We start from the raw sequence: 59,591 nt of genomic DNA on the forward strand, positions 1-59,591 counted from the left end.
ATGGGAGTCTTCCTTTTGATATCTGAGTGTCCTGCTCATTATAACTCTTCCCACAAGCTGCTCATAGGACAGTTAAGTGACCTTTCAATCTGTATCCCTACATGGTATTGACACAACATCATCATGTACAGAGTTGTAGTCCTGTGAATTTTTTCTGTTTCCTTTGCTTTCTTTGGTTGTATTCAATAAAGCAGATTTTTAATACAAGGTTTCTGTGTCAGATTGTATTGCTGATCACGTATTGGTTCTGAAACTTTCTCATCCCAGGCAATAATCCTCATCTTTGGAAAATCCATCTTTCAGCCCCACTGACAACTTACCCTGCGTCATACCCAACTCTGTCGGTCGGCATTACAGGAGACTCAGTTATCCTGTGGGTGGATGCCTACCAACACCTCTTCAGCCCTTTGCCATTCAAGGCTCTTTCTCAAAAGGAAATCTTTTAAAGAAAAGGAAGCCAGGGTCCTGGAACCTAAATTAGCATAATCTCATTACTGAGGGGTTTATTTCTCCAGCTCCATCATTTGGTGGCTTGATCCCCAGCCTGATCTCTGAGCCTCCTCGGATATACCCCTCACTCCCCCACCCGCAACCAGGGAAACACAGCACTGATCCAGTGGAACAGAGGCCATTGGGAGGAAGGCAAAATGCTTGAGTCCTTTCTATGATAACACAGACTTTTCCGTCAGAGTTGTTGCTCTGACATAACATCTGAGGTGTATGAATCCAGTTGGTACAGAAAAGAAACATTCCTGGATCATGATGGATGGATTTAAAAAGCCACATAGTGCCAAATGAGTTGGGATGGATTTCCTTTGCACCCACAGATAGTTGGATTCCACTGAAGAACTTCTCTTGACAATTGCTAGTTAAAATTTATAGAACCATATACCTAAAACAATGAATTTGACTGTCCATTAATTATATCTCCAAAACTGTGAAATAAAATAAAGCTGTCAAAAAGTTGTGTAAAATAAACTAATAAAGCTTTCAAAAAGTGTTGGTTAGAAGCTTTGTTCTGAAGTGCTGTTGGCAAAAAGATGAGATTGGAAGATGGCCATTTGAATAGATGACACATTAGCATGGAGGTGGCACTGGCTGGGGAAAATCTCCTTTTGCGATCAGATTCTCAAAAACCACTTTCAGTGTACAGATATATGCAAATTTTGACCAGCAAAAATAGATGTTGAAGGTCCATTCTAATATTCCCAGGTATCAGTGTCAGGGTTATATTTTGACTTTTAGGCAGAAATGGACTCTATCTTTCAGGCCATGTTTACACAAGCTTATTCTAGAATTTGGCTAATCATGTATTTTATAACTGGTCTTACCTGTATGCAAAAAGATAAAAAGCAAGAAAAAATTCCTTAAGAACAATAATAACCAACTCAGTTATAATAATATTTTGATAGTTTGAAGCCGTGGCAGAGGCCCTGTGCCCGAGGTCATGAGTATAGTTGTGGTCTAGCCTTATTCCATGATCGTCCACAGGTTGTCAAAAGCCTTGCTGCTCAGCTGGTCACTAGGCAGAAATTCGGGGCTGGGTGAGACTTTTGAGGATTAGTGACCTCCCTACCCTTCTATTACACAGCTTCAGGGTTTGAGATCAAAGGCATGGTAGAAGCAGAGCTTAGAAACTGCCATGCTATATCAAATCACAGAAGCTAATAGGGAAAATTCCCAATGAGCCCAGCTCAGACCCTGGTTATCCCTCTCCACACGAGAAGCTGCATGACAGCGGTTGCCTACAGGCCTCCCTCACCACCCTTGAGTGAAGGCCAGCTGAGTACCCAGTTCTATAGAGGCTAACTACCTGCCAGCTGGCTTGATGCTCAGAGCAGACATTACTATTTCAGTCACCTGTGAAGAGGCCCACCCAGACAAAATAGGGAATGCCTACTTAAATTTGAATTTCACATGAACAATTAAAATAAATTTGTATAAATATGTCCCAAATATTCCATGGAACATACTTATAATAAGAAATTATTTGTTATCTGAAATTCAAGTTGAACTGTACATCTTGTATTTTTATTTGCTAAATCTGGCAACTCTGCCAATGAAGTAGATCTGTCCTCTTATTGAACTACAGGGCACTGGTGGCTGGGCTGCTGCTCTCAGTCGCTGTTGTAAAAGGGCAGGACATAGGCAAGGACCAAACTTTAGACCCTTTCCTCTCACCAGCCCCTCTCTTCTACCCCACGCCTCAGCTCCGGGCTACAGCTATCTACCTGCCCCCACACAAATCAGCTCAGGTAGTCTTAAGCTCCTCTGGGATTTCTCACAGTTTTCTCCATGGTCATTGACAATTCCTGTTATCTGTGTCTTCCATGGGTTTCTGTAATCTCTCAGGATTGATCCTGGGGGAGGGAGACAGCAGGACCAGCTGGTTAGCCTTCTTAGCTGGAACTTGAGCCATGGATTTTTTTAAAGGACATTGTGTTTATTTATTATATATGTGATTTACTTAAAAAGTTGTTAACATGGAAACAAGGGTGAGAGCAAATAAGTCAAGATATTAATAGTGATTGATTCTGAGGAGTGGGAATTTGGGTAATTATTGTTTTCTCTTTTGTACTTTTCTTGACATAAAGGTAAACATCCTCATTTCCCCCATTGAAATATGACTTTTGTTACAGGCTGAATTCATACATTTTCTCTTCTGTGCTGTTGAGCTGTTTGCACTGTAATTACTAAAGCTTTCTATTCCATCTTGGTTTCTGATACAACAATTCCCACTCATTGTTTGTTTGTTTGTTTCAATGTTTTCTGGTTATTCTCATTCATTTTGTTTTGTTGTTATTGTTACTATTAGGTGTCCTTAGGTATCTTAAGAGTTTTTGCATTGTGAATTATAACTCTTTCTTTCCTATCATATTTTCTAATTACTGGAAAGTAATGCATGAGAATTACTGATTTCTGTATCCACCCACCTTGCTGAACTTTATCCCAGTTGTAATGATAAGTGACTAGTAAGAGTCTGAGCCAGGATCCAAGGACCCACCTGCCTCCTTTCAGAATCTGTCCTCTTCCCCAGTGGTAGAGAGGTGTGGTCTCGCCCAGATTCTGGCTCCATCAGTTCCGCCTCTGGCCACAAGGACAGGGCCAGGTGTGAACAAGGAGGGATTGACCTGGCTGTCCCCTACTATTCTAACCCTTTTCTTGTTTTGCTTGCCCTCTGGTGGAGGTGCCACTCCCCTGGGATGCAAAGAGCAGACAGGAGTGAGATCCTTACTTAAATGGGGCATCTGCTGGATGATGACATCAACTGGTGCCATATTCACACACTGAGGGCAAACACCAAGCTGTGTTGTCCTTGAGTTTGAGAATCCCAGCCCACACTGGGCAGAAAAGGAATGATGCTTTTGCCCAAGCTGGCACAGCTTACTGTTCTCTCCTCCCCCAGCTCTGGACTTGATCCCAAGCTTTATTTTGTTTTTCCTCTTCCTGGGAGCCCTGACTAGTCTCTGAAGTCTTATTTCCCAACTCTGACTTCTCGTTTACTCCTCAGTGATGAGGGAGTGATGAGTGGAATGTGACTGTCTTTAGCCTGTGTTACTCTTGTCTCAAAAAGTGTCTTCCAGACTTCACTGTTTGCTCATCTATGTCACTCAGCAACCCAGCAAAGTTGTTCGGCAATACAGTGTGAGATTACCTGTGGCATGGTGGGGTTATGGACACAGCAGAGAATGTAAAGGAAGGTAGGTATTGTACATACTGAGTATATTTTGGGCTCAACTGAATCATGTGCCTACCCTTGGAAAAAATCCCTCTCACCTAGCAGAGCTAGAACTACACCAATAAACAGCCCCTCCACACACACACACCGTATAAACCAAAAGGCAAGGGCAATGTGTGCCAAGTACATACTTTGTGATCAATGGCGGGTTTAACTTCAGAGAAGCTAAGGAGGTGTCAGTTCTTTCAAGGGGGAATTTTTAAAGAAGTAGGAAAATCATATTTTAGACTAAATCCATAAAATACATGATGCTTAAACAACCTTATTGAAATAGAGATTATAGGTAGGTGCTTATCTCATAGAGACATTAAATGCTCCAGGAAAATAAGACAAATAAATACAAATTCCACTTATTGCAGAATCATGCCCTCTAAATCATTCCAGAAAAAGAAATCTACAAAAATCTCACAACTTCTCTGGAGAGAGAATGTCCCTGCTTACAGTCAGACCACAGAAGCCCTTTGATGAGGAATTGAAGTTTCCTTAAGGTTTGAGTATTCCCTGGTCACTATAACAATGACAAAGAAACAGATTGGTCTCCTACCATAATGCCTTTCCCTTTTACTCACGGCTCCTATTTCCCAATTCATTTGTCATTTTCATTAGTCTCTAGGCTCACTCAGGGTTGGCCAACTCTTGCTTAATAAACTAGTGCTCGGGGCAAATGACAAGTGCTTTGAAGCATTCCTATAAAAGGAATTCGTGTCTCTCATTGGCCTGATGGGAGCATATCCAAAATATCCACCAGGAGGGATCACGCAGAGGATCCAGGGGCATCCCTGCCTGTGAGGTCATCCACCAGTTTAGTCCCTTTCCAGAAAGGGGTGGAGGTGGGGGAGAGCAGTGTCCTGGCCACTTAGATGTTAACCTGCATCACAGACACAGTGCTGGTCCTTTCAGTGGAAACTATTTCATCCCATCATATTCCAGAAATACATCTAATTTTGCACCCTAGAAGCCTGCTGCAAAGCTGCACATCAATTGCATTTTGATGTATGTTCAAAATTGAATTTTGAAACACAGAATTCAAAATTGAAAGAGTCCTTTCCTGAGTCCTTCTTCAAAAAGAGAAATTCTTTGTAATAATGAGGCCCAGACTATAATTTTTTCATACATCTGTGTCTGGGCTTTAGAATGTTTATCCCTCTTAATTCAGACAACAACCAAAAGGTACCCATTCTTCAGTTACCTGGAGTCAGTCACTCCCAGCTTAATGACTATTGGTTTCCCGTCATCATTCTCCATCCTCATCATTAGTGTGTGCTCACTCAGTAGGTCAGCTGGGCATCAGGCTGCCCAGAATGAGGCAGGAACTCCTAGGCTCAGGATGGCTGGTCCTCTGGGGGATAGTGGAAAACACAACCTCACATCCCTAAGCTTCTGCCTGTGGAAACTGGTAAATGATGCATCACCGAGATGTCTCAGATAGAAAGACAGCTTTACAGACAAGGTAAGTGTGTGCTAAGTAGATAAACACAATCCCATCTTAAGCATTCTTGGATGGCTTCACTCTGTGATTTATCCATGAGCAATGTTAAACCAAGCCAGCTCCCAGCCTCTCCTCCCATGCTCAAGGTTCTACGATCTCTTGTGTGTGCCGCCAAGTATGAGCCTTGGAGCCAATAGGAACATCAAGGCTCATCTGAAGTCCTCAGCTTCCTTCTTATGATCAGTTATGCCACTCACTGCCAGGAAGAGCTGCAGAGGCACTCCACTTTCCTCTCCCAGCAGTGTCCCTCTATGGCAGCTCCTGTGCAACAACTGGAGAGACTAGGTGAAATGATCCAATCCAGGGAACAATGAGGCCACTTAAGTGGTCGGAGGTGAATGGCCAACAGGCATCTGGAATCTTCCCTTGTCTAAATCCCTTCTGTCACTCTCTGTGGGGGAGCAATGTGAGGCCCCTGAGATGCTGGCATTGCACCCACTCTCTCCCTGCAGGAGGGGCCCCAACTGCACTTCCCAGGCAGTGGGGAGATTTTCTCCCTGAGCTCTATGATGTGAGGGAGGTTTGGGGCAAATGTGGGCATCAGAAGGAATCAGGAGCTCTGTCATACAGCCACCAAATGGCTGTATGTTCTTGCCCTTGGTATCCCCATCTCTAAGGGCTCCTTCAGATCCTGAAAGACTGACTCTGGCCCTTTGCTTTATTTATTTTATTTTATTTATCTTATTTTATTTTTTATTGTTGTTCAAATACAGTTGTCTCCATTTTCCCGCCACCACTTCCCCTCACCCCACCCACCCCCACCTCCCACCCTCCTTTGCTTTAGTTCTCTGTTCCATGCCTCTAGCTGGCAACACGTTCACGTGTGGACTATTGTTTTGTGAATGTTCCTAAGACACGTGCATCCATGCTTTGCATGTGCACACCTGTTGGATGTGTCTGAAGGTCTTGAATATGGAAGGAATAAACACAAATTTGAACAGAAAGAGCATCCCATTTTGCTCCTAAAATTGTCTGAAGGGGACTTGAGGGTTGCCTGCCCACCTGCATGAGGTTCTGCACTTGCCCATCAAATTTGGGCCCATGTGAAATGCCTAGTTATGTCTGTAGTAAAGAGAGCAGACCAGGTGAGATCTGGCTGTGTGGAAGTACATGTCCCGAGTCCTGAACCTGGGTGGTGTCTTGAGATCTGTTGGCACAGTTAGTCCCTTTGGGGAGTAATATTGCCACTGAATGCAAGAACAAAGGGGTCCATGAGGTGGAGGGTCTGGCCCTCATAGAGGCAGGCTGGGTGGCACCTTAGAGATACCAAATATTGAGGAAGCCTGCTGCCCTGACACGAATAGTCAAGGTTGAAAAGTGCTTCTGGTTGAGAGGCTCAGGTATCACCATGGAACTATCTTCTCTACACTCAGCTGCTGGGACTTGTGAACAGGGAGAGCCAGGCTATGACTGCTCCTCTAAATGGCCTCCTCTGCCCTTCTCTTTTCAGTGTGAGCTCCAGAAGGGAAGGGGCTTTGTCTGCCCTGTTCACTGCTCTATTGCTTGTTCCTAGAACAGTGAACACTGGCACATAGTAGCTCCTAATAAACATTTTATTAACTATAGGCAGGACTCTCTGAGATAGTAGGCCCTCTGGGAGGAATTGGGGGTGGGTGGCTGTGATCTGGGTCCTTAGACCCTGTACCTAGGAACCTTGGCTCTGTGAAGCAGGCAGCCTGCTCTAGGGGTTTACCTAATGCTCTCTATCCCCACCCAGCCTGCCCTCCTCAGGCCCTGACCTGGTTGGAAGCCGAAGCTTTTCTATGTACCCTCTCTCTCCTCTCCTCCACTGACCTCCATGGCCCCACTTGCCACCTGGCCCAGTCGCCTTGAAATCCATCACAGCCAAAGGCCTCAGGGTCCCTTAGAATGGGAGAGACCACCCTGAGCAGGATGGGAGGGGAACAAGGAAATCGAAGAGTTTGTCACTCTCAGCCTTGGGCACCAGAGCATATACCATCACTCTTGAATCCACCACTCCCCAAAACTCCTCCCAGAAAGGCTCAACAATACAAAGTTGGAGAGACTCAGGAGATTTGGAGAACAGGAAGGAATACTTTTCTTTTTTTATACTTGACAACCTGTGTCAAATGAACCTCTGTCACAATTCCACCTGTGAAACACCCCTAACCCTTCAAGGCAAACTAACACTCAGACCACCAGAAAACCAGTGCAGGTGGATAATGTGCAAGCCCTGAACAGGTATTCTCAAGGAACAGGTGGAAAGGGGTTAGTGCCTGGGCAGTTTATCTGAGAAAGCTCCTTGGGGGTAAACTCTAAGGAGAATTATAGTGGAGTTTAAAAATCAAAACAAAACCCTTCCTTGGCACAAATAAAATAAAGCGTTCATAGTCTCTAAGTTTCCAGGTTTTAAAGGGGGTAGTAACACAGGCTGTCAGGTCTAGGTGTTCATGTAGACATCATCCACCAAGGTAAAGGTCACAATGAAGGTCAAAGTTCGCAGAGGAGGGATTGAGGGAGTAAGAGAAGTAAAAGACTTACTGTTTTAATCTATTTCATAGAAGTCAGTGAGTAAGACAGTCTAGCTTTGGAAACACCAGTCCAGGTGGAAAAACTAGAGGAAGGAGGTATAGGAGGAAGGAACGGGGCCACTCCAGACAAGAGGTGATGGCCGAGAGAAACAAGAAAGGGAAAGTATGAGATGGAAATGCCGAGGAAAAGGACTCCTGGGAGAGTATATGGGAAAGAAAGGAATGACCCAGGAGGGAAGACAGACGAAGCCAGCTTCCACACAGGAAGCTTGATGGGAGAAAGCTGTGGCAGTTCCCATTCCCACAGGTATGCCAGCTAAGGCACTCTGCGGGCCCTGACCCTGTGTTTCACGGGAAGTTCTGAAGGGTTTAGTCAGCATGGCTCAGGAAACAAGTGTTCTTTTTTTCTGGGAGAAAGATTATCATGCAAGGAGTACAGAAAACAAAGATGATTATTCTTTCCACCCCAAACTCATGCACCACCCCAGTGAGGACCTGGGAGCATTGGCCACCAGGTGAGAGAACGCCTGTGCTCCTCCTGGCCTGTATCAACAAAAGCGATGATTCATAGATTCCTGTGGAAACTGAGACTCTCAAACAATCTCTCGATGGAGGAGAGGGCCACCCCCTGGCCTTGGCTCCAAGGAGGAAATAATAGCTCAGACAACAGAGAACCGCCATTCCAAGTGCCAAGCTGCCAGTCCAGGCAGGGGAGTGTCTGCCAGCCCTTCAAGTTACCGTGTGCCTCTGGAAGGGCACCTGTGTGGCAAGACCATGGAATCTGGCCCTGCTTCTCACTAGCTAGGCAATGTCCACCTGCTTAATTTACCATTTGGGGACTCCATGTCCTTATCCACAAAAGGGAAACAATGCATTTCAGTTCCTCTCTCACTCTGCCATCCTTCAAAATCACTGCAAGAAGCAAGAAGTCAGCAAGATAAAAGATCTAGCAATGCCTCTGTCTGACTCCCCCAGGGTAGAGACGGAGAGTTGAGAGGCAGATAAAGGGGGAACAAGGAGCATTGTGAACTTTTCAGTTTTAGACAGAGACTAATGGGGGAGGGAGGAAACAGTCAACAGGGTTAGCAGGGAAAAGAAGAAAAAATCCTCTACTTGGTGCAACCACTGTAGCTCTGATGAAGGATTAAAGGGTGGGGAACCCCTGGCACTCAATAGGAGGGGTGGCCTGTCTGGGAGACTTCTGGAATAAGGCAGCCTCAAACAGAGCTGAGAAGTAGTGCTTTCATGTCTACCACCTTTTCATAAGTTACCTAATGGGCGTTGATGTTGTCTTTCCAACAGAAACACAAGTCCATTATAAAAGAAAAAGAATGTGTGTTGTGTTCCTTTTGAACTTGCCACAGGATGGACATACCGCTGGCACTTCATTCATACTTGCTTGATAGTATCAGAAGGAAAGAAGACTTGACAAACATTTACTCAGCACTTACATGGTTGAGACATTGCCAAAATTGTTTTCGCACATGAATGCATCACAATCCCATCTTTATAGACACCCTAACTGAGGCTCAGAGAAGTTCACAGAGGAGGGATTGAGGGACTGAGGGATTTGACTGGCTCAAGGTCTCATAACGAGTACATGGCAGGCCTGAGATTCAACCCTATCTCTACTCTCATAGCTTCTCTCCATGGCAGACAGAGGGCCTGGTCTTTAGAGTCACGTTATATTAGAGTAGACAGGGCATGTGTGCACACATATGTTCAAGCTCCAGAATATCCTGTGACCTGCACAACAGAGATGGAAGCTTAAGAGCAAAATAAAGGGGCAGTCAAAACTGGGTGGATTCCTGAGAAAGATGAGTGTAGGGAGGATTTTCAACATCTGGAGGGGCAGCTTGGTGGGAGGAGGGGGACTGGGCTATAATAGCTGAGGAAATGCTCAGGCATGGGAAGCACAGCTAAGGAATAAGAAAGAACAGGACACAGGAAATCACAGTCACTTACACTGACACAAGATGTTTGGACAGGAGGGAGTCGGTCCCAGGCCTAAGAAAACGGTTTAGAAATGAGGCAGTGTTTTCTGAGTCCAATATAAGATGCATGATTAGAACATGACTGAAAGCAATTAAAGTGTTTCTCATTCATTTGCTGATCAAGTTGCAACTGGAAAGGAGTTTCCACATGGGGGAGGTGAGGCTGCTGGGAACCAACCAGTGGCTTATGCACCGATTCCAGAGGGGAGCTGAGTGTGAGCTCAGGGTTGGCAAATGCCTAGGAGATGCCATCAGAGGCCTCCATTAGCACTGCCCCGCCCCTCCCAGAGGCCCATAAAAACCCAGGGGCCTGGGGCTCCCCAGATACCCTGCCTTCTCTATCTCCTTTCACACACACCCATTTCTGAAGCTGTTCTTGCCCCACTTTCTCAGCCACCATGTCCAGGCAGTCTACCATCACTTTTCAGACTGGTAGCCGCAGGGGCTTCAGCACTGCTTCAGCCTCCAATCGCCCCCGCTTTAGCTCAGCCTCCGTGGCCCGTTCCACTTGGGGCAGTGGAGGCCTGAGAAGAATTAGTGATCCTGGGGCCAGCTTTGGAAGCCGCAGCCTCTACAACCTAGGGGGGACCAAGCGGGTCTCTATCAGTGGGAGTGGTGGCAACTTCCGAAGTGGCTTTGGTGGCAGGGCGAGCAGTGGGTTTGGGGTCAGCAGTGGATTTGGCTATGGGGGTGGAGTGGGAGGGAGCTTTGGTGGCCCTGGCTTCCCCGTCTGTCCCCCTGGAGGTATCCAAGAGGTCACAGTCAACCAGAGTCTCCTGACTCCCCTCAACCTGCAAATCGACCCCACCATCCAGCGAGTGAGGAAAGAGGAGCGGGAGCAGATCAAGACCCTCAACAACAAGTTTGCCTCCTTCATCGACAAGGTGAGCTGGGAGCTGCATCTGCTCCATTGGGTTAGGCTGGTAGGACCTCTTGGAGAGGCCCGGCCCAGAGGGGAAGCAGCAGTGTAACAGCCTCCCTAGAAAAGCACATCTGGTTAACAGGTACCTCCCAGAGGGTGAGGTATTTGCAAATGGGAACCTTGTGGAAATTTCTCCTTGTCCTTGGGAGTCATGTGGGCTGGTTCAGTCAATACCAGGGAAAGTTAAGCTGTTCTCTACAGGAGGAGTTTCCACTAAGCAAACTGACCTAACCCAGAGCAGGCATTATTGAGACTGTCCACCCAAGAATTGAGGCTCCCGGTAGAGGCCTCCAAGCCCCACGACATTAGTTCTATGGGAGCCCTTGAGAACTTTGGAGTTGCTTCGAGGGTTTTCTCATCTTGACTTGGAGCTGTCAATTAAGAGTTGAAATATGGGTGTCAGGTAAAAAGTGTATTTTTCTTCTTTCCCATATTAATTGGAATGTCTGGCTCCAATTAATTTCTCAGGTTTCCTCTATTTACTCCAGGTGCGGTTCCTGGAGCAGCAGAACAAAGTCCTAGAGACCAAGTGGAGCCTCCTGCAGGAGCAGGGCTCCAAGACTGTGAGGCAGAGCCTGGAGCCCTTCTTTGATGCCTACCTCAACGACCTCCGCCGGCAGCTGGACAGCATCACCACTGAGAGGGGCAGGCTGGACGCTGAGCTGAGGAATATGCAGGATGTTGTAGAAGATTTCAAAGTCAGGTAAGTGGAAGATGGGCTGCTGGTCACACACAGTCATTTCAGGGCTCCTTTTCATGAGTACCCTAGAGGCACAAAGTTGCAAATGCCAGTATCAGCTGGGAGATTTGCAACTTGCAGTCATTATCCCATCGGGATGAAGACAGCATGGTGGGGGGCAACAGAGGGAGGGACCCTCAGCTCATGCATCACTATTAACAAGAAGCCTATTCTTACCTGTCTACATGACCAAAAAGGGATATCTATATCACCTAACAGAATATTGTTACTCTGGAAAGCATAATATTACTTCAAGGTTAGCATATGATTTAACTCCACTGGGCAGGGGCTCTGTTCCTGAGATGGCCTGCAATTCCAGGATGCACGCTAGAGTATAAGTGAGGCAATCTGGTCCTCCTTGAGGAGGCAAAATTTGACTGGCGATCATCCGGGCTACAGGAATCAGTGCAGGTATTCAGTGCAGGTGAGGTAGTCAGTAGAAGACAGTGGTCCCCCCTCAACTATTAGCTGCCTTACCCTTGATTTCTGAGGTAGAACCACACCTGCTTACTAAAAGCACACTGCTCAAATGGCTGCCCTGAAGTTCTGTGAAATATAGCTAAATCTTCCAGGAACGATGCCCTGAACAAAGTTTATAGCAGGTACTTGAGACAGCAAAATTTTTTAAAGATTGTAATCATACATCTCTAATAAGATGGAGTTGGCTAAACACCTATTTCTAGTTCCATAAGTTCCATGCTCCTTTTCTAGTCTTACTAAAGAAAGAATAAGAAAAAAAATACTTCTGGCAGAAGAAATTATTCTCCTTTCATAGAGGGAGAAATAGAGGTTAAGTGAATCACCCAAAGTCACACACAGGTCAGCAGAAGAGCTGGAGGGGATTCAAGGACTCTTCATTCTTGCTGCCCCAGCACACTCCCCCACAGCTTGGGAAGAGTTCCACCAAAGCCTTGCTCAACAGTACACCCCCTCTCCTCCTCTCACAGGTACGAGGATGAAATTAACAAGCGCACGGCTTCTGAGAATGAGTTTGTGGGCCTGAAGAAGGTGGGTGGAAATGTCTCTCAAAGGAGAAGGTTCAAAAAGAATCTTCTGAATCCTGGAGTGTGGGATGACCCTTGGCCCACCCAAGAAATGTCACACAACCTGGAGAATAACTGGGGAGCTCAAACCTTCCAGAGTGCTCCCTCTATCTTTATGGCCGCACTGCCCCTGCTTGGGGTGCCGTTAGCCCAGGGAACTCAAATCTCCAGTTCTCAGCAATCGCCCACCCCACCTACCAACCCCAGGTGCAGAGTTGCTAAAGTCCAACCTAAAAGGGCCAGGGAGGAGTCTGCTCAGCTTCCCTAGGACTTGCCGCTTGTGGCGGGGGTCTCAAAGGGGCATTCTGTGCTGTTGTTCCAGGACGTGGACGTCGCCTACATGAACAAGGTAGAGCTGGAGGCCAAGGTCAGCTGTCTGACTGATGAGATCAACTTCTTACGGATGCTCTATGAGGAAGTAAGAGCCTGAAGATGTTTTTATTCCTCTTAGTTCTGGTTCCTGGAAAGAAAAAATGCTGTAGAGAATATCATCCCCATAGTGCCCCCGCGGGGCATCATGCCCCAGATGCTCCAAACTAGAGTTTGGAAGGTCGAGGGATCCAGGAGAACTGCTTGAAATCTTGCCACACTAAGCCCTACCGCAGCTGTGAGACCTATTCCCCCCAACCCATAGCATATCAAGGAAAGAGTGCTGATTCTTGAATCCCAGGTCCGAAGGGAGCAACACCCACCTCTCCATTCCCCCTCCCAGCAAAATTCTGAAGGTAAGCTGTGCCTCAGCTCACTGGCCAGCTTCTTGTCCTCTGAAGATGCTTCATTCTGGGCACTGCCACTCTGAAAGCAGAGACGTGGGCCCGTGGGGAAGGAGAGAGAAGCAAGGAGGGATAAAGACATGCTGTGCAGAGGGCAGAGGGTCCTAAAAATCATCTGATCCTAAAGAAATCCTATATGCCAGCATATGAATCAACATACGTCATAGTCAACTGCATGTAACTTGGATCAGAGAACATTTATCCACCCTTTTTTACCCAGGGAAATCACCCAAGTGAGAGCCTGGAGAAGCAACACTAAGGACACAATCCCATTGCACTGGCCTATGACCCAGGCACCTCTTGGGAGTACCCAGGGAGGAGCCGAAAGACTCCCTGTCATGCCTGAGAAGTGCTTTCTGACCTAGATGGGTGCTCAACCGCATGATTTCAAGATCCCTTCTTCTTACGCTTTGGTGACACTGAGTTTCCTGTCTCTGCAGGAGCTGTCCCAAATGCAGACCCAGGTCAGTGACACATCCGTGGTGCTGTCCATGGACAACAACCGCAGCCTGGACCTGGACAGCATCATTGCCGAGGTCAAGGCCCAGTATGAAGACATTGCCAACCGCAGCCGGGCTGAGGCTGAGTCCTGGTACCAGACCAAGGTGAGTGCTCCATGATAGGGTCCAGGGCTAGCATTCTCTGAAACCCCAAATTATCATCTAACTATTAGCTGTAAGCTTTCAGCTAAACATGTGAGCATGTCCATCTCTTTCAACTTGGCAGAAGCATTTTTGATCCTATGAAAACTTAGCTCAAAATGTGTATGAAGACCCAATCATACACACTATTATGTGGTCAGCTGATGTTAGGCACTCAGGACAGCCACCATCCCCACATGGCTTATGATCGGGTGGGGGCTGGGTAAGACTCTGAAACATCCAAGAAACAGTCATGAAGCTGTTTCCAAAGGGCTAATTTAGTCAGTGCATGCTCACAGAGTTCCTACTGTATGCCAAGCAAGTTACCGAGTTGTAAATAAATAAACTGCAAACAGAACCCCAGGTCTGGGAAGCCATAAAGTGAATGGATGCTCTTGGAAGGGAAAAAGACAACATTAACCAAAAGCTTCCAAGAAGCAGTGGGTTTTCAGTGCACTTGGAAAGCAGTGAGGAACAAAAGAGTGCCAAGGAGGGGGAGGAGTTCAAGGCTGAGCAAGCAGTTCTGTGGGGCTGGAAGGTGGAAATTAGCACTTTGCTGAGCAAGAGAGTTTGTATCTGGAAGAAGAAGGTAGGGACAACCAGAGAGAGCTACTGCCAAAAGTGCAGACGGCCAGAAGAAGGTCTGGCTTTGGAGGGGTGTGGTAGGCAGGATAGTCCAATCCATGAGAGGAGCCTCCTGCCAAATCCAGATGCTGTTCAGGGGCAGCTGCTCACCTGCAAGCTGGCTCCTGTCCCCTTGCCCTGCTCTGTGCACTCAAGCCTTAGTCCCTACCACTGCAAGGTGGTGGGAAGGCAGAGGGTGTCAGCTAACAGGGGTGCACAGTGCAGAGGCAGCCCCTCGATGGTGAGTGGAGGTGGGATACACTTAACCCTCAAGTGGAGTGGTTGAAGTTTATAACAGATAATTTTGTTGGCAATGCTGTTGTTCCTTTTAACCATATGTATCTAGAAACAGAGGAGCTGAGCTAGTCAACACTTTCAAAACTCCCCCAATATTTGCTCAGGCAGGGGCCTTTTTTTCATTGGGAAAGGTGTGGCTTTCATATCAGTCTTACAGAGGGGACAGGGTGCACTCAGTCTCCAAAATGAGTGTGTCCTGGATGTGCAACTAGATGAGGTGGGGAGAGCTGTTCTGTTACAAAGTCTTTAAAACTGGATCCTCTACAGCCTCGGCTCCATCCAGCACCATCTCCTTACATCTTATTCCTGTTTCCCCAGCACTGGTATCTGCAGGGTGACCAAAACTCATGATCACAATCGGTCTGGGTGTAGGTCCTGTGACCAGGAACTCCCCAAGGAAAGTGACCAAGTGCCCTGTCATTCCTAGAGCTCCCCATGCTTCTTCCTGCCCCAGGGTCCTCACGCTGTCTGTTTCTCCCATCTGGGGTGGTCTTTGCCCAGCCAGTCACTTAGCTCACTCCCATCCTTCAGAGCATAGCCCCTGGATCTCTGTCTCTGGAAGGACTTCCCTGATCACCTCCCCCACTTCCATATCTAGGTCAGAGTCCTTTATTACACTCCTGTAGGACTTGGTTAATTTCTAAGAGGCACTTATCTCAGTTTGGAACTATATATTCAATAGTATGCTGATTTGATTAATGTCCATCTCCCCCAGTAAATTATAAGCAGGGCAGTCTATGTTCTTTGTGATATTCCCAGGGCCTAGTACATGCCTGTCAAGTAGACATGCTCAAGAAATATCACCTGAATAAAGGAGCAAGGGGATATGTGAGTGATCAGTGAACGGAGGGGCCTGCGGTGGCCCTGAGGGCCAGGCTGGGCACACAGACAGTGTCCAGCCCAGGCATTTGACAAGATGACTGGCTCTTCTCTGACTCCTTCAGTATGAGGAGCTGCAGGTCACAGCGGGCAGACATGGCGATGATCTCCGAAATACCAAACAAGAGATTGCCGAGGTGAACCGGATGATCCAGAGGCTGAGAAGCGAGATTGACAACGTGAAGAAGCAGGTAAAGTTTTGGCAGGGCCAACAGCTCCCTGAACACTCAGTTCTCCTGGGTCATTCCCCCATGTGTACAGGACTCCAGCCAAGAAGCACCACACATCCAGGGGCTCCCAGTGAGGCTCATGGCTTATCCTTTCCTCACAGTGTTCCAGCTTGCAAACAGCCATCGCTGACGCAGAACAGCGCGGAGAGCTGGCCCTCAAGGATGCACGAGCCAAGCTGGTGGACCTGGAGGAGGCCCTGCAGAAGGCCAAGCAGGACATGGCCCGGCTGCTGCGGGAGTATCAGGAGCTGATGAATGTCAAGCTGGCCCTGGACGTGGAGATCGCCACCTACAGGAAGCTGCTGGAGGGCGAGGAGAGCAGGTAAGGGCAGAGACGGTAATTCCATCCCAGCTGCCTGGCAATTCCTAGGAACTCTGGTTGCTGCAGCCCCCTCCTTACCTGGAAAAGAGAACAAAATGCAGGTGGAATTGGGTTATGACAAAGAATACAGGTGCAATTTTTTCCAGGTTAATAAATCATTATCAGACTCCCGCATTTGAGGAACAATTACTTTTAGCACCCCATATAAATCTAGGGCCTGATCAGGCAGGTCCAAGTAATCAAGTTCCGTCCAAGGAGAAATTTGGTTACATGGCAAGGCTGGATATGTGTGTGGCATGAAAGGCTCTGGACTGAGAATGAATTGTCCTAGGATTTAGGCTTATCACTAAATCCTGCCACTAACGGGCTGTGTTACCTTAGGAAAGTCAGTATCCCTTCTCTGGTCCTCAGTTTCTCCAGTGATAGAATAGAGGCCAGGTCACATGATCTGGCTCAGTGGGAGCTTTGCGCTCTGCCAGTTACCAGCTGTGAGACCCAGAGCAAATTCCTTAACCTCTTCATTACTCGGTGTTCTCACCTGTATACAAGGATAGCCATAGTTTCTAGCTCATATGTGTTTAAGAGGGTCAATATAGGGACTACACATGAAGCTCTTAACACAATGTATGGTATACAAAAAGTGCTCATTAAATGACAGTTATCATTCAATTTAGTGGCCAAAGACATGGGCTCTGGTGCCAAATGAATCTAGCTTCAAATCCAGCTTTGTGACCATGGACGACTTAATTACCTCTCTGAGCTTCAATTTCTCCATCTATAAAACTGAGATTAATAATGCCTACTTGATGGGGTTATTGAGAGAATAAGTGGCATTATGAAGGTAGCAGGTACCCAGTAATTGTTAGCTCCCTTAATGTTCTAAGTATGTATTTATAAATGAATGGCGGTTCTGTCCTCAAGATTCAAAAATAGAATTGCTCTAGTTGCTACCATGATGATAGACTGTTTATTGCCAGGGTATGTTTATGTCTCCGACTCCTCTCCACACCTATGACAACCACAGCACTGCCCAGGGCATGACAATGGTCCGTTGTTGAGAGAGAACGCTCCTCGTTCTATGACAAGCGCTGCCTTTTCAACTGACATCAGTGTGTGATTAGCTTTAATCTTCATAAGGTGTCTACCTAGTTTAAACCAAAAATATGTCTCTGGGATTACAGGTTTTACTCCTATAAACCTCAAACTCCACATTATTTCATTCATTAAATTATTATTTTTAATAATACTAATATTTAAATAATTTCAACCCCCATTTTTCTGCAATAAAAGTAATAAAGGTTTTTTTTAATGCATTTAAAACAATTACAAAAATGTCATTTCAAATGCCCACAAGCTTCTGGACACAATAGTAACCTCCTTCTCCCCACTCCTTTCAATCAGGCTGAGTGGAGAGGGTGTTTCTCCGGTTAACATCTGTGAGTATGACATCATTTGTGCCATTTGGAGGGTGTGTGGTTGGGAGGTGGGGGACATGCATGAGGCATTGGAGGGGATTCCACCAAAAGGGCTCATTTTGAGAAGGTTGGAGGTTTTGAATCTGTTAAAAAGAATCATGTTAGGAGAGAGTCTTCCATATCACAATACTTACCTCTTTGTAAGTGAAAGATGCCACAGAGAGGGCAATGGGAGGTTTGCTGCACTTCTTCCACTTGGGTTGGGAAGACCCACAGGCCACACACACACCTCTCAGGACTTCACATCTTTCTTCCTGGGGCTGCAAGTCTAGCTCAGAGATGAGTGCTCAATGGAGATAGAATTTATGAAAACTCCTAGTCTGCCCTCCGTCTTTGAAGGGAGCCTTCATGTGGAGCACAAGGGCATTGCCATTCAGACAGTTTGGGAAGAAGCCCCACTGCTTAGCCTAACTGTGCAGATTGTAAGTGCAGAGTTACCAAGGATTTTCAAGGCAATGAGAGCCTATACGACATGGTAGGTGGGTGCAGCTACTAAGAAACAGAAGAGGTTAGCAAGTTGGCCCAGCAGTGTGCCAATAAGAGGAGAAGGAATCACTCACAGAGCTCAGTGCTGGTGTCTTGAGACCAACAGAAATGACTTCTGCAACTTACACTCCACAAGTGAGTTTGGTCTGCTTGATGTGGGATTCACAAATGCAATTGATTATATTGGTCAACGATTCTAGAAGGCAGAGCCCTCTGAACCACTCAGGTGTCCTTGGGAATGGATGGCCCCGGGAATGGACAGCACGACCTCTGAAGTTTCCTTTCTCTTGAAAGCACCTAAAAGTCTGTATTGGTTTCCTAGGGCTGCCACCACAAAGCACGCAAACTCTGTGGCTTAAAACAACAGAAATTTATTGTTCTCACAGTTCAGCAGGCTGGAAACCCCAAACTGAGGTGCCAGCAGGACCACGCTCCCTGTGAAACCTGGAGGGGACAATTCCTCCTTGCCTCTTGTAGCTTCTGGTGGCTGCTGTCAGTCCTTGGCTCATCACTCCACTCTCTGACTCTTCGATCATATGGCCCTTTCTCTGTGATCTGACTTCACATAAGGACACTGTCCCTCTTCTTATAAGGACACTAGTCATCCTGGATTAGAGCCCACCCTAATGATTTCTCTTTTAACTTGATTATATCTGCAAGATCCTATTCCAAATAAGGTCACATTCACAGGTACTGGGATTCAACATGTTTTTGGAGGATATAATTCATCCCATAACACAGAGTCTATCTTTTAGTTCAATTTTCCTTCGCTAGAGCCCAAGTAGGATACTAGGTGTTTAAGGCAATGATGGTTATAACAGTTAGGGAAAGAGCAGATTGGGGAGAGAATAGGGGCCAAGTTGGCTGGCCAGTGGGTCATCTGTCACTTGATCTACCAAGAATATTCCAGCCCCCCTCTGGGATTCAGAGCACAGAGGCTGGGGAACACCAAGGAAAGCGTATAAGTGTCCCCCTGTGAGCTTCCAAAATGAAGGGAGACACCAGAGTCAGGCCCACAAAGGGAGACAGGGACAGAGAAGCAGGAGAGAATGTGGTGGGATCAAAGGGGAAGGCAGGTGAACTGGAATAGTCTCCTAGAAGAGAGAAGTCTCCATTAAGTCCTGGAAGGAAAAGAGAGACACTAAGTAGCAGGGGAGAGGCACCATTTCAGACTGGGAGAACACCCAGAGCTACAGCACAGAGAGAACCAGGCTGAGACATAGGGCAGTGACTTCACCACACCAGGGGTTGGAGGTGATGCCGGGGGGCGGCAATTAAAAGAAGGCTAACGGCGCCTGACAAGACCATATCATCCCCTCCCCCAGGAACTTCAGGGCACAGGCCCTGACACCCCAGGTCCCCAGGTGATTTCTTTCCTGGCCTTGATTCTGACCATGTCTCCTCTCTTCCGGCAGCTGTGGTCACCTCCACAATTTCCAGTGGCTATGGTGGTGGCAGTGGCATCGGAGGTGGAAGCCTGGGTCTTGGTGGGGGCAGTGGCTACTCCTTCACCACCGGTGGTGGACACAGCTTGGGTGCGGTCCTGGGGGGTTCCAGCCTCAGTGCTGGTAGCAGTCGAGGCCCTGGGGGCAATGGCTCCAGTGTCAAGTTTGTCTCCACCACATCCTCCAGCCGAAAAAGCTATAAGCACTAAGTATATATAAGTGCTCCCCCGCTCCTGTCCTGAAATCAGATCTGCCCACTGACCTGGGTCATTCTCCTGCTCCCCTTCACAAGGCCCACCTGTGCTGCTAGGAAGCCTGGCATCATGGCTAAACCCCATCTTTCAACCTGAGCCAGCCTCTGCCCTCCTGACAGTCCCCAGACTGCTCCCACTGCCCTCTCTGTGCCAAAGCACAGAAACTCTCAAGACTCACATTCAGCTTGTCTTGCAGAGACTCCCCCTTCAGCCCTGCCTTCCTCCCTCCCTCCGGATGCAGAAATGGGGAGTCAGTGTCTCCCAGGCCATCTTAATGCCAGGTTGTCAACCCCGTTGTCTCACGGTGCTTATAAGCTGTCTGCTGGGAGTGAGGGCTCCCTCTCTCCCCTCCCCGGAATGTGTCAATTAAAGGTATGTGTAATGTGTTTGGTGTCTAGCCCTCTGTTTGGAATGGTGACTGAGTACAGAGCAATTCTCCTCCGCCTCCTCCTGCTCCTCCTTCTCGGGTCTCCTCCCAGCACAAGGACCCACATGAGGAGTGCTCAGAGCACATGAAGCCTCCCTTCCCCACTCCCGCCCAGAGCGAAGAAGGCTGGACTGGGGAGAGATGGAAGGCACAAGAGGGCAGACTCTGTACCCAAGCTTCTGCCCATTTCCTCCTACCTCTCGTTGGGATGCCTTCTTTGAGAAGCCCAAGCCTCTGGATGGGCAGAGGCTCTATCCAACCTCCTCACTAGTGTGTCACGTAGAGCAAAGCCATCCCCTCCCAAAGCCAGACTGTTCCTCCAGGACACTGACGTAGGGTGGGCTGCCCAGCCCTCCGCCAGCAAAGGGGCCATTGTTCCTGACAGCTTCAAACTTGCAGACCTGAGCAGAAAAATAACAGGGCAGGAGTGGAATTAAAAGTCTGCCCTGGGGCAGTGCTTTCGCCCAGCAGAGGAGACATTCAGACCCATAATTGCAGCAATAAGACATCCGGGAAGCTCCCACATTCCTGAGTTTACAGCCTCCTGGACCCTCTCATCACGGATGGCAAGCAGGAGAGAAAAGACACTGAGAACAACTGTTAAATATCCCTGGTGGAGTGGAGGAGGAGCAAGTTAAGACCTAGGACAAGAGGAGTGGAGGGGACAGGGATTTCGAGTGAAATTCTGAGTCTGCTTCTCTTTGACAAACCACCTCTGTCCATAGCTATGAGGTGCAGTCAGACCACCGGGCCCCCATCAGCGCAGCAGTCACTAGCTATGCGAAGTCTGCCAAGTTTCTTAACTACTCTGTGCCTCAATTGCTTCATGTGCAAACAAGAACAGTAATAACCACCACAGGGTGCTGTGTATAGGTTAAATGAGTAGACAGGTATAAAATCGCTACCCACAGTAGCTGCTCAGTAAATGTTAACAACTCTTATTGCTATCACTCTTACAAAGTTATCATGTGAATCAAATGACATGATGCTTGCTACTGACCTGCCACATGATCTCACACAGGTTGAATCTTCAGTAAATGAGGTTTCTTTATAAGTGTCTATGGCCATAGGAAAGACATAATCAAGCGTTTGGGTTCAGAGTCCAAGATCTGGAAAGCAAGACGAGAGGAGCAGATGAGCTAGAGTGGGAGTGTCTCCAGCATGTGGCAGAGAACTTGGGCAGGTGGGGGGCTCAGGACCCAGGCCTGCCCTGGGCTCGGATGTCCAGGCCCAGTCCTGCCCTAGGTAGGGTGTTCCCATGATGATTAGTGGGGCAGGAAGATGGGCCGTGGCCAGACATGCCATTGAGATGAACTCAACACAGTGGTCTTTGATCTTCTTCGGCCAAGCCCAGTTCTTGAAAGGGATAAAAGTCAAGGAGATTTGGGGAGAGTTAGACTCTGAAGCCTCCTCATCCTTTTGACATTTTCACTCCTCTGACCCTCTGGCTTCAGCTCCCATCATGAACCAACGATCCTCTATCACCATCAAGTCAGGGGGCACTCGGAACTTCAGTGCTTCCTCAGCGAACCTCCTCCCAGGCAGCCGGACCAACTTCAGCTCTGTCTCTGTGACCCAGGGTGGGAAGGGCTTCGGGGGTGGCTTCGGGGGCGGCTTCGGGACCAGGAGCCTCCACGGCCTTGGAGGCAGCAAGAGAATCTCCGTCAGCGGGGGCTACCGCTCCGGCCGGGGCTACTGTGGCGCTGGTTATGGGATGGGTCTTGGTGGCATAGGGTACAGGGTAGGGGGATTTGGAGGTGGAATGATGCCTGGAGCTGGAGGCATCCAGGAGGTCACAGTCAACCAGAGCCTCCTGACCCCCCTCCACCTGGAGATTGACCCCTCACTCCAGCGAGTGAGGAAGGAGGAGAAGGAGCAGATCAAGACTCTCAACAACAAGTTTGCCTCCTTCATCGACAAGGTGAGAGACAAATGGGGTGCCCACCAGAAACACTGGGGGATCTCTGTTCTCTGTGCCTTTCTGAGGTCAACTGAGACTTTCCCAAGACCTGTGATCCGGGGGAGTGCGAAAACTACTGGGGAGGAGGGGGTGGTTTCCCACTTGGTTGAGGTGGGAGTGGAAAAATACCCACCTCTAGGCTCCAGAGCTTTCTGACCCACTGCAAGGACATTGTCTCTTGATGGCTAGTGATCATGTCATGTGCTTAAAAGTAGACACTGAAAGGGGATTGGCTTGGAGGGAAGGGGATAAAGGTAAGAAAGGTTATGAGTTCAGTTCTCAGAAGTGGGTTGAGATCACTTTTTCCTGCCCAGTTTAATAGAAGCAAGTCTTCCTGTGGCGACCTCTCTAGTGATCTGGGCATGTCTGGGAAGCTGGTGGTTGGCCAGGGGCTGCTCGAAGTGTTTCACTCTCTTCTTCTGGAAAGAGGAGAGCTGTGACTTCATCCCTGGGTCCCCTTTGCTGTGTGGCCTGGAATCCTAGGGATTTCCCCAGTTTGGGGAAAGAAATAATTCTGTTTTAGATCACCCCACTGGTTCACATCCTAGCTGGTTGTTTTTACCTGGGAAGAACCAGCTCAAATATCTGGGTCATTCAGACTCCACACCTGGGATCTGGAAGAAAGCATGAGGGGCTACTAAGTACAATTCAAGAGGCAACCTAAAAGGCAACCAGCCCAGGTCCATTTTTGGCTCTACTGCTAAGAGAATCCCTAATTTCTCAGGCCTCGGTTGGGTTGGACAGATGGACTCTAAGGCACCTTCACAGGTCTAACAGTCTATGAAATGCCTCACCAGATGGACCCAGATCTTTAAATGTGTGAAAGCTGACCACTGAGGCAGTAGTTCTTCACCTTTATCACCCACGTCACCCCACTTGGCCTGGTGTCCGCATCAACAGCTGTGAGATTTCCAGAAGCCCAGTTCTGAGGGAGAGAAGGTGGGCCCTGCTTTGCCTAGGTTCATCTGAAGGGATCTAGATGGGGAATAAAGGGTTGTAACTAAGGAGGGACTTGGAGCCAGGACTGCCCTCCTTCCTCTGGTAATAGAAGAGACAGCTGGTGGGGTAGGTGCATTTGTCAAAGACCCTCTGCAGGCACATTGCCATCTCTAAAGTCTTGGAGGCTATTTCTTCATTCTCTGAGGTCATGTGTCATTCTTTCTGCTCCCAAGGGCAGGACTTTGTTTAGGGGAAAAGTGTTGCATATTTTTCCAGGCTGAGGGCCTGATAACTACAATTCAAGAAAGCCAAATTTGTAGCACAAGACCACAGAGGACCTGAGAGAACAGAGAGAGGAAGGGGCTTTTCAATGCCACACAGCTATAGGGACATGGCTGGGACTGTGCCCAGATGCCCTCCACACCACTCCAGAGTGATCCATCCCAGCATGCCTGGAATGTGTGGGCAACTGAGCCTGGCTTCCAGATCCCAAGAAATTGTATTGTAAAGAAAATACACAGGTTGAGTTTTCTGCCAAGAATCTCCTACCCACTTAATGGGAATCAAAATTTTACCCAGTAATGTGATGGTGGAGTTTTCTTTTCTTACCACACATCAGCATGGTTCGGTGTGGTCAGAGAGTTTCCAGCCCCTCTGGTCCTCCTTGATTCTCCCACCTCCAAACCAAGCCACCGCCTGTGTCCCAGGCCCATTGCACCTACATTTGCTTGGCTCTCTACATTCCAGACTCCTTCCAGGCTGAGGATGACAAGAAGGAGCCTGCCATCTGGACTCTGAGGCTTTGCAGGGCACTCCCCTGCACTGTTGGGAGGGTCCTGGGAGGCTGCTGCAAGGAAGCCCTCACAGTCTCTTACCTCTGGCTGGGGCAGGTGCGGTTCCTGGAGCAGCAGAACAAGGTCCTGGAGACCAAATGGAGCCTCCTGCAGGAGCATAAAACCACCAGAGCCAATATTGAGCCCATGTTTGAAGCCTACATCAACAACCTGAGGCGGCAGCTGGACAGCCTGGGTGGGGAGCGGGTGAGACTGGAGACAGAGCTGAAGAACATGCAGGACGTGGTGGAGGACTTCAAGAACAAGTGAGTGGACACTCAGCCAACTCCTCCAGATGTGCCCAGTTCAGTGGGGAAGTGGGACACACTCTTAGAGCACCGAGGTAGTCTTAGAAAATGAACTGGGACCCTGCGGTCAAGAATGTTGGTGCTTTGGGGAGGGGCTGAGGTTACATAGGACGAAACTACCATGGGCACAGAGAGCATGATACACACAACAACCTGACAAATTCTGCAGACGAGGAAAGTAAGGCTCTGAGAGAGACAGTAACTGACTTATTCAAGTTTATGCAAGTGGCAACTCATGAGTTAAGAATTAAACCCATAGAATCTCACCCTCACATTTGTTCAACTCAGTCCCATTGCTAACTTACACTTGACAATGCATTTACCCCAACCCTGGTCAAGGGGTGGAGAACAGAGGAAAGAAACCCATATATGCTGCCCTCTCCCTGGAAACACACACCCATGCGCACACCACTAAAGATGTGCCTACAGACATGAGTAATTTCTTATTTTCATTGTTCTAATTTACTTCTAATTATCTTGGTCCAAACAAAATAAGTCACTCGATAAGGAGTTTTAGTTACTGCTTGTGTAATATGGTAAGAGTTAAGGCTTTAGAATTGTGCTAACATGGTAGCCACTAGCCACATGTGCCTATTTACATTTAAATTAACTAAAATTGAATAAAATTTAAACTTCGGCTCCTCAGTCCCACTAGCCACAGTTCTGGTGCTCAGTCCACATGTGGCTAATGGGTGCCACAGTAGATGCAGATATAGTGCATTTGAGCATTTCCATGACCACAGAAAATTCCACTGGACAGCAGTATGGAATTTAGTCAGTGGCTTTAGAATCTTGGCTCAGTGACTGACTAGCTGAAAGACCTAAAGAAAACTCACTTCTTTTTTTAAATATATTTTATTGATTATGCTATTAAAGTTGTCCCAATTTTTCCCCCTTTGCTCCCCTCCCCTTGGTAGTCCCCTTCCCTCCAGCAATCTCCCCGCTTAGTTCGTGTCCAAGGATCATGCATATATGTTCTTTGGCTTCTTCATTTCCTATGCTATTCTTAACATCCCCCTGTCTATTTTGTACCTACCATTTACGCTTCTTATTCCCTGTATCTTTTCCCCCATTTTCCTCCTTCTCCCTCCCCACTGATAACCTTCCAGATGATCTCCATATTTGTGATTCTGTTCCTGTTCTAGTTATTTGCTTAGTCTTTTTTTTTTTAGATTTAATTGGTGATAGTTGTGAATGTGTTGCTATTTTAATGTTCATAGTTTTGATCTTCTTTTTCTTAAACAAGTCCCTTTACATTTCGTGTAATAATGGCTTGGTGATGATGAACTCCTTTAGATTTACCTTATCTGGGAAGCACTTTATCTGCCCTTCCATTCTAAATGATTGCTTTGCTGGATAGAGTAATATAGGTTGTAGGTCCTTGCTTTTAATCACTTTGAATACTTCTTGCCAGTCCCTTCTTGCATACATAGTTTCTTTTTAGAAATCAGCTGATAGTCTTATGAGAACCCCTTGTAGGTAACTCTCTTCTTTTTTCTTGCTGCTTCTAAGATTCTCTCCTTATCTTTGGCATTTTAATTATGATGTGTCTTGGTGTGGTTGTCTTTGGGTCCAACTTCTTTGGGACTCTTTGTGCTTCCTGGACTTGTATTCCTATTTCCTTTGCCAAATTAGGGAAGTTTTCTTTCATTGTTTCTTCAAATAAGTTTTTAACTTCTTGCTCTTTCTCTCCTCCTTCTACCACCCCTCTCAGATGTTGGTACTTTTGGAGATTCCCAGAGGCTTCTTATACTCTCTTTGGTTTTTTGTTTGTTCGTTTGTTTGTTTTAATTCTTGTTTCTTCTTTCTGTTCCAGTTGAATGCTTATTTCTTCCTTATGTTCCAAATCATTGATTTGAACCCTGGCTTCCTTCCCTTCACTATTGATTTCCTGTAGATTTTTCTTTATTTCACTTAGTGTAGCCTTCATTTATTCTTTTATGTTGTTGCTATACTCAGTGAGTTCTTTGAGCAACTTGATAACCAGTGTTTTGAACTCTGCATCTGATAGGTTGGTTATCTCCATTTTGTTTAGTTCTTTTTCTGGGGTTTTGTTCTGTTCTTCCATTTGGGCCATATTTCTTTGTCCTCAATTTGGTAGCCTCCCTGTTTTTGTTTCTGTGTATTAGATAGAGCTGCTTTGACTCCCTGTCTTAGTAGCATGGCTTATTGTAGCAAAGGCACCTGTAAATTGTGTGAGGTGGAGTCTTAGGTAATCACCAGTGCAGGGCAATCTGCTTCACCACTTTATGGCTCTTCGTGGGGGGAGGGCTCAGAGAGGGGACAGTGACACTGCCTGGCTTCTGGAGGCTTGTCTGGCACTCGCCCCATTTCCAGTCACTTCACCCACTCCCCTTATGCAACTGACGTCCTTCCAGCTGTTGCCCTGGTGGTGAATTCCAAAGTGGGTGAATTTGCATACATTTTAAGACTGTGCGGGCCCTTTTAAGTGGGGTCTCCTAAAAATCGGGCAGTTTCTTCTGCTGCCCCAACTCCCACTGGTTTTTCAGCCAGAGGTTATGAGAATTTATCTTCCCAGTGCTGGAACCCTGGGCTGTGCAGTCTGGCCTGGGGCTGGGATTGCTTGCTCCCAAGGTATCCCTCCTGATTTTTATCCACCACACGTGAATGTGGGACCGCCTGTTCCCACTGCTGCCTCACTGTGTCTTCTCTCCTCTCTACCTGTCTTCACGTCTCCACCCCTCCTACCCATCTGGATGAATGTGGCTTCTTTAAATCCTTGGTTGTCGGACTTCCATACAGTTCGATTTTCCGTGAGTTCCGGGTGTTATTTGTTTTGAGGTTTAGTTGTAATTCTCTCTGTGGTTGCGTGAGGAAGCAAAGCATGTCTACCTACGCCTCCATCTTGACTGGCAGTCTGATGCCTATTTTGTTAAATGCACATTTTGGTATGGTCACCTCAGAGACCCAGGCTGGCAAATGGAACCCTGCCAAGTCGTGAGTGAGGCAGGGTGGTGAAACAATGGTGAGTGGGAGGCTTAAAATAAAAAACTCACTTCTGTAAGTCCCAATTCCTTTGTCTGTTAAAGGGGATATTAATACTATCTACCTTATAGGGGAGTTGAGAATATTAAATCAAAACTTGCATATAAACTACTTGGTAGGGTGCCCAGTGCCTGGCACATATTAAGTTGTTAATACAGGTTAGGAATTTTATTGTATTGCTGTTTAGGTGTGTGTGTGTGTGGTGAGAAGAAAATCAAGTGCAGATGGATGCAAACATGGAGTAACAGTGTTTCAATCCAAGAAGGCTTCCTCAAGGAAGAGATAAAAGCTTAATGTTGAGAAGGAACGAGGTACAGAGGAAGGATATGGGGCAAGGGGAGGTGTTGAAGAGTATGCCCCTAGTTAATAGACAGCAATGTTCCTGTGGCAGGTGTCTAACAGGCTTGTGCAGGACCACTTGGTGCTCACCCTCTGGCAGAGAGCCTGTGAGCTGGGAATCACAGAAGACACGGACAGCTGCATGAAATTAGTTGAAGAACAGATGTTCATATTTAGTGAAAAGGCAATGCAAGGAAACAATAAGGAAAACCAAATTAATTGGTAGTAAAGAACTTGTCTCAGATCCTGCTGGACCACAGAAGCGATATAAGTGCAGGGGAGTTCTGTACATGATGTATGTCCTACGTACATCATGTGGGGCAGGGCTTTGCGGTTTCAAAAGAATAACAACATCCCATTTCATCGAGGGGAAGGGCACCTATGAGAGGTTAAGTGACCTGCCTGGGGTTACTCAGCTGGATGGTGGAGGAAACAGAGCTCCAACCACAGCTGTCGAGAGCCACTGAGAGGGCGGGATTCCCCGATACTTAGAAAGGTTGGGTAGGAAATGTGTCACTGGAACAGAAGTGCAATTTCCTTCCAGAGATCAGTGAGCAAAGTAGGGGGGTGGGGATGAGGGTTGTTGTCTAGGGGAAGATTGAAGAATGAGGAAGCTGAAGACAGCAGGGGTTGTTCCTATTGGCCTGAAGACTCTGCTTCCTAGGCCAGGATCAATATGGCCAAGAAGAGAACAGAGAGGCATGAAGGCGCCTTTGGCATGAGAAGCTGCTGAAGCCTAGGACTGCCCACCTCCTGCTGTTCTCTGTTCCTCCCCTCATTGCCTCTCTTTGTATTGGAGCAAGACCATAGGGTATAAGAAGAAACATGCATGCCCTTTTATGGAACCTGATCCAAGGGGCAAAGATGTATGAAAAGCAAGCTCAGAAAGAATGAGGGCTGATTCTGTTTTGTTGTTGTTTGGGGTTTGGGCTTTGTTTGGATAGGGGTAGGTGGGTGATGGTTGCTATGGAATTTGGGGGCATGTGTGTCGCAGGAAAGCTCTGCTATAGCAGTGCATTTTCCAGGTCTGCTCTGCAGACCCACTGTGGCTCGCCCACCTACAGCCCCGCATCCTAACATCAATCCACATCTCATGCTTCTCACAGGTATGAAGAAGAAATCAACAAGCGCACAGTGGCAGAGAATGAGTTTGTGATGCTCAAGAAGGTGAGGAGACAGGGATGCTCCCTTCTGATGCCCAGGCAGCCCCTTCCAGGAGTGACAGCTGCCACTTAAGCCAGTGGCATTGTATACAAGGCTTTAAATAATTTGTGCAACCAATCTTGGAAACAGGTTTTGCTTTAGAAATGAGAAAACTCAGACTCATGGAGGTTAAGCAAGTTGCCCCAGGTTACCCAGGTAATAGAATTGAGTCAGGATCCAGGGCTCCAAGCCATAAATTATGACACGAGCTCCCTCCCCACATGGAGTCCAGTACAGGGAAAGGTGAAGCAAAATGGACCTTATGCTGGTCTGAGTCTCCATGACACCAAGGCAGGCTCGGTGGTTAGGTGTGGGGCAAGCACCCATCATGAGTTGTGGGCCTTTCTACTCAGCCAGAGGGAGGGGAGAACCAGCCCCAAGCTAAGCTGTAGGAGGGAGAAAGGAACAGTGGTGTATGAAGGGGAGGAAGGGGTAGAAAGTTCAAGGAGGAGGGGAAGCTACTGAGAGCCTCAGGGAGAGGCTGGGAGAGCCCAAAGGCCCAGGATGGGGTTGTCCTCACCATGTGGAGGTGACACAGGAAATCTTTCCATGTGGCACCAGCTGATGAGCTGTGGGCATACCCTGAGCTCTGGTCCTCGCACAGTTTGGACCCCTAGCCCTGCTGCCCCTGCCAGTCCCACTCCATAGCCTGGAATAAAGAACTGCTCTCATCCCTGGGAGCTGAAGTTCTCCCGCCCGACAGAGGGGCAGGTTACCCCAGACCGGGTAGGACTCAAAGTGACAGCATGTTCTGTGCCCAGGACGTGGATGCCTCCTACATGAACAAGGTGGAGCTGGAGGCCAAGGTGGACGCCTTAATGGATGAGATCAACTTCCTGAGAGCTTTCTACGATGCGGTAAGCGGTGCCCACTGCTCCCCTCAGAGCCCCTGGAGGCTGGGTGCTCTTGGCTGGGCACCGAGGCTACCAGCTCCCACTCTGATCTGTTCTCTACTCCCCACCCCAACCCTGGGTTGGAACTCATGGAGCCGATGCTGCTTCCCCTACCTAAGGAGAAAAATGAGGTTCTGTGGTAGCTGATGGGTCAGGTGAGGTGAGAAATTTAGCCTCAACCACCTGGATCACACATGCTCTGTTGGTCAGACAAAAGAACTGCCTGTCATTGAATTACACATGGTTTCCATAGAACTATCTGAGCAACCCGGTTCACCCATTTCAGCTTAAATTTACCTGTTATTCTTGGCTGCAGGATGACACCATTATGCAAATCAAGTGACAGTGAGCCTTCAGGTGCTTTTAGAAGTACATAACACAATTGTCTGGTTCTTCTGAAGACACATTTTGTTAGGAGTCACACTTTGTTCCTCAAAGCTGTGGGCAGAGTGTTGAGCAAACACAATCGAGCCTCTGAGTTCTTGGAGCTTTTGTTACAGTGGGGGAGACAGGCAGCACAGACTCAACACCAAGTCAGGCACGATATGGACAATGGAAAAAATGACAATGAGCAGCAGTGACCTAGCAAGCAGGAATGCTAGGAAGGGGCAACGTGGCTGGAGTAGAGTGAGTGAGGGAAGAGTGGTAGAGATGGGATCAGTGACATTAAGGAGAGAATGTAGGGGACAGGGTGATACTCCCATTGGGATTGCATATGTTTGGTGCTCAACTGAAGTTGGTCATGTTATTCCAGGAGCAGGAACATCAGCTCTGTGTTTTTGGATGGGTTCATTGACCAACAGCCCACATGGGGCAAAAAGGCATCATTTTCTCTACTTGTTCAGTTTAATGCTGACAACCAGTGTGCTCCTAATTCTGAACTAGCCCACAGCCCAGCAAGCCCATGGGTTGAGACTCTCAAGCTAGATCAGCTACCAGGAAAAAAATTCTTTATGAAAAACAAATTGCAGGGCACAACAACAAACTAACCATTTTCTGAAGCAGGAAATGCATGAACCAATTGTTAGTTAAGAAAGGAAGAAATATTTTTACTCAGATTTGTGATTTGGACCAGTTACTCTAAAATTTTACAGGGCATCAGAATCTTCTAGAGGTCTAAGTAACACACCAAGTCTGATTCAGTGAGTCTATGGTGGGGCCCAAAGTGCTGCATTTCAACCAAGCTCCCAGGAGATGCTCATCGTGGGATCCCGTCCTTGGAACCACTCCCTAGATGAATCTGAAGAGTGATCATTAACAAATTATTGTGGCTTTATTGTCTCAAAACCCATCTTACATGGACATGAATTTATTTAATGCTTCTGTCTGAAACTCAGAGATGCTGTCTAACCTGCTCGGCAGATCCAAGACTTGCATTTTTTTTTCAAATTTGATTATTTATTTTTTATTACCATGGTCACTGCTCTTTATTTCCCAACCCTTTTTGGTGAATATATAAATGTGCATTTCCCTTGACTTTATTACTCTCTAAGTTGTACTCACCAAGTCTTCTTCTGAACCTACCTTTATGTATAGTCAAGCCCTGAAGATACTTCCAGCCCATAAAAATCCTAATTGTGTCTTTCAAGGACTATTCAAGCCTTTATCTGGTTTCTCTGGTTCTATTTTTACCCTTCTTCTACGCTGATATATTTCTTTTCTTTTTTTTTTTTTACAAGACTTGAATTTTTCAGTCTGGCGCCCTTTCTTCTCTTTCCAGAAAATTTCCATTTCCTGTCCCTGAGGAGCTGGGAGGAACAAAGTGGGGAAACAAGATTGAGATGCAGCAAAGCTTTCTGGCCCCGTCTGACTCAGTTTTCTTTCACAAGATGATTTCTTTAATTGGTGTGAAAGGCTGTTTTTTCCTCAGAATATGAGACATCAGGCCCAGACAGGTTACAACAAGGTGCATTCCCTTCACAGCAGGAGTGACAGAGCAGCTGGAGTTTCTGAGCTGCCACTCCCTCCGTGCAGATGAGTTGGTGTTAAAGAATGGGAGTGAACCCAGTGACCTCCCTACTGTCCCACCCTGTTAGACCTAAGCAGCGTGCTATACCCTGACAGTGCAAGTGAGGCCCTCAATGTCAAGATCTGTTCCAGAGACCCGGTCACAGTGTCCCAGCATACTTGCACACACATGATATTCTGCTTCAGCTCTCCCATTTGGACCCCATCACAGGAGCTGGCTCAGCTGCAGGCCCAGATCTCCGAGACCTCTGTGGTGCTGTCCATGGACAACAACCGCAAGCTGGACCTGGACAGCATCATTGCCGAGGTCAAGGCCCAGTATGAGGACATTGCCAACCGCAGCAGGGCTGAGGCCGAGTCCTGGTATCAGACCAAGGTGAGGTGTCAACTTCATGACCATGACGATGAAACAGTTGTACAGACCTGGGGTTTTAAAGAGGAAAGCCTTGTCCTCTAGGGTACCCCAGCCTGGTGGAGGTGAAGGGCTCTATCTGAGTGCAGCCAGGGGCTTACCCTCCATACTGAGCACTCTTCGGACTACACAACCAGGACCTGAGGGAATAGCCCGATGAAGGTGGGAGGTGGTCAGTCCTGCCACTGGAAGAATGGACATACCTCCAATGCCCTATAGAGGAGAGGCAAGGGATAGCTGGACATACCATCCACCAGTGCCAGGAGGAGTGAGAGAGGGAGGTTGGGAACAAGAGGGTAGGCTGAGCCTCCTAGATCCAGAGGAGGAAGCTAGAATAGTCTGGGACTGAGGGTTTGGGGGAAGGAGGACAAAGGCTGGATAATCACACAATGAGATTTTCCAGATTACAGCAAACACTCTGAGCTGGGGCATGTCTGGGGATATGAGATGTGGTACCAAGGAAAACAGACATGAAAGAGCTTTAAAATCAGAGTGTGATGGGCTGAGAATGAAATTCCTGGTTTCAAGGGACAGGGACAAAAGACTGGATCCAAGAAGAAAGGTCTGACTGTGGTATGGAGCCCTGGACACTGAGAGTGAGAGGCAGAGCCCAGGGGCACTGGGGAAGGATTTGATGGAGAGTGGGGGGCGGCAAAGGGAGGGGCCTCCAGGCAGCCTATCGAAAGCCTGTCGGGCCCTGGGAAACCACTGCCTTCTCTTCTCTGGCCTGAATCTGCTGCCTCCTACTTCTCCTTCCCCTCAGTATGAGGAACTGCAGCGCTCGGCAGGCCAGCATGGGGACGACCTCCGCACTACCAGGATGGAGATCTCTGAGCTGAACCGGATGATGCAGAGGCTGCGCTCTGAGATTGATAACCTGAAGAAGCAGGTAGTGTAGGACTGAGCACCAAAGGTCATCCTAGCCATGCTGGGCAGACCTGGGTCCAGTCCTAACTCAGCCCATGCAGAGTGAAGCTTCCCCAGATGGGTGACCATCCAGGGGTGTCAGGACCTTCGTCCTGAATTCTGTCCAACATCAATGCTTCCAGGAAAGGCTCTGTTCCCTGGAGGCATCCTTGACCTGCCTTACTTACCCACTATCCAGAGACATTCAGCATTGGAAAGGACCCCACCCCCCAAATCATTTTCTCTCTCCTGACTAAGTCTCAAATTATCCACAGGAGACAGATTAATCTTATTTGTAAACATGATGAAGCTCCAGCCTCTTTGCATGAAATCCATTTCAAAAAAAATCCTCCATATTTTTAATCTAAAGCCCACATCTTTCTGCATTCCCTGCGGGCAATTTCACAAGTCCCTGTGTCCTCCTGGTAGTGTGCCGCACTCCAGGCCGCCATCGCAGATGCTGAGCAGCGTGGGGAGTTGGCCCTCAAGGATGCCAAGCACAAGCTGGCTGAGCTGGAGGATGCTCTGCAGAAGGCCAAGCAGGACATGGCCAGGCAGCTTCGCGAGTACCAGGAGCTAATGAATGTCAAGCTGGCCCTGGATATCGAGATTGCCACCTATAAGAAGCTGCTGGAGGGCGAGGAGAACCGGTGGGTTACCTTTTCCTCCCACCATGGCTCACACAGACTGCACCAGAGCACTGTTAACAATGCCACAGAGCCCAAGAGTCCCACCAGGTCAGGCCCTAGACAGAAATTTCAAGGGTAGAAACAGGGTTCAAATGCAGGAAGCATCCTGGAAGCCTCCTGCAGTCACAGCCCCTCCCATGGCTCCAATTGGACCTACGGCAGGGGGCAAAGTGAAAGGTCTCAGGGAAAAGTGGCCCATGACTACCTGGAAGGCCATAATAAGGACCATTTCTGCCCAGACCCTATGACAAATGAGGCCACAGTTGGGGCAAGCCTCAGGGGGCTCTGTGTTGCTGAGCCCCCTGCCTGATTGCCCCTCTCTATCTAGTGAGCACAGGTCCCTCTCCCCATTTCTCTACATGTTGAAACTGGATTTATCTTCCAAATGTCCCCTCACAGATTCACAGGAACTTCCTTAAGCTAATGAGACAAAAGACAGGTGTGCTAAGCACAGTGCCTGGCACACAGTAAGTGCTCTGTACTGATAACTCTAAACCCAAAGAAGTCAGAGCTTCTTAACATCTCAGCAAATGTCTCTTTCTCTCCCACCTGCAACAGACTCATTGGAGAAGGTGTCGGATCCGTGAACATCTGTGAGTAAATGTCTTGGGATAATAGAAAAGTGGGAGACCAATTGGAAGCTAACAGCATCACTAATAAGAATTTGATGACTAGAAAATGAACAAGCTGGGTTGGGGACATCACTGAGACCCTCTGAGGGGCTTCACAGAGATCCCTGTCTTCTTTGGCCCTTCCGCCCAGTAGAATCAAGAGAGACTTGTGATGACTCCTCCTCTCCAGGGCCCCTCCCAGTGGGGTCATATGTCCACAGGAATGACTCCACCCAGGCCTCAGGGGACCCCGGTGACAGGACAGAACTGCTGGCAGAGCAATGGGTCCCCCATCTGAACCCCTGCTTTCTCAGCTAGCTTCAAACTCACACAGCTGACAAGAGACTGCTTGACAGATTAAATGTAAAGACCTTTATTTAGAATTGAAGCAAAGTAATTGAACAAGCCGAGCAGTGACTGACCTGGCTTGGCCTCAGCCCATGTAGGGAGGTGGTGAGGAATCATCTGCCCTACTGACCCAGCAGGTGGCACTCATGGAGTCCTGAGTCCTGGGCATGGGAAGTAGAGTCCCCTTGGGCCCCATGTGGGTCATACCACATTAGGGAGGCTGGAGAACAGGACGGGGGAGAGAGTCAAACCAATTAATAAAGGAAACGAGCATAGTTCCCCTGGAGAAATATATACTGGGAGGGGAGGTCAAAGAGGCGTCTTCAGATGTTTGATGGGCTGTGGACAGCTGCATCTAGAGACAGCGAGCTCCCTGTCACTGAAAGTATTTTGCTGCGGATGCGGCAGAGGGGATTCGCATCCAGGGAGGTTCATCTGGATGGCTTCCGGCATCTTCAAGCATGGGAGTCCAGGATCCCCTCCCAGTGTACGGGGCCTCACGCTCCATTCAGTGGGAGCCCCTGGTATATAGATGATGAAGGAATGCCATGTGGGAGCCTAATGCCTTGGTTTCTGGCAGGGCTGACCTTGGACTTGCCCAAGCTTGATCTCTTTGTGCCTCCAGTTTTTCCTCTGTAAAATGGGGGAGCTCGTAGTCATAGCATCCTCTCAGGCCTGTTGAGATCAGTGAGTTCACAGCTGTGAAAGGGCTTTGAAAAGTGTGATGTCCTGTGCAGATGCTCACACTGAGGCAGTGTGTGTTGGAGACAGGAGTTCGTGCCCACCCTCTGACCCTGGCTCCTGGGAGACAGAGGAGATTCCTGTTCCCTGAGGAAGTGCAATGGGAGGGAGCCCCACGGGCACCAGCCCTGGGTAGGATGGGTCTTGAGAAACTGGAGGAGGCTGCCAGTGTGCTCCGTGCTTTCTCTCCACAGCCGTGGTCTCCTCCTCGGGTGGAACAGGCTACAGTGGGGGCAGCGGCCTCTGTGTGGGAGGGGGCGGCTACAGCAGTGGCCTCTCCTATGGCACCGGCACCAGCGGCTTCAGTTCCACCAGTGGCCGCAACTTGGGCGGCAGCACCTCCAGCATGCGCATCATCTCCAAGACGTCTACTAAAAAGAGTTATAGGAGCTAAAGGGCCCTTCCCACCTCTGCTGCCTCCCCACCCCCAACCCCGCCCCACCAGGCCCCCATTTCCCAGCCCCAAAGCCTGCCGCTTTGCTGACACCCACTGCACAAAATCAATCCTGACAGCAGGAAGCACAGGGAGCAGGGAAGTGGCTTGTGAGTTCTGAGATTACCTTATCCATCCCTCTGCCTCAGACAGGTCTCCACAGAGGCACCCACTCACTCCCTATCCTCAGAGCCCTCCAAGGGCCATGTGCATCCATTCTAACCAACACTAATTCAACTGCTCTGAGCCAAGATCTGGGCTAGGACTTTGCCCTTCAGTAGCTTCTGGAACAGGGGTGCAATTGGCCTTCCGCCTCCTGTCCGACCTACATCCACTGCAACCACAGTCCTTCACAGGGTGGGGCTTAGAACTGACCTTGGTGCTCCAAGAAAGTTGAGTGCAGTCTAGGCCCAGAGTTTCCACGTGAGCTTTCTCAGCAAGGGCAGAACACTTTTCCTGCAGGCCACGGAAACCAGGAAAATGTTGCACACCCCGCCCACATATGGCCTCCTCACCTCATTCCTTCTTGTCCTTGCCCAGGCCACCAGCCACTTCCCCTGACAATTCCTACCAACAGAATATTCGAATGAGAAATCAACACCCATCCAAATATTGCCAACGCTTGATTATTCATAGGAGAGTGGAATGGTCTTATCAAGAATCCAAAACTTCTTTATGGCCAGGGGCTGCATTAGGTGATATTTTATAGCCAAATTCCTTCCAAATCTGCCTCATTTAAGCCACGTTAGAATTACAGGCCCAAACAGAAATGTCCTGATGAAGAGGGGAGGAGGCAGGCTCTGTGAGAATGTGGGAAAGGCAGCCCAGCACCAGGTGCCTACAACAGACACGTTGGAAGAAGGAGCCCAATCAGCCTCTACTAGAACTGCCCTGGGGTAGTCCTCCTGCAGACTAACCCACCAGGCTCAGGACTTCTCTTTCCTCTGTGCTAGCCACATCTCTTCTGGGAAGTTTTCTTTCCTCTTCTACCCTGTATTTCCACCTTCTCTCCACCCTTACTCCTTTTCTACGCATCCTTTGCCATCCTGCGTGTCTCCTCTTTCCATCACCCTCCTCTCCTCCTCTCTCCCTGTTTCCCTCCTTTCTTCCTCTCCCGCCCCCACTTTTCTGTTTGGCAATACATTTCCTGCTCTTTCTTTCTCCTGACCTTTCTTTTTCTATCTTCCTGTCTCTGAAATGTCTGTGGTGTGGATTTGCCCACCCACAGCATTAGCCACAACTGAAACTCTTAAAGGCAGACCACCAAATGCCCTGCCCCACGGGGAAGTCCTGAGAGAGCAGACTCAGAAGACAGGCAATACTTCCTTCAGTGGTCCTGGGGGGACACATTGCCCAGCCTCCTGAAGGGCAGGGCAGATGTAGGGTGGTGGTGGAATAGGGGAATGAGGGAGGCACAGAGATCTTTCTGAGGCTGGCCTTCACAGGGCGATTTCCCAATCTAGTTAGAAGAGTTGTAAACCCTCAAAACACCTGCTATGTATTCAAGACCAAAACACACTCCCAAGGCAAGTCGAGACGGGCTGCCACACGGCTGACATGAAGACAGGAGAGTTCACTGCTTCAGAAATAGTCACCCCGCCCCCAATCATTTCAAACCCTTCTCAACGGCCTGCTCCCTGTTCCTGCCTGTTGCCTGAAATAGCTTCAATAAAATGTCACTGAGCTTTCTAGGTCTTGACTGAGTCTGTGTCCTATCTGACATTCAAAGGGCAACCTTGGAGCTGGTGTTCTCCAGGAGCAGGTGCCTTCCAATGAACTACCCTACTCTCTGCCCCAGAGCTCTGGCCCTGGGCTCCAGGGAGTCCAGCACAGTCACTGAGACCACACTCTGGCCCAATGTGTCTGGGGGATGCTCCCCCATGTCCACATTGTCCCCAGTGAGCCCTGTCTTCACAGGTCTGCCCTCTACGCCATTCATTCTTTCTGGCGGGATTCTGGAGGGAGTGTGCTCTCTGGTCTGGCTCTCAGCATCACCATCACCACCAACACCATCTCCTGGTCCCAGTGCTGTGACACTTCCTCCAGGACCCCATGAGAAACCCCTTCCCGTGCACCATGCAACACCCCACCCCCTCATTGCCTAGTCTCTTATTATAGCCCTCTCCTGCCCCAGCCCAATCTTCCCTCCTCAGCATGCTGGGACCCAGAGTCAAGACTACACAAAAGGGGACATTGTGAAATGTCACAGTTGACTGAGAATTTCTGAGCACGGGAAAGGTTTGAGTTCCAGTCTCCTAATCTACAGGTGGGGAAGCCAAGGAACAGGAAAATGTAATGCATATTGGCAGCAGACCCCCGATTCCTAACCCAGGCTTCCCTACATCAGAGCAGCAGAACACAGGGACGTCAGAAAGGATGGAATTGAACCCAGCCTTGGCGGAAGTGAACCGCTCTGCTCCTCACTTTCCTTATTTGTAAAACAGAAGCTCCATCATGGTGCCATCATAAGAATTAAATGAGATGATGAATGTAGAGCTCAGGGTGGTCCAACACAGAGGAAGCACCCAATAAATGTTCTCACTATTATTAAGTTGATTCTGACCTGGGAGAAGTCACAATATGGAAGGGAAAGACCCATTGGCCACAGCAGCAGTTTCACTGATGGGGCTGATGGAAAGGGGGAGGGAACAAAGTGGGGGTAGTAGTTCAAGCAATATCAAAGATCTGTGACCCAGATGCTGGGGAGAAGGCTTATATCTCATATCCACCTGAACAATTCCTGAGGGAAACAAATCTCCCAGAGACAGCCTCAGGGAGGCTCAGGATGGGGTGGGAAGAAAGGGAAAGAAACAGCGACATGGAACCCCAACCTAATGGCCAACATGGCTGCATGTTTTGGAGAAAGCATCCCTTCCTCTCCTCTTGTCAAGGACAAGGCAACTCCTCTTGAGTCCCTTGTGGTCTTTCTGGACTAAACAAACCCTGGAGACAAGACTCTGTGTCTGGAGCCTTATATCTCAGGAGCTGTAGGAAAACAAAGGGTAAGGGAGCCGGAGCCAGGATCCTGCCTGGCCTGAGGAGGTGCAGGGCCCAGCCTTCTTGTTGAGTCTTCTCCCACCCGAAAACCTTCTGCCCTGGGAGCTCCTAGGATCACCTGTCCATGAAGGGCACCTGGGCCTGGAGCATCTGCAGAAACACATAAAAACAGCCTTGGGGGAATAGAGCATCCTCAGACATATCTCAATTGGCCTCTAATTCCAGGGCAGGCAGGGTATGCAACTCATACCCCCTCTCCTGCAAAACGGCATTAAGTCCCAACTCTCTCTGGCCTTGAGACTGAGACTCTGAATGTGCCAAACACATCTATCTGGTTGGCCCTTTCATCACCTCTGTAAACAAGGAAGCAGGACACATGGGACTTTTATAGGGCCACCAGCACTGACCATTGGCACCTTTTCCCTGCTCTTTGCTACCATAATTATCCACTGGGGTACTTAGAGCTGCCAATCTCATAAGCTCATAAACTTGATTTAATGGTGATTGGGGGTTTGACCCAGCTCAGCCCTCCATCCCCCTACCAGTTAAAAGGGTGGGAGCTGAGTTGACCTGAAGCTCCTCCATTCTCCCCACCAGGGCTGCCTCTCTGTCTCTCTCTCTTGCCATGTCGTGCCGATCCTTCCAGCAGGGCTCCAGATGTGGTAGTCGGAGCTTCAGCTCATGCTCTGCTGTCCTCCCTCAGGTGGTCACCCACTATGCAGTAAGCAAGGGGCCATGTCGACCTGGGGGTAGCGGGAGCTTCCGAGTCCTGGGCTGCCTTGGCTCACGGAGCCTGTGCAATGTGGGCTTTGGTAGGCCCAGGGTTGCCTCCAGGTGTGGCCTTCCTGCCTTCGGATACCGAGTGGGGGCTTCCTGTGGGCCTTCTGCCTGCATCACCCCTGTCACCATCAATGAGAGCCTACTGGTCCCACTAGAGCTGGAAATTGACCCGACTGTGCAGAGTGTGAAGAGGGATGAGAAGGAACAGATCAAGTGCCTCAATAGCCGCTTTGCATCTTTCATCAACAAGGTAAGAAGTCCAGGACCGTCAGATGCAGAGAACATCTTGTATCTTGTCCAGGGGAGCAGGAAAAGACTGACCATAAGAAGCCATGGTTAATCTATTGGCCTCTTCTGTACTCCACAACCACCAATCATTGAAAACTGATGAGATCAAGGTCAGCATGAAACATGTCTGTTTGCTGATCTGTTTGTTTTTAACATGTCATCTCTCTCTGGATATCACCAAGTTTGCCAGAGGTCAGACTATAAGAGGAACTTCCAAAGCAATGATAGATACTGAGAGGAACAACCTAAGAGGCCTTCTTGATGAGGTTTTAGCAACAGAGCTGCTTTCTAAGTGCCTGAGCTGGGGCCAGACCTTTGGGTGTGGACGTGGGAATGGGCACTGTGACCTCAGAATTTGCCATCAGCTTAGGCCTGTGGTGAGGAGAAGGTGCAGCTATGAGAGCCAGGGATGAGGGAGCTTGCAACCAAAGTGTTGTATCTGTCAACCCAGAGCCACAACTCTGAAAGCCTTTGGGAAAGAGTGGCATGCTGCCTTTGGAAGGCACTGAACTGTCCTGTACCATCACCCTGCACCACCTCTGGACTGCTCCCCACACCCCAGAAAGGCTTTTGGGGATCAGAACCCATGCCAATGTCTAAGCAGGCACTTGTGGTGACTGCAAGGTTTAGGGCAAAGAGTCTTGGGCCAGAAATCAGGAGACCCCGTTGGCTCCTGTCCCGATTGCTACCCTGAGGCCCTATGCAAACCATTCACCTCCCAGCCTCAGGGAAGGTCCAGAGAAGTGGGGGGATGGTGGGGGGAAAATTAGAGGAGACAATACACACAAAAGCTTTCTGAAAAGGAACTTCTTTTAGTAAATGGGAACTGTCACACAGTTTAATTTTGAAAGCTTGTAAGTTCTGGTCATAAGCTCATTCTATCAGCACCGGCCCTGGCTGTCGACAGCATCACAACACCCTCTGTGTGACTGGAAGCCTCCTGGGGACATGGCAGTTGACCAGAAGTAGGGCAATGTTACTTCCTCTGCAGTTCTTCTGGGAGACAATGCACAATAGGGAAAATTCCAGAGTAAGGACTGGACACCATGTTCCCTCTGCAGATGGCTAGCTGGGTGACCATGGTCAGCTCACTCAGCTTCTCCTAATCTAGGTTTCCAAGCCACAAAAATGGAGGAGGTGGGCTAGCAGCTCTCCACATTACTGTACCAGGGACTTTTTTTGGATGCATCCATGCAGGATGGGGCAGAGTGAGTGGAAAGAGCTTTAGGTGCTGGGACAGAGCCTTTGATAACACCTTCTCCCCGACATGTCCCTGGGCTGTAACTGAAGAGAGCCCAACCCCTCCAGGGTATAATGTCACCCACTTACATTAGTAGGAAGATCTGTGAAGTGCTTCCCATGCACAAACCAAAGTAGGAGCTTTAGAAAAGAAAACAAGGCTTAATGGGATGGGATGGCCTGGACAAAGTTACAGGATGGTGGGGGGCAGGCAAGCAGGCTGTGCTGGAAGGACAACCTGCCCCAGGCCTCGTGGAACAGTATTTTTTCCACTACAACATGCAAGCCCCGAGTAGAAGGTGGGTCTATAAGCTCCCCCAGGCAGGAGAGACACAGAGACATAACTTCAGGTGCCAGTCTACCTGGAGACCCAATCTGTAAACTGCAGCGTTTTGGCAACAATGTGTCAGGAGAGAGAGAAGAAACTGATTCACTAACTGCACCACCATTTACTCTCGCCAAGCCATGGTCCCCAGGGAGCCTGCTGTCCAGTGACGTCCTGTTCTTGGCTGCAGGTCCGGTTTCTGGAGCAGAAGAACAAGCTGCTAGAGACCAAGTGGAAGTTCATGCAGCAGCAGAGGTGCTGCCAAAGCAACGTGGAGCCCATCTTTGAGGCCTACATCTGCAGCCTCCAGAGGCAGCTGGACTGCGTGGCCGGGGACCGTGTCAGGCTGCAGACGGAGCTTTGCAGCCTCCAGGATGCACTGGAGGGCTACAGGAAAAAGTGAGTCTGCTCCGACTTCACCCTGCCAGGGAACCCAGGGCGAGCTACACAAACAATCTGGGCCTTGGTTTCCCCAGCTATAAAAAGTTGTAAGGAAACCTAAAACTAAGCTCATTAGTTGGCAGAACAATTAGGTAGGATAATGTAGGCAGAGTATCTAGGACACTGACCACGCTGCCTAAGGAAGGCCCTTGTCCTCTCTCTCAGTGTAAAACATGATCCTTCTCCTGCCATTTCTGTCATTCAGGGCTCTGCTGCAAACCACCTGTTCTGACCTATCTTCTACCAACCCTTTGGCATTTCCTGAACTAAATCTTATTCCCCCAACAGATCCCCAAACCCTCTTCACTCCAAGTTTTGTTCCCCCTCTTTTTTCTTCTGATAGGCCCCATTCTCACCATCTGCTTGAACCACATCCAGGCTGATAGACTCCACATCTCCTCTTACCCGCTGACTTCTGGCTTCCTGCCTCTCCCATCACAGAAGCAAGTCCTGATCCCTCCTCTCACTAGCAGGTCCTCCGTCTCCCTCATCTCTGTCCTAGTCTTTTGTGAAGGTTCTGTAGCCTGTTGGACACGCAGCTCAAGCCTGACTCACAGCAGGAGGTGATTGATAAGCATATGTTAATGAAGAGCTTGAAGGCTTGTAGATCCAGTGCTTACAAGAAGCTGAGGCCCACATAAGTTGCCTCATGGTCCTAGGTGGGTCTCACCTGGGACCAAGATCCCATGGAGCACATGTTGGTGGGGGAAGGTGAGACAGACACTTTCCCATTAACAAGAACCAGCGTGAATTTACTGAGAGCAACAGTTCATGAGGGTAGGGGTTCAATAGAGTAGAGCCACAGAGGGGACGCTCATGCTGCATGTCAACCACGTGCCCACTCATTGTTGGTGAAGAAGGCTGACTCCTTCCCTCATGATGCCCCAGCCCAGTAAGCACAGACCGTCATGCACACACACCAACAGCTACAGGGTGGTACAGGCCAAAGGGGAGAGGAATCCCAAGGGAGTGAGAGAGCAGAAGGAGCCTAGGAATGCATCCTGGGGGAGGTGCCATTTGCTCCGGGCCTGAAGAATATGTTTCATTGCAGTTACTTCTTATAAAAGAGGAGTCCAGTGTAGACCCTGGAAAAGGAGAAGGCACAAGAGCAGGTGACAAGGAAGGGCCAGAGTGTGCCAAATTAGAGGAGACAACTCCAGCAGACTGTGACAGAAAAGGTGTGGCAGCCCTCTTAGCAGGAGCCATGCCTTTCCAAGGGGTGAGACACACAAAGGTCGGGAGACATGGCTTGCAGCTCAAGATGAGGACTCTGGATTTTAAAAGTGCTACAGTAGAAGAATGACAGCAGAAGCTATTTTAACAAGAATAGCCAACACTGAAACAGTACACGACCCGTGCCAGGCTCAGTGCTTTGCAGATATTATTAACACATGTGATGCATTAACTCACAACAGCCCTGTGAGGCAGGACCAGTGTTATCCTCATTCTACAGATGAGAAAACTGAGGCATAGAGAAGGCAAGTCACAGTCACATGACTAGCACTTGACTACAGCAGGAGTCAAAGCCGGGGGTAAGCTCCTGCGCCCAGTGCTAGCATTACAGCAGAGTTCCACTGGGAAAAGGCAGGATGGGCATCAGGAAGCACAGTGAAGCTTTTAATGGATCGATGTTGCTCTTTAACCTGAGTCATTCTGGCCAGACTGAACCTCTTGACCCTAATTCTATTGCCTTGGGGGGCAGTGAGTGGGTGAAGTACTAGAGGAAATAGCTGGGCTGTGTCTGCAGCCCTGTGTAAAGTGGGTAATTGCTACCTCTGCAACTGACCTGCAGGTAGGGACCAGGCTCAGGAGTCTCTGATGAGGAGAGCATGGGGTGAGCTGGGATTTCAGGGACTACAGCCAACTCTCAGGACAACATAATTCATAGACAGCCATGCCAGCCACAGGCAGCCAGCTTTTCACCACCTTCCCATAGGAAATGATCAGCTAAAATGGACTTCCTTAGCAGCAAGACAGAATAAAGTTAGCCTTAGGAAGGACTTCCCAGAGGATGACTCATCACAGGAACAGGCTAATTGGAGTGGGGTAAACTGGCAAACTAGCTAATGAAAGGCTATGGTAATAATAAATGTCTTGAGTGGCTAGAGCAGCTAGAGGTGTCCAGAGACAGGAGAGGGACCTGGTGACTCAGTCAGTGAGAGGCAGCTTTGCCCCACAAAGGCCCCTTCTCTTAGGTCTGACACCAAGGTCCTTTCCAAACCCCACAGGTTGACTAAAACTGTTTTTCCTGCCCATGCCACCAGATACGAAGAGGAGCTGTCCCTGCGGTCCTGTTCAGAAAATGAGTTTGTTGCCTTAAAGAAGGTGAGGGAGTTGGCACAGACTGGGAGAGAGCCCCCTGAGCGGGCCCGGCTGGCCTCGGGACACTCAGCACTGGCACCATGTCCAAACGAGTCTGCAGCCCACCCACACAAAAAAGGATGTCTCACCCCCAGGTCCCAGTGCCAGCCCGAGGGACCATGAGGAAGAGGAGGGCCAGCATCCCCACTCCTTGCTAAAGGGCAGTGATTGACTGGGCCTCCACCTCCCAATTGCAGGGGCCAAAGCTGGTTAGGGTTGTGTCTATACCTGCCCAAGAAGCTGCAGAGGTAACCAATGCCAAATCAAAATCAAAACAAAAACTCTGACTCAAACCCCAAAAGATGAAAACCATTGCCGTGATTTCCCAGATAGATAGCTAGGTAGCTCTTGGCCCGGGCTCTACACAGTGAGCTCTGAGAAGCTGCATTCAAGGCTCCTTTAAACCCCACTCCCTTTAGATCCTTCCCCAAAAAGGTGCCAGGCCCAGGCATGCAGTCTTGAGGCTGGGGACCCCTCCCTCCATCTTTGGCTTTGTGGTCCCTTCACTTTCACATGGGCTTAAGTGAGGAAAGGTAGGTCCCACACCTGCCACCTGCCACTAGCTTGCTGGGAATGGCCCAGCTGGTGGATGGGCTGGAAGGCCCTTCCATGTTCCCCCAGCCCCAAGTTATAGTTGTTAATGCTCTGAATACAGGATGTGGATATGGCCTTCCTGATGAAGTCTGACCTGGAGACCAACGTGGAGGCTCTGGTCCAGGAGATTGACTTCCTGAAAGGCCTGTATGAGGAGGTACCTGAAGCCACACTGCCTGCAGGTGGTAGATCAGGGGCTAGTTCTGTGAGGACCCTGGGTTGGGAAAGCTCCTGCCCAGTGGGTACGTTTCAGAGCAAGCAGACTGAAAAGTGACCATGTGAAGAAGTCAGCATGGGACAGCTGGTTCTCAGCCAGTGATGCCCAGACCTTGGCTCCCAGGTGTCTGTGTAACTAGCGTGGGGGACAGGGAACAGGTTGGTGATTGAAGCTGCTATGGGAAGGTCAGAGCAGGTTCTCCCCCTTTATCCTCAAAGACCTCACCTATCCTCACCCAACCCCCCAGGAGATCTGCCTGCTCCAGTCTCAGATTTCAGAGACCTCGGTCGTTGTGAAGATGGACAACAGCCGGGTGCTGGACATGGACAGCATCATTGCCGAGATCAAGGCTCAGTATGATGACATCGCCAGCCGCAGCAAAGCTGAAGTGGAGGCCTGGTACCAGTGCCGGGTGAGGCCCAGGTTGGGGAGGGGGCCCTGGACCCACTTCTCCAGAAAGTGTGTGGGAAGATAATGAGAGAGTCGAGGGAACCCCATAAACCCCAGTCCCTGGTGTTTCTGCCAGGCCCCTGCCCAGGTATCTGTGGAACATTGGAGAGTGGACCCCACAGACAGCCCAGGCCTATCATCATAGTGCCAGGGTGCCCCAGCTCTATTTACCCACAGGCTCCCTTGACATGAATTCAAGGAATATTAATTAATTGGCAATAATGGCAAAGAGGGCTCTGGGCTTCAGGGTGTCAGAGGAGGCTAAGGCATTGGGTGGTACTAATGGTGAAGCAGAAAGGGTGATTAAGGTGGCCCCAGACGTAGGTAATGAGAAGCTTGCTGTAAGGGCAGTTGGTGTCCCCAAAGGCAATTTGATTGAACAGATATTGTGTCAGTCTCACCTGCCCCATCTGTGAAAGGCACCATGTATCCATTCATTAGTTCACTCATTCATTTATTCATTCAACAGCTGTTTGTTGAGCATCCATCATGTGCCAAGCACTGTTCTATATGCTGGATTCTGGCAGGGAACAAAACAGACAGCAATCCCTGCCTTCATGTCACTTCCATTCTAGAGGCAGGGGCAGAGTGGGGACAGATGGCAAACACGACAAACAAGTGCACGTAAGTTAGTTGGCGATGTGTGCTGCAGAGATGACTCAGGGTGAAGCATAGGAAGTGTTGTGGGAATGTGGTTTTAAAAAGGTAGCCAGGGAAGGATGGTCTTACCAAGGTGTGTGGCACCACGAGGACGCTAAGCGACAGACCACCCCTGTGCTCAAGGAGATTACAGTCCATGGGGAGAGAAACATGTAACCAACCCAAAAGAAAAACTCGGTAGCATGCAGTGCCTGGAAAGGCAGAGCCATCAGCATTTGATCTGGATCATAAAGGCCAAGCACGATTTCAATAAACAGAGCATAAGGGGAGGGTGTGTCCAGCTGAGGGGCAACAGGAGCCAGGATGCGAGCATGAAAGTGAGGTTCCCAGTGTAAAGGGCCATGAAGGAGATGGGGTTGGAAGGGGAACATGGACCAAAGCACAGCAAATCTGCAGAGCTGTTCTAAGTACTTTGGACTTGTTTTCTGAAGCCAATGGGTACCATGGATCAGAGGGTGCCCCAAGCGATATTCTGCCCATTTTCTGGAGATCCATGGTAATCAAAGGTATTGAACCCCTACCCTGAAGTGAGTTCCCAGTGATTCTATGTCCCATCCCCACCAGGGTTCACCCTGGCTGGTTCTTTCTCCTCTGGGTGCTCTCCTGGGCCGCCCATCAGTCAAGGGAGCTCAGAACAAATCTCAGTTTCCCATCCTTCTAAGTCAGAACCAGAAAGGCAACTCTATTGTTCGAGGATTGTATTTAGCTGTGAGGACCAGAAAGTTTTTCAAAACATTAGTTAAAACAACTTCAGTTTTCACTTTTTCCTCAAATAACTTGAAGTACAGAAATAGACTACCCACGATGACCCAAGGGGTCTATGTCACCAAGACGGACACGGGTTCTCAATCACAAGCTTTCTATTCCGCCATCCTTAACATTGCTTTATTTTTTTTTAATTTTTATTGTTATTCAATTACAGTTGTATGCCTTTTCTCCCAATCCCTCCACCCCACCCCAGCCAAACCCACCTCCCTCCCCTACCTCCACCTTCCCCCTTGATTTTGTCCATGTGTCCTTTATAGTAGTTCCTGTAATCCCCTCTACCCACTGTCCCCCCCCCACCCCACACCCCGCCCCCCGGCTATTATTAGATTGTTCTTAACTTCAATGTCTCTGGTTATATTTTGTTTGCTTTTTTCTTCTGTTGATTATGTTCCAGTTAAAGGTGAGATCATATGGTATTTGCCCCTCACTGTCTGGCTTATTTCACTTAGCATAAGGCTCTCCAGTTCCATCCATGCTGTCGCAAAGGGTATAAGCTCCTTCTTTCTCTCTGCTGCATAGAATTCCATTGTGTAAATGTACCATAGTTTTTTGATCCACTCATTTGCTGATGGGCACTTAGGTTGATTCCAGTACTTGGCTATTGTAAATTATGCTGCCATGAACATTGGGGTGCATAGGTTCTTTTGGATTGGTGTTTCAGGGTTCTTAGGGTATAATCCCAGCAGCTGAATTGCTGGGTCAAAAAGCAATTCTCTTTTTAGTTTTCTGTGGCAATTCCATACTGTTTTCCACAGTGGCCTCACCAGTCTGCATTCCCACCAACAGTGCACTAGGGTTCCCTTTTCTCCGCATCCTCTCCAACATTTGTTTGTTGATTTGTTTATGTTGGCCACTCTGACTGGTGTGAGATGGTACCTCATTGTGGTTTTAATTTGCATCTCTATGATGTCTAGTGATGCTCAGCATCTTTTCATATGCCTCTGGGTCCTCTGTATGTCTTCCTTGGAGAAGTGTCTGTTCAAGTCCTTTGCCCATTTTTTAATTGGGTTGTTAGTCTAACATTGCTTTATTAATCTTCATGGTTGCCTCCTGTCTCAAGACAGTTGTTATACCACCAACATCACATGCTAGTTCCAGGCAGAAAGAAGCACAGAGGGGGAAAAAGAAATGCCAACTGAGTCATCCCCCACTTCAAAGAACTTTTCTGGAGACCCTACCCAGCAAGGGCCATAGAGCTCATTGATAAGAAGGCTGAGCAATATTTTCCTATCTGGGCTCAAAAGAAGAGTTCTGTTTAAGAAGAGGAGAGTAGATATTGATTAGGCAACTATAGGCTTTCGCACAATAACCAAATACCCAAAGGGCTAAAGAGAGGGATTTGTACTTATCCCTTTGTTTTGCATTTCCATGCAAAATGCTCCTATCCACTGTGTGCAGAAAATCTAGATGGCTAATTTTCAAAAATCTGTCATCTAGAACACGCTAGTCAGAAATTGGCTTCAGAGTTGCAAAGTTTAAAAAAGCATTCAGCCAAGGTAGAAATAACATTGCATTTTGTTTTCAATTGCTTTGGACAACAATATACCATTGTACTCGCCATGGAGGCAGACATGGTCTGTTGGTCTGTCCTCAGTCCTTGGTCTGTCACCACCCCATGCTGAGCACAGAAACCCCTTCTGAGATCCAGAGGGACATCTGAAAGGGAGGAGCCCTCAGGAGACCTTTGAGCTCTGGGGCAGAGAGCAAAGGACAAGACACAGAACAACTAAACAGAGAGGAAGGAAGCACAGAAGTTGAAGGAGAATTTAATAAGCCCGAGGGTTGGAGCAGCCCAGGAAATAACCCCAAAATTGACCAGAAACAGGCAGGGAATGGGGAGAAGAGGCAATGTGAGTACCCAGGGAGCACCTGGGTCAGGGCGTTATCAGAGGAGAGTCTCAGGACAGTGAGAAAGGGGGCTAGGGGGCGCCACAGCAGGGCCCCGTGGTTCTGACCTTTCAGTCCCGGCAGTATGAGGAGCTGCGGCGGACATCCGGGAACCATTGCAACGACCTCCGCAACCGCAAAAACGAGGTCCTGGAAATGAACAAGCTGATCCAGCGGCTGCAGCAAGAAAATGAGAACGTCAAAGCCCAGGTGAGACCAGAGAGACCTTGTTCTGAGGGCTCATCCTTGGCTGACCCACCGTCTAGTTTGGTCATGTGGGGCAGCTGCACCCTCCCTGGGAGTGCTGGGGAAGAGGGAACATACTTAAGCTGCCTCACACAAGAGGTCACAGCCCTTACTAAGAAAGAGCTGACCAACCGCAGGAGGAGCAGCCTTGGAAACAGCGAGGTCCCCAACAGAGACCAGGAGACCTATTGTCAAAGATGAAATAGCAAGACTGCTTCAGTAGATGGGAGCATAGAAAAGATGGTCCCCACAGTCCCTTCCAACCCCAAGACTATAATTTAATTATCCTGAAATTCAAGGTGACTATGCAAAGTTTATAAAATCAGACCCACTCTGTTCTCCTAGGCTGGTGAAGACCAGCCAGGCACTTAAAATATATTAGCTGTGAAGAAATTGCTCAGTGTGTCTCAGAGAAATTCTTGGATCTCCTCAAGGGGTTACAGACAGGGGAACTGGTACCACTCTCCCAGAGGAGCCACACGTCACAATCCTAGGATGAAACCCACAGCAGATTTAAATCTGCCATGTAACCAAGACTGTGGGAAAACTCACAACACTTCTGTCACCAGATGTGTGGGTTTTTTCCCACACCAAGCAATTTTGTGATACCAGCTGGGCATCTTACAATTTAACTCCATTCTGATACCATCTAGGTGGAAACAATATCAGATCCCACAGGTGAAGGGCTGTCTGTCCCACCAGTCCCACAAGACTGACCCATTTCAGATGCCAATCACAAGTCCAGGTTGTCACCTGAGCTTCTGACCAATCTGCTGTGCCTTGGAACCCCCTTCTCGGGTTTGATTAGTTTTCTGGAGCAGCTCACAGAACTCAGGAAAACAGTTCACTTGCTGAGTTGGTTGTAAAAGGCTATGACACAGGGTACAAAGGAGCACACACATGGAAGGGATGCTCAGGGCAAGGTATGTGAGGAAGGGCACGGGCTTCCATACTCTCTCTGGACGCACCACTATCCCGACACCTCCACAATGCGTTCACCAACCTGGAAGCCCCTGAGCCCCACACCTCGGAAATTTTACGGAGGCTTCCTCGCATCGGCACAGTCTATCATTTCCAGCCCCTCTCCCCAGTCTGGAGGGTGGAGGGTGGGGCTGAAAATTCCAAGCCTCTGATTGTGGCCTGGTCTTTCTGGGACCCACCCTCACCCAGGAGCCATCCAGGAGTCCACCCAGAGTCGCTCATTAGAATAAAAGACACTGCTGTCATTCAGGAAATCCCAAGGAATTTAGGAGATCTTTCTAAAGAATCTGGGACAAAGACCAAATATTAGAACCAAAGATGATCCCAGTGTTCTTATCACGTATGAAATTACAAGAGTTTTAGGGGCTCTGTGCCAAGAACAGATAATAGACTGTATACATACTCTATTATCTCACAATGACCATGTCCTCTCTGTTCTTCTGAGAGTCAGCCTAGCAATCCAAAGGCCCCCAATAATGCCTTCTGTGCCCTCTCCCCCAGCGCTGCAACCTGGAAGCTGCAGTGACCCAGGCGGAGCAGCAGGGTGAGGCAGCCCTCAATGATGCCAAGGGCAAGCTGGCCGGGCTGGAGGAGGCCCTGCAGAAGGCCAAGCAGGACATGGCGTGCCTGCTCAAGGAGTACCAGGAGGTGATGAACTCCAAGCTGGGCCTGGACATCGAGATCACCACCTACAGGCGCCTGCTGGAGGGCGAGGAGCACAGGTGAGTCAAGGATGGGCCCCAGGTGTGGACACTGTCCTGCTCTTGGGTTGCTGCTGCTATGGCCCATCCCACCATCATGGAACACCCAGAACAGCACAGTCTGAAGGCCCTCCTCGTGAACCTGGTCTGTGGTATGGGCAAGAGAAGGGGGTGCCGCTGCTTATCAGCCTTGTCTTTGATGCAGTTACTTTGTGTCTTTTTCCTCTCACCCCAGGCTGTGTGAAGGCATTGGGCCCGTGAATATCTGTGAGTAGATGCATACTCCCCAGGGACTCTGGGGTCTTGGGGGCTGATCAACCCAACACAGATTACAGCACCCCTGCCCAGACCTCAGCATGCCTCCTCACCTCAAAGGAGGATTCCGTCTGCCGGGAGCTCCTGGTCAGAGGAAGAAGCTCTCTCATGTAGCAGGGCTACATGAGTCTTTGGGAGTCAGAATGAGGAGCAGGTCTGCAGCATGGTTCCAGGGTTTTAGGCCCAGAAACTGCAAGAAACCCTACTGACCAGGGGATGCTTTTCTGGAAAAAGCATTTGGAGCAGGCTCAGACAAGTAGATACAGAGAGGGTGATGCAGAAGCCAAAGCTCTGGCGATGCAGGAGAGGCATGTGGGGAACTTGTAGGCACTTTGTGGCTTGGGTGGGAACTGGTAACTGAGGTGGGAGGTTCCTTAGAGGTGAGTGGCAGCAGGTGTGGGCATGGCCTGACTGAACAGTTCAGGGTAAAGTCCTCAGAGCCAGGCAGTGCAGGGCCCTGAGCATCCTGTCCTATTCTTGCAGCCGTGAGCAGCTCAAAAGGTGCCGTCTTGTACGAGCCATGTGTGGTCAGCACGCCCTTGCCGAGAACCGAATACTGCCCAGGGGGCACCACTGTCCTCAAGAACAGTGGGGGCTGCAGCGTGGTGGGCACTGGTGAACTCTACATCCCCTGCGAGCCCCAGGGGCTCCTGGGCTGCTCAAGCGGGTGGAGCTCCAGCAGGAAGATGGGGGCTGAGGGAGGCTCCTCCTCCCACAAGTGTTAACACTGCTTCAGAGGTTGCGAGTCCAGGACAGAGGGCACCAGCCTCCAGCCTGGATGTTGCCTGTGCTTACCAGGGCAGAAGGCCAGGAGATTCCAAAACCCCACCTTCCTGTATTGACCTCAGTTTTCCCTTGGATGTTCATTGGGAGCCATTCCTCAAGTCCATCATATCTTCTAGAGTCATTTTTCGCTTAGCTGTGTGCAGACCCTGAGCTAGGCCCTGGGGTAGGGGTAGGATGTGAAGAAAGAGAAGGCATTGCCCAGGCCTCCCAGACCGCTGCTGACAGTCAGGCCCTAGGGTGGCCAAGAGAATGGCAACAGCGCCCAACCACTTCTTTTGCGGATGAGGAAGCCAACTGGCACATCACATTTCTGCTTTGTGGATTAAATCACAGAAGTTTCCCCACAAAGCCAGCCTCCCCCAGCCCTTGGAAGTTCCCCACTTCCCTTCCCTCTGATTCTCATGCCACTAAGAAAAACAGACTTCTTTTAACACCCACCTAAAACATGCACTACTGCGAGTGTCAAAAGGAGACACTCCAAAATCTCATTCTGAATTCCAAAGGCAAGGACCAGGATTTGGAGATCACTCAGGACCTGCCCACGGTCCTCTCAGGGAACACAGAATCAACAGGGGGCCTTTGGGCAGTAGATTCACCTGCTCAGATGTGTTGAACCCACACTATGAAAATATACCTTTTCCTGAGCTCACATTGGCCACTGATGGTGGAGACATGCCTAGAACAAAGGCAAGGAGACAAGGAATATTTACTTGACAGAGGAACAATCAAGAGCTGGCATTATTTGCTTAGAGGAATCAAGCCCCACCCCATCCCACCCCTTCTGTACATAGCCACCTGGTTCCTACTCCCTCTCCCTTTACTTGCTCTTGCTTTGGGTCTGATACAAATGTGTTTTCCTGGCTACAGCAATGTAGAGCCTCCAACCCTTCTTGGAGGCTCTAGCTCTGGGGCTGCGAGGAAGGAGGAGGAGGTGCTGGGATGACCCCACCCCCCCCAGAGCTCCCCCCTTCCCACTGCCCAGCACTACATCCGCAGAAGCCTCACCCACCCAAGGATCCACTCTGCCAAGAGCCTCTGGGCTTGTCTGTTCCCAATAAACTAACTGTTCGTAGGTTTCAGGGATCAGGATTATTCAGTCTGCTCTGTGGGGTGTGAAGTGAGGAAGCTTCTCTGAGGGGGAACAAATAAGCAGCCTTTGGGGACTGGGGGCTGGAATCTGGGGGATTTGGGGTAGAAATGAAGGTTATTATACAAATGGGAAAACTACCTATGAACAATTCACAAGCGGCCCTTAGAATCAGCATGGATCCATACAAATTGCCCTTAAAAACCGCACATCACACCCCAGTAGTGATCTACTTGCCACATTAAAAACCACACACCTATTGCACAGAGGCCTCCTTGCAGCATGGTCCCCTGCACCTGGGCCCCCTATCTTGTCTACACGTCTCAGGCTCCAAGGCCTGGTTCCACCTCCCCATCCTGGACCCGTCTCGATGCAGGACAGTGCTGGCCCGGGGAAGCAGTGAAGATGGATGGCAGCCCAGCCAGGGAGAAGATCCCTCAAGTCTCCTCTCCCTGCTTAGGGAGCCCCAAGCTCTGAGACTTTGGTAATTTGGAAATGAGACTTGGTAGCAATAGTTTCACCCTCTGTGGTTGGGGGTTGATAACCTGAAACAACCCCCCTCCACCAACTCCCCCTGTGGCTCCCCTTCCTGAGCCTTAGGCACAGCTCCCTTTCCCCCACAGCCCCACACAGAGTGTCTATTCTGTGTCCAGCCCTGCACGAGCAGCTGGTGGTACCGAGGTGACTAAGACACCCCTGGACAGTGGAGGGACACTGCCTCACAGAGGGGTCATTAATGAGAGCCAGGGAGTAGGGCAGCAAAGAGAAAAAGCAGCTCCTGATGATGCCCAGCAGGGGTCAGAGAGACTCACAGAGAGGACTGTAAGGACAGAGTCCAAAGGGAAGTCTAGGTGTTATACTCGTGGGCAGGAAATTCCAAAGAGCCCATCCCCTTACTTCTTTCACCCAATACATATTTACCAAGCACCTGCTACGGGTCAGGCCACCCAGGGGCTGGTGACACAGTGGCGAACAAGACAGGCCCAATCAGGGCCAACTCTCCCAGTAGGCACAGTAGACACAGTACCTAGAGCCCATTGTGGGGGCTGCATGCTGGTGCAGCCACCTTGGAAAACATTCTGATAATCCCTCACATGTTAAACACAGAGTTACCAGGTGACCCAGCAATTCCACTCCGAGGTATATACGCAGGAGAAATGAAAACCCACGTCCACACAACAACTTGCACGTGGATGTTCATAGCTGCACTATTCACAATGGCCAAAGGGTGGAAAGCACCCAAATATCCATCAACAGACAAATGGGTAATGAAAGTGTGGTATATTCTTACAGTGGAATATTATTCAGTCATAAAAAGGAATGAAGTGCTGATATGTGCTACAACACGGTTGAACATTGAAAACATTATGGAAGGTACAAAAAAGCCAGACACAAAGACAATACAATGCAGTATATTAAGAAAGTTCAGAATATACAAATCCATAGATACATCCAGGACAAAAGTGGTTGCTTAGGGCTGGAGGAAGGAGAAGATGGGGAGATGGGTGGGGAGAGGGAGGCATGGGGGTGATAACTAAAGGGTTTTTCTTTTTTAGTGATGGTTAAAATGTTCTAAAATTAACAGTGATGATAACTGCACACATCTAGGAATATACTGAGGTCACTGAATTATACATTTTAAATGAGTGAACGTTATGGTGTAGGAAATACATCTCAATACCAAATAACAGGGAATTCAGACATGGAACAGGAAACCACAGACGTGAGATCTGTTGCGAAGGGGACATATCTGACGGTTCCACCCTAGTCACAGGCCCTAGAGCCAGCCGAGCTCCTTGCTGATTAATATATCGAAGCTCTGAAAACTTACAGGGATGCCCCGGTCTAGGAGATTCCAACAGACCGTCCACCTCTATCCCACAGATGACTACCTGAGGCCCAGGAAACTCCCCACCAGAATAAAGGAGGAGAGGGAGGACAGATTCCCCCACCAACACTGAGTGGTGGGCTTGGGCCTGTGGGCCATCCCTTTGGAATTTCCCATTTCAGAGTGCCCAGGCCCCTGAGGAGGGGAGGCAAGACTAGACTCAGTAATGGAAGTGCCCCAGATGAGGCCTGGGTGTGAGCTCAGGGGCCTGGGCACACCTCCTCCAGAATTTCCACCAAGGGAACTCCCTTAGTGATGTGTGGCAGTGACACCGCACCCCACCACCCCCTTCTCTTCCCAGAAGGTGAATCAAGGCAGGTGGGGGAAAAGTGCCTCCTAGTGGTGGCCCAGTGATTCACATTCTGCTCACCGGGGCAAACACCTCCTGAGTTTCTTTCTCCCTGGGCCAGCCTCACAGGATGCTGGGACACTAAGAGGATCAGGCCCAACCCCCTGCCCTGGGCGAGGAAGGGATACCCCACTGCGAAAAGCCACAGCCTCACTGTATTCCATTTGCCTCAGAACTCCAAATCCAGGCCCTTCTGGAGAGCCCCTATGAGGACTGGTGGGGAACCCTCAAGAGCCTGGGGAGGGTGGGAGAATCCAGAATGGAGCTCTTTCTGTCTGTGTCTGTCTCCCCAGAATGTCTCCCATTTCCTTGTCCCTCTTTTTACCTTCTCACTGGGGCCTCTCTTCTCCTGACAAGGCCCTACCTTGATGGTCCCCTCCCTCAGGTGCTCTCTGCCTCTGCCCCCAGAGGCACTTGTCTCTCTCCAGAACCCCTTCCTCTTCCTAGCCCCCTCAGGTGCACCCACTACTGCCGCTTTCCACCGGAGCCTGGATTGGAGGGAATGGTTTCCGAAATGGCACTGTGAGCAGCAGAGGGGAAACTGAGTCTGAAAGAAGGAAGAGGGCTGGGCACCAGCCATCCCAGCACCTACATACAACGCCGGGCACACATCAGCATGCAATAAAGGTTTGTTGAAGCAAACTGACCTCACGCCTCTGAGATGCAATATTTTTACCCTGGACAGGTGAGGCTGTGTGGGCATATGAGGAATCCGGATTAAACCTGAAACAAATCATCCTGCCTAGAGGGTGGGGATGGGCCCAGACAAGAGGGGTGTGTTATCTCTCCAGGAAGGTGTTTATATTCCATCTAAGGGTCATCATCTGAGAGGGCATAGGCAGGGGTGGACTCAGCCTCTCCCACTGTCCCTCCTTCTGCTGAGGGACTCCTGAGCTTCCCTTCTCACAGGGCATGTCTCAGCCTGAGCACCGCCCTGTGAGGGCCTCTCTCCAGCACAACCGTATCCCTGGGCAAAACGGAAACACTCTGAAGAAGGTGGCTTTTAGTAAAGCCTTCTTAGCATCTGGGATTTCCCAACTACCCTCTTTCCCTATCACAGGCTCCAGCACACACACACAGCCACCGAGAGCCCAGCGTGCCCAGACCCTGCTTAGCCCCTCCCCGCCAACCCTTCCCTCCTCCCTGGGCAGCTGTCGCCCTCCTCCCCTCTCTCCCAGCAGATCTCAGGATTGCATTCAGACTGACTAACAGCAGGAAGAAGAAACTGTTAGGGCAGCAAAACCTTCGGCCTGGAGTTTCGAGGGCAACTCCTCCCTCTCTCCCCATCTGCCATCCCCTAAAAATGACTGAGGGTGGTGTTATGCATCATCTGGCGAAATAATGCCTCAGAACTATAAACTGCTGATGGTGTCAGCTCATCTGAGAACAGGGGTTATGCTTGCCTGGTCCCAATTACCCCCACCCCGCCCAGCCTGGTCAGTGCTGAAGGAAGCTGAGCCCAGACACGGGACGGTCCCAGGAATGGCTGATGGGGCAATGAACACCTGCTGGAGCAGGAAGGGGGTGGGGTGCTGGACCGGACCAGGGATGACTACTTACAGGAGAAGTGAAGGGAGGATTGTGTAAGACAGAGGAGAATGGGCAGAAGAAAAAGGCGGAGGGAGAAAGGAAAGACAGCAGGGAAAAATGGATGACAATAACCACACAGTGGTGTACACTGTGTGGTCACCAATCACCTTCACATTTCATCCTCACAGTACTGGGAAGTAAGGATCATTCCATTTTACAGAGGAGGAAACTTAGAGAAGTTAAACAATTTCCCCCAGGTCACCTGTATACCAGAGAGGGAGAGTATTTGCAGACTAGCGGTGCAGTGGCAATAAAAACTGATCAACGTTTAGTTGGTTATATTATTGCTTCTTAAGTTCTCTACAGATGAGCATGCTTGATTGCCTACTACCCAGAGCAGAACCCTGCCACCACCCTGCCCTCGGTGCACACTGTCCAAGGTCACACTGCTGGCAGGTAGCAACACAGGGACTGAATCTAGGCCCATCTAAAACTCCAAGGGCTAGGTCAAGTCTTCTGTCCTGGGCCTGGCATGCTAGCTGGTGTTCTCTATGCTATCTCTCCAGCTTCCCTCTCCCTTTCACCTCCATAGGGTCCTCTGGTCCCCTCCCCACTCTCCTGGATCCCCTTGTTTGGCCTCAGAAGTGGGGAATGCCCTTTCCTACAAGCACCAAACTCAAGCCTCCAGAAGCCAGAGCTGGAGGGCAAACTGGCTTTGTTCCCTGTGAGTGTGTGAGTGTCTGCACCACCAAATAACTAAATTCCTCTTCCTGGTACACCCTGCTCCTGTCTCCCATTCCCTCCCCCCCCCACCCCCGCTTTTAATCTCTGCAGTGTATCCATTCATTCAACAAAGCTATATAACATGACTACCACGTGCCCCACACTACTATGCACTGGAAATACAGAAGAGAGCAAAACTCACAACAGTGCCTGCCTCCTGGAGCTTTATTCCAGCAAGAGATGGCAGCCTATGAGCCAGCAAATCCACTCAGGATTAGGCCTCAGTGGTGAGGACTGCTAAGGAGAGAAGGGCCCATGGAGGGGAGATAGCCAGTACATGGGGAGGAGTTTTAAATAGGGTTGACCTACGATCAAAGACCTGGAAGAGTTGAGGGATGCAGCCATGTAGCTATTTGAGGAAAGAGCTCCCCGCAGATAAAAGAGCAAGTGGGAAAGTACGTGCAGCAGGGGTTTTCCTGCCTGTTTGATGGACAACTGGGAGGCCAGGGTGGCTGAGGGCGAGGAAGTCGGTGAAAGGGGAGGGAAGACTGTGTATGGAATTTACTCTGAGTAGGATCAAAGCTGTTAAAGTGGTTTGAGTGTAGAAATGTCATGATCTAACATGTTTTTAATGAGTGACTAACCATGGTGTTAAGATTGAATGAGGCAAAGGAGGACACAGAGACAGGCTGGAGGTCCCTGTGGGAAGTGCTGAGCTAGAGCCCGCCTGGCGGCAGTAGGGGTGGTGAAGAGCAGTAGGAGATACATTATGAAGGTATAATTTGCCATTGGATTGAATGTGGGATATGGAGAAAACAGAGGGATAAAGGAAGGCTCTCAGAGTTTTGGCCTGAGCTACTGCAGGGGTAGTGAGCCTGGCAAGTGGAACATATTTAGTGTGAACGTGTGGGAGAACAGTTTTGGATATATTAAGGTTGAGATGCTTATTTGATATCCAAATAAAGACATTGATCAAAGTATACATGTGGGTCCCTGGCCGAGTGGCTCAGTTGATTGGAGTATCATCCCATACAACAAAAGGTTTGGGGTTTGATCCCCAGTCAGGGTGCACGTGGGAGGCAGCCGATCGATGTTTCTCACATCAATGTTTCTCTCTCTCTCTCTTTCTCTGCACCCCCCTTCCCTTCCTCTCTTTCTAAATTAATAAGCATATGGGTGAGGTGTTGTTGTTTTTTTAAGTATCCATGCAGGGCACAGAGAGGAAGTCCAGCATAAAGATAGATAGGCCCTTGCAATCATCAGTGGATAGAGAGTATTTAAAGTTGTGAAGCTGTATGATCTCAGCAAGGGAATGAGTATAGAGAAAGATGAGAAAAGGCATAAGGGCTGAGTCCAAGAGTGCTGCAATGTCTAGAGGTTGGAGATATGAAGAGAAACTGCTAAGAAAACTAAGGAGAAGCAGCCAGTAATATGACAAGAAAATCAGGAGAGTGTAATGTCTGGAAACCAAAAGAGGAAAGTATTGCAAGTAAAAGGGAATGACCAACTATGTCAAATACTGCTGATAGGTCAAGTTAAATGAGTACTGAGAACAGGACACTGATTTTAGCAACAGGAAAATCACTAATAACCTTCACAAGAAGTATTCTCTTGTTATTATTTTTCTGCTTCTTCTTTCATTAGACATATACTTGATAACTGGGTTTATGAAAAATAGTAGTAAGCTAGGAATAGAGGGACACTTCCTCAACTTGATAAAGAATATCTACCAAAAAACCTACAGCTAAAATCATGCTTAATGATAAAAAAAACTTGAAGCTTTTCTACTAAAATTAGAAATAAGGAAAAGATGTCTCCTTTCACCACTGCTTTTCAACATCATACTGAAGCTGCAGCTAAAACAATAAGGCAAGAAGAAGAAAAAAGACGTATAATAATTGGGAAGGGAGAAAGGAGCTCCAGTCAAAAGCACATATTCCCTTCCAAGCATAATCCCAAGCATCCCCCCAAAATTCCAGTGAGCAATTAAGCATAAGTTCCCCGAGTCACAAGGCAGGTGAGACAAAGCATGTCACCCACTGGAACAAAAAAGGCAAACACCTGCCTTTGGTCCTTAAATATCTGCAACATTAATAAAAATGTTAACAACATCCAGCG

At 49.1% G+C, this 59,591-nt stretch overlaps 4 protein-coding genes across 4 annotated transcripts in view; all 4 read left to right on the top strand.

Moving 5' to 3' along the window:
• LOC112318303 (keratin, type II cytoskeletal 6A) overlaps nucleotides 1-207 on the top strand; it is a 5,512-nt gene extending 5,305 nt beyond the window's left edge. Inside the window, exon 9 of the mRNA XM_024575503.4 lies at nucleotides 1-207. This exon is cut by the window's left edge and continues 571 nt beyond it. The gene's annotated coding sequence lies outside the window, so the exon portion shown is untranslated.
• Nucleotides 208-10,064: 9,857 nt separating this feature from the next.
• On the top strand, nucleotides 10,065-20,224 carry LOC112318315 (keratin, type II cytoskeletal 75). The gene is made up of 9 exons (XM_053920409.1): nucleotides 10,065-10,598; nucleotides 11,125-11,339; nucleotides 12,323-12,383; nucleotides 12,741-12,836; nucleotides 13,632-13,796; nucleotides 15,698-15,823; nucleotides 15,964-16,184; nucleotides 17,586-17,620; nucleotides 19,561-20,224. Exons 1-9 carry the CDS (start codon nucleotides 10,113-10,115, stop codon nucleotides 19,797-19,799), a joined length of 1,644 nt encoding a protein of 547 aa, XP_053776384.1. The 5' UTR covers nucleotides 10,065-10,112; the 3' UTR covers nucleotides 19,800-20,224.
• Nucleotides 20,225-21,733: 1,509 nt separating this feature from the next.
• On the top strand, nucleotides 21,734-35,821 carry LOC112318316 (keratin, type II cytoskeletal 5-like). Its single transcript, XM_024575524.2, has 9 exons — nucleotides 21,734-22,192; nucleotides 24,061-24,269; nucleotides 28,763-28,823; nucleotides 29,621-29,716; nucleotides 31,932-32,096; nucleotides 32,896-33,021; nucleotides 33,468-33,688; nucleotides 34,286-34,320; nucleotides 35,622-35,821. Exons 1-9 carry the CDS (start codon nucleotides 21,734-21,736, stop codon nucleotides 35,819-35,821), a joined length of 1,572 nt encoding a protein of 523 aa, XP_024431292.1.
• A 3,591-nt stretch (nucleotides 35,822-39,412) lies between these two features.
• KRT82 (keratin 82) lies at nucleotides 39,413-51,835 on the top strand. The gene is made up of 9 exons (XM_024575833.2): nucleotides 39,413-39,887; nucleotides 41,680-41,888; nucleotides 44,195-44,255; nucleotides 44,947-45,042; nucleotides 45,350-45,514; nucleotides 48,952-49,077; nucleotides 50,596-50,816; nucleotides 51,031-51,062; nucleotides 51,594-51,835. Exons 1-9 carry the CDS (start codon nucleotides 39,483-39,485, stop codon nucleotides 51,833-51,835), a joined length of 1,557 nt encoding a protein of 518 aa, XP_024431601.2. The 5' UTR covers nucleotides 39,413-39,482.
• Nucleotides 51,836-59,591: the final 7,756 nt, after the last annotated feature.

Source organism: Desmodus rotundus, chromosome 3 (genome assembly GCF_022682495.2).
Source record: "Desmodus rotundus isolate HL8 chromosome 3, HLdesRot8A.1, whole genome shotgun sequence".
In the NCBI taxonomy this organism is placed as follows: domain Eukaryota; kingdom Metazoa; phylum Chordata; class Mammalia; order Chiroptera; family Phyllostomidae; genus Desmodus; species Desmodus rotundus.

What these genes read in the sequence shown, in the direction of transcription:
- LOC112318315 (XM_053920409.1), top strand. Translation starts at nt 10,113, where the DNA reads ATGTCCAGGCAGTCTACCATCACTTTTCAGACTGGTAGCCGCAGGGGC. An exon ending in TACGGATGCTCTATGAGGAA is followed by an intron (nt 12,837 to 13,631) that starts GTAAGAGCCTGA and finishes CTGTCTCTGCAG; the next exon opens with GAGCTGTCCCAAATGCAGAC. An exon ending in TGTTTCTCCGGTTAACATCT is followed by an intron (nt 17,621 to 19,560) that starts GTGAGTATGACA and finishes CTCTTCCGGCAG; the next exon opens with CTGTGGTCACCTCCACAATT.
- LOC112318316 (XM_024575524.2), top strand. Translation starts at nt 21,734, where the DNA reads ATGAACCAACGATCCTCTATCACCATCAAGTCAGGGGGCACTCGGAAC. An exon ending in AGTTTGTGATGCTCAAGAAG is followed by an intron (nt 28,824 to 29,620) that starts GTGAGGAGACAG and finishes TTCTGTGCCCAG; the next exon opens with GACGTGGATGCCTCCTACAT. An exon ending in TGAGAGCTTTCTACGATGCG is followed by an intron (nt 29,717 to 31,931) that starts GTAAGCGGTGCC and finishes ACCCCATCACAG; the next exon opens with GAGCTGGCTCAGCTGCAGGC.
- KRT82 (XM_024575833.2), top strand. Translation starts at nt 39,483, where the DNA reads ATGTCGTGCCGATCCTTCCAGCAGGGCTCCAGATGTGGTAGTCGGAGC. An exon ending in TTGCATCTTTCATCAACAAG is followed by an intron (nt 39,888 to 41,679) that starts GTAAGAAGTCCA and finishes TCTTGGCTGCAG; the next exon opens with GTCCGGTTTCTGGAGCAGAA. An exon ending in CATTGGGCCCGTGAATATCT is followed by an intron (nt 51,063 to 51,593) that starts GTGAGTAGATGC and finishes CTATTCTTGCAG; the next exon opens with CCGTGAGCAGCTCAAAAGGT.